The sequence below is a fragment of the Triticum dicoccoides genome, chromosome 7B (genome assembly GCF_002162155.2).
Source record: "Triticum dicoccoides isolate Atlit2015 ecotype Zavitan chromosome 7B, WEW_v2.0, whole genome shotgun sequence".
Classification (NCBI taxonomy): Eukaryota; Viridiplantae; Streptophyta; class Magnoliopsida; order Poales; family Poaceae; genus Triticum; species Triticum dicoccoides.
The window spans coordinates 111,013,422-111,085,510 of NC_041393.1; positions in this window are offsets into that span (position 1 = coordinate 111,013,422).

A 72,089-nucleotide genomic window follows, 5' to 3' on the forward strand; every position below is an offset into this window, starting at 1 on the left:
CAGTCGACGCAGCTCCTCCTCTCGCGCTCCCAGTCCTCAGCCAGGAGATTGGAGGAGATGTTCAGTCCCACATAGTGAGTTAGTGACGCTCCAAAAAGAGGGATACCTTCCCCCAGCCTTTATGGTTCCGGTTCGAGCCGGACTGGCCACCTACAAGGGTGGGAAGCAGGCGGAGAGCGTCCCCAATCCCTCCAAAGGAGAGCTGGTATGCTTCATCCCCTACCTAATAAGGGGACTCAGATTTCCCATACATTCGTTTCTCCGGGGGCTCCTGGAGTTCTATGGACTCCAACTACACCACCTCACACCTGCCTCCATCTTGCACATCGTGGGCTTTGTAGCTCTTTGCGAGCAGTTCTTGGGCATCGAGCCCCATTTTGCACTGTGGAAGAGATTGTTTTGCCTCGTACCCCGTTCTCACGAGGGGTTGATATATCAAGTGGGTGGAGCCAAAATATGGCGCATCGCCGGGACCGGATATCTATCCGGAACCCCGAAGAAGGCGTCCGAAGACTGGCCTTCGGAGTGGTTCTATATGGAAGACGCCCCGCTGCCGCATCCAGTTCGGATCGGCCTCCCGGAGTTTAGCGACGCTCCTCTAAAGAAACGCCTGAGTTGGCGCCCGCGGAGCCCTCAACGGAAAGATGATAGGAGCGTCCAATATCTGATGGGCCAGATAAGGTTACTAGCCCATTCCGGATTGACCATGATTGGAGTCATGGCCACATGCATTATGCGAGGGGTGCGGCCGCTCCAATATAGGGGCCACCCCATGTGGGATTTCAACGGGGAGAATGACGCCACCCGTCATGGCCACAAGGGGCCGGGATCGACCGCCGATCTGGTGAAGATCCTGTCCGGCTTGTACAAGGTGGAAAAGGAGGACTTCCTCCGCATGAGTCCATTGAATGGATTCTCCATGAATAACCCTCGGAGCAGGGTAAGCGGACGTTTATATATCCGACCCGTGCTTTCAAAGTAAAGTGTCTTACTTTATGATTTCGACGCGAGACCCGGGAAGATCCCTTGATCCGGCCTCCGGAGAGGATCCGGACATAAAGGTGGAACGATTGACGGGGTGTTCCACCAAGTCAGCATAGACAATGCTCTAGTCGCCATTACGGCTGACTACCCCAGTTTATCTCCGGCTTCCCAGGTGAGTACGACCGAAGTCCTGACACCATTACTTTTTTAATGCTTATTTCTGACCACCGTATACCAATGGTGCTTCACAGGGGGCGCCTTTACGGCGGGAAGCCGAGCCCGCGGTGACTGACCAACCAGGGTCAGTGCGGCCCAGCAGGCGTAAGAGGAGTGCGGCGCGAATCGAAACATCGCCGCAAAGGTATGGCGCACCATTGTCTTTAAGGGAAAGACTCCTAGGAGGTATATTAATGCTCATGATTCTTCCAAGAGAAAGAGCGCTCGGCAGACTGTGCCCGGAGAGGTTGCCAACCAAGCCTCCGCCAGCTAGGCTCCAACACCTGGTCCGTTGGGGGAGGCGAGCACAAGGCGCGAGCCGGATGCTCCTCCAACGGGGGATGCCGACAGGCTGTCCACCACCCGATCTGAGGTGGAGAGTGCCATGAATCACAGGCGCCGCCGGACAGTTCTTCGTGATGCGTGTTTCTCCCCAGAGGCATTGAATGCCTTTAATGCGGGAGACGCGCACCTCCGTGCTGCTCAAGATGGTTTAACCAGAGCCACGGAGCAGTATGTGAAAGACATACGGGTGAGGAATTTTAATAGTTATATGTGCCAGTAGCCCCCGAGACTTAAAATAGTTAAACTAACTGATTTAAGGATCATTTGTTATGCAGGATCTTACAGAGAAGTATACCCACCTGTCCCAGGAGCTTCAAGAATGCAAGGCCCAACTTGAGCCGCACTAGCCGCCGCTGGGGGAGCCACAGAGACCCCCTCTGGTAATACATATTTCGAAAAGATAAGTAGTTTATGAAGTGCGGCATGTGCGTTTAGTCTTACAATAATATTGCAGAGGGTGCCGGACTAGATCCGGACAAGCAACATCTGCTGCGCCAGCTGAAGGCCGGCGAGAAGGTGCTTATGAGGGTGCAGCAGGAGAGGAACAAACTCCAAGATGCCAACACCCAGCTGGGCGAAGAACTAAAAGATGTTCGGGTCCAGCTGTCTAACTCCGTAAAGGAGAATCGACGGCTTCGTCGCGACATTTACAGTAAGTGCTTGAGCAAAGTCTTTTGAAAAGAAGAGTTCGGCGAGGAAGTCGATTGACAGAAATGTGTCTGTAGGTGTGCTCACGGGTCGTCTGGAGGAGGAAATGCCTGGTTCCATGGGTGACCTTCTTCCCGAGTTGCTGCCACTGCACGAACATGTCCGGCAGGCGATGAGCGGCGTCGTTCAGGCCTTATGGCCGTCCGTCTCCCTACCCGAGGGTCTTGGAGGGCTTGCTGAGAAGCTTCAGGGAGTACGGCAGCGCTTCCGTCTGTGGAAGATATCGGCCTGCCGTCAAGGCGCCAGGGAGGCCTGGGCCATGGTGAAGACGCGGTACACGAAGGCTGATCCAAACCACATGGCCGAGGTCGGACCTGTGGGGCCTGATGGGAAGGAGATCCCTGTGAGCCTGATGTACGGCCAAGTAGAGTTGGCCGCGAAATATTCCCAACGGGACTGTAAACTAGACAGCCTGTTAGATGGGATTGAAGAGGAGTACAATTAGTTAGTTTGACGATGTAATTTAAAATGACATGTAAAATTCCTTCTAGCCGGATTGTAGATCGTTTTTCTTTGCGGACCATTTCGCTTCAACCTCGGGACCCAACAGTCCGGAGTGTGTCCAAATACCCTCATGGTTATACAAAAACCGGGGCATGCATGGAGACCAGGCGTAGGGGTCATAAGTGCTTTATCAAACAAGTGCCCAACTAGCTATGTTATATTACATGGTTAGTAAGAAACATCTTCCAGGGAGAATAGTTCCATTAGGGGTTACTTTCCCTGGGAAGCATGCCCTAAAGTGCATGTCTGGACTGTGAAAAGAGCAGAAAAAGCATCTGGGGGCAGATAAATAAATAAGGAATAAATCATCTTTCAAGTCACCGACCGAATATTCCCTTAAGAACGCTAGCCTTCGGCTTCACCCAGTCTGAGGTACACATCCGGCTGACCCGGCAGTAACAATCGCAGAGGTGCTCCCTTTACCTCCTAGCCAAACAATCGGGAATGTAGGGGTAAGCACAGGAGCCAGGCAACCCAGCTTGGCCAAAACTTAAGTCATATCAATGCATATAATGGTGAGTAAAACGTACATGCGGCAGTATGACACATGTGTTGGGCATGAAGCCCGTATAAATAAGCTTCTGTTCAAGAAGCCCCCAGGTATAACGAGTGCGAGTAGCACATCAAGTGTGTGAGAACAATGCGCAGATCAGCCCTCAGAGGCTTTTACTAAAAGAGGGAGGAAAAAGGAGGGAAACAAAAGACAGCAAAAAAATATGAAAGGTGGATGGAGGAAGGAGACGAACTCTGAGCCCGGCGCTAGGCGTAGAATCTTCGGAGAGGGGCTGCGTTCCATGGGTTCGGCTCGAGTCGGTTGTCAGATGCGTTGCATAGACGGTATGCACCGCCGATAAGGACTTGGTCGATGATGAAGGGACCTTCCCATTTGGGCTTAAGTTTGTCCTTTTTTCTTGTCTGGCAGGCGTAGAACTAGCTCGCCAACATTGTAAGTTTTGGCCCATACTTCTCTGCTTTGATATCTTCGAGCCTGCTGCTGATAGAATGTGGAACGGGGTTTTGCCACGTTGCGCTCCTCCTCTAAGGCGTCCAAACTGTCCTGCCGATCCAACTCGGCTTCTCTTTCTTCGTACATGCGCACGCGAGGTGAGTCATGAATTATATCACAGGGCAAAACTGCCTCTGTGCCGTATACCATAAAAAAATGGTGTGAATCCGGTAGTGCGGTTTGGCGTGGTCCGCAGCCCCCAGAGTACGGAGTAGAGCTCCTCTACCCAGTGCATGTTAGATTCCGTGAGGGACCGCACTAATCTGGGTATAATGCCACTCATGATTAGACCATTTGCTCGTTCGACTTGACCGTTAGTTTGAGGGTGTTAGACTAAAGCGTAGTCAAGCTTGATGCCCATGTTTGTGCACCAGAGTTTAATCTCGTCGGCCGTGAAATTCGTGCCGTTATCAGTGATGATGCTGTGGGGGACTCCAAAATGGTGTACTACCCCAGATATGAAGTCTATCACAGGTCTGGATTCTGCCGTTTTGACCGGCTTGGCCACTATCCATTTGGTGACTTTTTCCACCATGACCAATAAGTATTTTTACTTGTGGGTTCCCCCTTTAAGGGGTCCAACCATGTCAGGTCCCCAGACCGCGAACGGCCAAGTGATGGGTATAGTTTTGAGGGCGGTGGGTGGCATGTGGCTTTGATTAGCAAAGAGCTGGAAACCGACGCATCGTTGGACTAAGTCCTGAGCATCTGCCCGGGCTGTCGGCCAATAAAATCCTATACGGAAGGCCTTGCCTACAAGGGCCCGGGCTGCAGCATGGTGCCTGCCGAGTCCGGCGTGAATTTTAGCCAGGAGATTTCGCCCTTCCTCTTCGGAGATACACCTTTGAAGGACTCCGGTTGTGCTTTTCTTATAAAGTTCTCCCTCATGGACCTTGTAGGCTTTAGATCGCCGAACTATGCAGCGGGCCTCATTTTGGTCTTCGGGAAGTTCCTGCCTAATTAAGTAGGCTAGGAATGGTTCCGTCCACGGGGCAATTACTGCCATTATTTCGTGGGCTGAAGGTGTTATTTCATTGGCCGAGCCACCGATTGTGTCAGAATGTTCCGTGTTGGGTGGTGCAGTTGGTTCCGGGTTGTTATTTCCGTACTCCTCTTCCCATAATACGGATGACTTAAAGAGCCGCTCTAGGAAGATGTTTGGAGGGACGGCGTCGTGTTTTGCGCCTATGCATGCTAACACGTCTGCTGCCTGGTTATTATCCCGGGCTACATGGTGGAATTCGAGTCCTTCGAACCGAGCTGACATTTTTAGGACGGCGTTACGGTAGGCTGCCATTTTCGGATCCTTGGCGTCAAAGTCTCCATTTACTTGGGATATTGCGAGGTTTGAATCCCCGCGCACCTCTAGGCGTTGAATACCCATGGAGATTGCCATCCGGAGACCATGTAGAAGGGCCTCGTATTCGGCTGCGTTGTTGGAGTCTATGTACATTATTTGAAGTACGTATTGGACTGTGTCTCCGGTTGGGGACGTCAAGACGACGCCAGCCCCCAAGCCGGCCAACATTTTGGAGCCGTCGAAATTCATGATCCAATTGGAGTATGCGTCGTACTCTTTAGGGAGTTCGGCTTCGGTCGATTAGGCAATGAAGTCAGCCAAAACTTGCGACTTTATAGCTCGCCGTGGTTTGTAGGTTATGTCAAATGCTAAGATCTCAATGGCCCATTTTGCGATCCTGCCCGTCGCGTCGCGGTTGTTTATAATGTCGTTGAAAGGTACCTCGGAGGCCACTGTTATGGAACACTCTTGAAAGTAGTGTCGCAGCTTCCAGGATGCCATGAACACTGCATACGCTATCTTTTGATAATGTGGGTACCGGGACTTGCATGAAGTTAAGACAGTGGATACGTAGTACACTGGTTTTTGAAGAGGGAATTTATGCCCTTCTGTTTCTCGTTCGACGACGAGTACCGCGCTGACAACTTGATGTCTTGCTGTGATATATAATAACATCGGTTCGCCTAGGTTGGGCGCGGCCAGGACCGGATTTGTTGCCAATATGGTCTTAATTTCTTCGAGTCCGGCCGTGGCAGCATCCGTCCATTCGAAGCGTTCGGTGCATCGGAGGAGGCGATAGAGGGGCAGTGCCTTTTCTCCCAAACGGGAGATGAAGCGGCTTAGAGCCGCCATGCATCCAGTTAGTTTTTGTATTTGTTTTAGATGTTTTGGGATATCCAATTGTGACAGAGCTCGGATCTTGGCTGGGTTTGCTTCAATTCCTCTAGCGGATACAATGAAGCCCAAGAGCTTTCCGTCTGGTACGCCGAAAACACATTTTTCCGGGTTCAGCTTAATGTCATATGCTCGGAGGTTGTCAAATGTAAGCCTCAAATCATCTACTAGAGTTTCGACGTGTTTGGTCTTAACGACCACATCGTCTACGTATGCCCCACTGTTTTGCCTATCTGGGTAGCCAGACATGTTTGAATCATGCGCTGATATGTTGCGCCGGAGTTTTTGAGTTCGAAGGGCATTGTGTTGAAGCAGAATGGTCCGCATGGAGTAATGAATGCCGTTGCGGCCTGGTTTGTTTCCGCCATCTTGATTTGATGGTATCCGGAGTATGCGTCGAGGAAGCACAATGAATCGTGCCCTGCGGTAGCATCGATGATTTGGTCGATGCGGGGGAGGGGGAAAGGATCCTTTGGACAGGCCTTGTTAAGGTCTTTGAAATCGACACAAAGGCGCTAGGATTTGTCCTTTTTTGGTACCATTGCCAGGTTTGCTAGCCAGTCCGGATGTTTTATATCTCTGATGAATCCGGCTTCTAAGAGTTTGGCTAGCTCCTCTCCCATTGCCTGTCTTTTGGGTTCGGAAAATCGCCGAAGAGCCTGTTTGACTGGCTTGAATCCTTTTAGGATATTTAGGCTGTGCTCTGCCAGCCTATGTGGGATTCCTGGCATATCTAAAGGGTGCCAGGCAAAAATGTCCCAATTTTCCCGAAGGAATTCTCGTAGTGCGGCTTCTACATCAGGGTTTAATTGTGCCCCAATGGAGGCCGTCTTTGTGGGGTCCGTTGGATGGACTTGGAATTTGACTATTTCGTTTGCTGGTTTAAAAGAGGTGGACTTAGATCTCTTATCGAGTATCACATCGTCCCTATTCATCATGGAGCATAGCGCAGTGAGTTCCTCTGCCGCTAGGGCTTCGGATAGTGCCTCTAGGGCTAGTGCGACTGTCTTATTTTCAGCGCGGAGTGCTATATCTGGATCACTGACAAGAGTGATGATTCCATTGGGCCCGGGCATTTTAAGCTTCATGTACCCGTAATGGGGTATAGCTTGGAAAATTGTGAATGCCTCTCGCCCTAACAAGGTGTGATATCCGCTGCCGAACGGGGCCACTTGGAACGTGACCTCCTCGGACCTGTAATTGTCCGGTGAGCCGAACGCTACATCTAGTGTGATTTTTCCTGTGCAGCGTACTTCCCGACTAGGGATTATTCCTCTAAAGGTTGTGCTGCTTCGCTCAATGCGGCTCCAGTCTATTTCCAATTTTTGGAGGGTTTCCTCGTAGATGAGGTTTAATCCGCTGCCGCCATCCATGAGTACCTTGGTAAGACGAAAGACGTCCACTATCGGACTGAGGACCAATGCGGCTGGTGCTCGGGCTGTTCGGAATTTAGGTTCATCGCTGGCATTGAAGGTGATAGCCGTGTCGCTCCATGGATTTGTTGTTGCTACTTGGTAGACTTCGGCGAGGCTGCGTATTGTTCGTTTCCGCATATTATTTGATGCGAAAGTCTCGAAGACTGTTAATACCGTACTGGTACTGTTGGGCTGGTTACCCGGGGCTAGAAAACCTTCGCCACTTTTGGCCACCTGCGTAGTGTCCAACATGCTCGAAGGCTATGTGTTGGAGTGGCTCCCTCTGTACTATGGATTTTACAGGGTCCATTGAGCCATCCCTCCAGTACGGTTCTGTGCCCTTTAGGGGTTTTTTGCTTTTTGGTTTTTGACCCAGGTGCTTGAGTATGACGCACCCTTTTATTTCGAACTAGGGTTATGTTCAGGGCCGGATTGTCCCAAAACCTGGTTTCGGTTTTCCAGGCACTCTCCATCGCACAGTATTTTAGTACTATGGTCGCCAGGTCGGCGAAGCGTGTAACTTCGCGACGACTTATGGCATTCATGATTCCCTTGTCCGTGCAATTGTTGCAGAAAATTGAGATTGCGCTTTCCTCACGGCAGTCCTTTATCCTGTCCATAACCAGGAGGAATCTGGCCCAGTAATGATGTACTTTTTCATCGGGCTCTTGCCGTATTTGAGATAGATCGCGTATGTTTGGGTGGGAGGGCGGAATTAAATTCGGAACCCCGCCCAATCTGAGGATCAAAGGCCGAGAGGTTTCCGGATTTGGAAGCTTGGATTGCTGGATGTTATCCAACAAATCTTGTCCAATGCCTGACTTTAGGTTCAGTACTTGATTGACGTCCGTCCCTCCGCGGGAATCCGTCATGGAGGGACCGGGAATCCGGACATAACTGGTCTTTAACATAGAAGAAGAGTCGCCGCGTTGTTCCTCTACCACAACAACGTGGTGGGTAGCCTGGGGAGAGTTAATTTCTCTCATATCAGTTTTAAGCCCAATCTGATCGTAGTCTGTAGCGACTCCCAGGGCGGCGATGCGATCCAAGAGCTCATTTATAGAGGAGAGCTCCATCGGATCTAGCTGCTCGGCGAATTCCGAGCTGACGTGAAGATCGCTTTTGATGACCTGAGAGGTCATTGTTGGAGCGGTGGCCGAACAAGCGGTCATAAGAAAACCACCTAGCCAGATAGTTTGGCCGGTGGCCAAAGCTCCCTTGGCGACGGCGCCGTCTTTAAAGACGGGAAAAGGCATCCTCCTGATTGCGACGGCACAGAGGAACTCTCAATGAAAGCACCAATGTCGGTGTCAAAACCGGCGGATCTCGGGTAGGGGGTCCCGAACTGTGCGTCTAGGCGGATGGTAACAGGAGACAAGGGACACGATGTTTTACCCAGGTTCGGGCCCTCTTGATGGAGGTAAAACCCTACGTCCTTCTTGATTGATATTGATGATGTGGGTATTACAAGAGTAGATCTACCACGAGATCAAGGAGGCTAAACCCTAGAAGCTAGCCTATGGTATGATTGTTGTTTGTCCTACGGACTAAAAACCATCCGGTTTATATAGACACCAGAGAGGGCTAGGGTTACACAGAGTTGGTTACAATGGTAGGAGATCTACATATCCGTATCGCCAAGCTTTCCTTCCACGCGAAGGAAAGTCCCATCCGGACACGGGACGAAGTCTTCAATCTTGTATCTTCATAGTCTTGGAGTCCGGCCGATGATGATAGTTCGGCTATCCGGACACCCCCTAGTCCAGGACTCCCTCACCTACTATTATACTTGGTCTTAGTCGCACGACCGACCTGATATGCTCTACCCTAGCCGCCGCTGTATCATATGGTTTCACACCGCTCTAGATCTTAGCGCCACCACACAATTCTTCTCCATCCCTCCTTCCGGCATGTACCGCGAGAAGGGACAGCAGTCCTCCGAACCCCGCCTTTCATGATCCTGTATGGGAGAGGGGCGATCAGGTTTTTGGGGAGCACACTCCTGTGACTGGTGCCAGCGACGACTTCCTCAACGACTTCCTTCTTCCCTGACCTCGGTAACCTCTTCATCAAGGACATGAGTGACAACATCAACCATGACGGTTCTGCTCCCGCTGTATAGTATGTGGTTCTGTCCTCCTGGTTTAGTCCACATCATAACTTTGATATTTGCAATTGTCGTCATGATCTATTTACTGCTGATTCGTATTAAATCTCATAGTAAATTTCTCATATATTCAAAATTCCAATCCAAAAACCTGATTATAGGCAATTTACTCTGAGTGGTTTTGCTGCGCTTTTGAAGCCGCCTAGTTTTAAGGGGGTGCAATATAAAAGGTGGCGTACAAGAGCAGTATATTGGTTTTTGATCATGTACTGCTATGACGCCACTAAGGGTAAGCCTGAGGGAGATCTTAATCCTACACAACAAGAATCTTTTGAGAACATGGATACCGTCTTCAAAGCCGCCATGCTGAGTGTTCTTGGCGATTCCATTGAGGATTCATATATGTCATTTGACAGCGACAAAGACATGTGGGTTGCGCTCGAGGCCACGTTTGGGCCCTCGGGCGCTGGCAACGAGTTGTACGTCATGGAGCAATTCTGTGAGTACAAGATGACTGACGAGCGCTCTGTTGCCAGACAAATTTGTTGCTGGGACCATCATTGCCAAGCTTCCACCTTCGTGGAACGATTTTGCTACTTCTCTGAAAAACAAGAGACATGATTTTTCTGTTTTGGATCTCATTAGCACTCTTGATTTTGAGCAGAAGGCGAGAGCAAAAGACACACGTGCTCCGGTCGTTGAGGGAGCTTCTAGTGCCCACATGGTACATGAGAAGAACTTCCAACCCAACCAGCCCTAAAACAACAAGAACAAATCTCAGGGGAAAGGAAAGTTTGATGCAAAGAACAAGCCATCACATTCTACCAATTTCAAGAAGAATTCTCATAGCGGGAAGGGATACAAACCTCAATTTTGGTAGCACCTCACAAAATATATATGGATGCATCTACCTGCTGTCAGCTAACCTCATGATGCTCCAAGTATTCTTACATTCGTAACTAGGTACAATGACCACCGCAAGATGAAATTAGCTTATTCGTACATTGACTTGCTGAATGCAATGCAGAACGATCCTGTCATGTGTGGAGGAGCAAACAAGCAGTGCAGCGGAAGGTAGAAATCAACCAAGGACTTATGAAATTATATATAATGTTCCTCAGGCAGGTCATTATCCCCTTCGTCCAGATGATCGTGTTTTGTCATGTCGAGCTATTGATATGTGCTACTGTTTTGCAACACCGTTTAAGTATCGCTACTGTTTTCCTATCTTTTCAGATTCAGGACAATGAAGATGATTTCAGGGGAACTGCACAATATGGACTCATGTTGAGTCATCTCTATTGCCTCATGTGTTTGCTGTAAATGTGTCAGCATCCATTGCAATGCAAAAGAAGAGAGCGGTTCTTGGGAAAAAGCGAGTAGTTAGTGCAGCGGGCCTTATAAACACGAACAACTCGCTCTCCCGCTTCCGTCTCCCCCCAATTCCTTCCGCTCCACAATCTTCCTCACTCGTCTAGAAAACCCCCGCCCACCTTCTTCCTCACTCGTACAGAAAATGCCTGCTCCTCTTCTTCCACTCTATAGAAATCCCCAGCCCTCCTTCTTCCCCACTCGCACATCCACTAGGCTCGTCTCTGGCTACTCTGCTCAAACCCGTGAGCTCGGCGTAACGCCCACAAGGAAAATGGAGTCGGCTGGCCCCAGTGTCAAGAAGATGAGGCTCCCGTTAGTGGCGACACCGGTTCTAGATCTAGCACCCGGTAGCGCAAGGAGAAGCAGCGAGCCCCCCCCCCACCCGGATCCGAGGAATCGGTAGAATCTCCGATGGACCAGATCAGTGATCTCCCGGATGTCATCCTTGAGGAGATCATCTCGCTTCTCCCCACCAAGGATTGCTGCCGCAAACAAGTCCTCTCAACTCAGAGGCGCCCTCTATGGTGCATTGCGCCCCTCAATCTCGATTGTCGTCAGATATCTGTCCTTCCTGAATTTGATCTCCTTAGAGCCATCGTCTCTTCTCACCAGTAGGGCCCTGTTCAATGATTCTGCATTCCGACATGCTACCTGCTGTCCATACCTGGCATGGTGGACGCTTGGCTGACATCCCCTGAATTCAGAAAACTCTAGCAGTTTGAGTTGTACCATTACCACAAAAGTTTCATACCACGAACACACCAAGAATTTGTGCCCACACCACCGTTGTCCATCTCGCAGTTTTCCTCCTCTCTCTACACCGCCACCTTCGCCTGGTGCCATCTACCAGACTATCTAGTACAAATGCTTCGACTCCCACTGCTAAAAAAAACTTTCACTTGTGGTGGTTTATCTGTCAGAGGCCTCACTACACAGCATCATCCACTCCAGTTACCCTGCCCTGGAGCGCTTGCTGATTGTTTTGGGATTAGAAATCCGTATCAGTTGTCCCCAAATAAAGTCGCCTCACCTTAAAAGCTTTGGAATTTGTTTTGAAGGACAGCAACTCATCATCAAAGATGCCCCTTCACTTCAAAGGTTGCTCCTTGATAATTGTTATAGACCTTCACAAATAACTATCGTCTCTGCGCCCAAACTAGAGACCTTGGGTGTAATTCATGACCCGTTTAATGATCACAAGGAGTTGCTGTTTGGCTCCTCACCTTTTCAGGTACCGTATATTATCATCTACACATTTGTAATCATAAGCTGCATTTTTCATTTGTGCGCATAAGTTTTATATCATCTTGGAGTACACTTTGGGTACTAATATTATGTTATATGCTCAATGAAGAGTTCGTCCATTGATAGCCTATCAATGTTGTTGGATTCTTTCAAGATCAGATATATCAGAATGTTTAGTTTTGATCTGAACATAATTATTGGCTTGCTGTGATGCTTTCGATCTCTAGAGAATTTATATAAGAGGTGATGAATTCATGCACATTGAAAGCCCATATATATTGTACTAGAATTAACTGTTCAACTATCGTTCTTTCGACATACTCTTTTTTCAGACCTTAACTATTTTCAATCTTCATGTCTACTTAGGCAGAACGACATGGAGCAAAACATATAACCAATCGGTGGCATAATAAGCACTAGGATTTTCTCAGTTCTCATGACAGTCCTTTGAGGACAATAACGATGGAAGGATATGCATCCAACCAGGCAAACAGAAGCTTTATCACATTCTTCCTGTTGAATGCGAGGTTACTATTGTCCAAGAGTCTTAATTTTTACCGCAAGAGATTTCTCACGGACGGACATGTTGAACAGCAAAAAAAAAGAAATTTCAGGTGGACAAATGGGCTTCTAAACGTGCTCGGCTTCTATTTAAAACAAGTTGTAGTCATCCTGAAATAAAGTTTTTGCACGGGATGTTGATTTTATGGATCAGACCGATCCATTTGTTTGTGACTGCAAAAAAGAGTGGTTGGGTCAGATGTCACGGACGGACATTCAATCTGGCTTTTTATACGATTTGTATGCTTCAGTTGCATGTTGTTGCCCTCGTACTCTCCTCCACCTGCCACTACACTGCCGCATCTTCCATGGCTGCTATTCATTCCCGTCCGAGGCCTCGCCTTCATTCTCCGCCTTGGTTCGCTCGCTGTGCCCGCCACCGTCTGGCATTGTCAACATGGTCAACAACCAAGAGGAATCAGGAGATGACTGTACATGGAGAGGCTGGCGGTAGGGACCCAGCAGGGTCATTGCATTTTGCAAGCAGGTGCCTCGTTATTACAAGCCAAAAAATACTTCCTCCTAATTGTTTGGCAACTAGGTCCTACACCATTGTCAATGTAGTCAATAAACGAGAAAATTACACAACAAGTGGATAACACCAGGGACCCAGCAACTCGCCCAGTTGTTTTTTAGTTTCAGAGACGGAGCTCAAGTGGGCGCTGTGCGGGGGCTGTGGCCCATCTAGCCCATGCTTACGCTTTTATTAAGCACATGACGAGCCCAGTTGATATATTTTTTCTTTCTGAAAATGGCTAGCCCAGTTCTTTTTTTGGAGAATACCAAAACTGAGGCCTACTTGCTTTTCTCAGCCCTGCTGGGCTACAAATCTTTGAAGACAAGGAGGGATGTAAGTAGTAAGAAATGGTCTTCCCCCGAAAATGGGCTATAAGTTGTAAGAAATGGGCTGTAAATTTTTAAACCAAAGCCGACCGGCAATTGCATTAAAATATCATTTTTTTCAGGATTTCTCTACTCTCTACTCTTATAAAAACCAAAGCCAACTGGCAATTACATTAAAATATCATCTTTTCTCCCACAAGATAAACTACTCATACAAATGCATCTTCATGTTCCGTGCAATGAACGGGCATCTTGCTAGTTAAGATTCTAAATTTCATTCCTTTTTTTTTTGCAAAGAACTTTTTTTTGAATTTTATTTTGATATAATTTTTTGAAAAATAGTTTTAACGTTACTCGAAATTTCGTTATTAAAAGAGTTCGGACCCCACCAAAATATGCAAAATTTCGTTGAGTTTTTTTAGCAGTGCCTAGAATATATGGTCTATAATGCTAATAAAAAGAATACGGGCTTCAAATATCCTTAAGAATTAGCAAATGGGCTGTAAATTATTGAAAATAATGGCTAATGGGTTGTATGTGGTTTTCCATTGATTTGGAGGCTGACTTCTGGGCCTACTAGGTTGACGATGACGTTGTCCTAATTTTTTTTGACGCGTATGCAAGGCTTTGTCAACTTAGTCAACACACAGCAGTGACTGTTGGATGTCCATCCAACGGCCGCCATGCTTCTTCAATCTCCGATCTTCTTGCTCCAGTTGCCCAAACCAGCGCCGGCGGGACTGCCTGCTCCCTCCTCCCATGGCTGGTTGTGCTGCCGCCAGGCCATCCCTCGAACCACCCACACATCCTATTATTTTCCAGTGACGTCGGCCTCACCCCGCAGCCGACCAGTCAGCGCTCGTACTCCCCTCAGCGTGGGCATCGGCTGCGGTGGCTTCGCCGGCTCCGGGTGGTTCCCTTCCTGGGCCTCGCCATCGTCCATCGCGTTTGTGCTCTTGGCGCGGCAAGGTTAACATGGTCAACAAACAATAGCCATCAGAAGAGGCTGACAGTAGGGGCCCACACAGGGAAATGCCTCCTTATTATGCGCAAAATAATGATTCCTCCACCTGATAGCTGGGACCCACTGGAAGGGCCTTTGTATTTGGCGAAAAAACGTTCCATCCACTGTCACCTCGGACCCACCGGAAGTGCCTCCTAATTATGCACAAAAAAATGAATACTCCCTTGCTAGCTGGGACCCACCTTGGTGGGAGGTTGACTTGTGGGCCTACTAAGTTGACGGGGATGGAGGGCTTTGTCAACTTAGTCAATATGAACGATTCTAGCTCCAGTGATCGTATGATGTCCATCCAACGGCCGTAGTGCCTATTCAACCTCTGGTCTTCGCGCTCTAGCCGCCCAAAGCAACGCCGGTCATGCCGCAAGCTCCTGCCTCCCGGGGCCGGCTGTGCTGCCATGGAGGCCTTACCTCCCCCTACTATTCCCACCACTGGCTAGGCCCTGCGGTGATGACAGCCTCACACCGCAGCCGAACCAGTGAACCCTCGTACTCCTCTTCACACGGGCTTCCACTGTCGCGTGTTCCCCGGCTCCGCGTCGTCCCCTTCCTAGGCCTTGCCATCATCCACCGCCCTGGTGCTCTCGGCGCGGCGTGGTCAATGTGGTCAAGGAATGACTTCCATCGGAAGAGTACTGTACATGGAGAGGCTGATAGCTAGGTCAACGGCGGCCGCAAGGAAGTGCCTCCTTATTACATACAAAATAATTATTCCTCCATCTAATACCTGGGACCCACCGGACGGGCCACCGTATTTCGTGAAAAAAACATTTCCTCCTGACTGCTGGGACCCACCGGCTACATCTTCGCATGCAAGGAAGTGCGTCCGGGCAAAACAAATGATTCACCCCCCTGACTGCTGGGACCTACCAGCTACATATTCGCATGCAAGGAAGTGCCTGGCAGTTGGGACCCACCTGGTCGAAGCGTATGTAGCGTTGTCATTCTGGTCGCGAATGTGTACGTACATACTGGTGGATGTAGAGGCGCGCACGTGTCGTAGTAGAGGCACGCACGTAGCATGTACACGTATGTACAGCGGCCAGTGTGCAAGAAAGAAAATACGGCCACATTCGTACATACGGATGGGGTCTCGAACGCCTACTCGCGCATATGTACGGCCAGGGCTCGTGTACGTGGCTGGTTCAGAATGGAGAAACTGTGTCGTCATCGTGTTCATGGGGAGGCAACGGATTGCGTCGTGTTCACCGGGAGGCAACGAAACACGTGGGAGCCAACCGTCTTGGACGGAACAACCGATGGGAACGAGGCCTGGCATACCGCAGAACAGAGGAAACGACCTTGTGTTCGACCGGGCACGTTCAACACAGGATCCTGTTCATCGGGAGGGGTCTGGCGTACCGCAAAACGGAGGAAACGGACTTGCATTGGACCTCCTATGGTCGAAACGGGGTCCTGTAGATCCGGAGGGGTGTGGCTTACCGCAAAATGGAGGAAACCGACTTGTGTTGGAGCGCTACGGCCGAAACGGGGATCCCGTTCATCGGGAGGGGGTGTGGCGTACCGCAAAACGGGACTCCACGGGATACTGTTCATCTCCGCCGTCGACCTCCTCCAGCCTCCACGGGATATTGTTCGTCCACTGTCGACCCCCTCCAGCCTCCACCTGCGACTGTTCATCCATGGGCTCCTGTTCATCCAGCCTCCACCGCGCGCTACTCCACCGGTTACTGTTCAACCTACCCTCTCCACGGGCTGCTGTTCAACCACCCCTCCACGGGCTACTGTTCATCCATCCCTCCACAATCTACTGTTCATCTAGCCCTCCACGGGGTCATCCTGTTCATCCAGCCCTCCACGGGTCCTGTTCATCCAACCCCAACCGGCTCGATCGATCGGGGTCCTGTTCATCCAGAGGTAACACCATGTGGTCCTGTTCATCCACCCCTACTGGGAACTGTTCATCCAAACCCCCCTAGCAACGCTCGCTGTTCATCCAGAGGCAACATTGATCGGCTTAGCAAAGGAATCGCTCGATCGGGTTCAGTTAACAGCCATCGATCGATCGCCCGGGTTCAGTAATGCGTAGCCTGCAGTGCAATCGCTCGGGTTCAGTAGGCGAACGCCTCGCTCGGGTTCAGTTAGGGCCCAACGCCTCGCACCAACGCGCATACAGTACAAGCGAAACACACATCGCTCGCCCCCGACCACCCACCGTAACAGGGAACTCCCTGATATTTTCCTCGCCCTCGCTTCTACCATGGTTTTTTTCCGTCATGGACGGCCCAAAGAATGTCATGCAACTGCTTCTCCGGCCTGCCCAGGATGAAAATCCCATTTTATGTCATGATTTTTTGTCATAGAAGTAGGAGCCCACCACATCTATGATGATACCGGGTTTTGTCATAATTATCGTGATAGAAGTGTCATAAGTATGACAAATTTTTTTTGTTCGGCCCAAAATGTCTCGGATGTGTCTTTCTTTTAGTGCGTATCAGCATCCCCAAGATTAATTCCTACTCGTCTTCGAGTAGGTAAATGATAAAAGAAATAATTTATGAAGTGTGAATACTAGCAAAGTTTATAAGTTTGATCAATCATAATTTCAATCACTTTTCCTACCATCATAACAACAATTCTTTCTTATAAAACTTCTCATGTTATAGTAGCAAACAATTCACATATTAAGGTCCGAACAATGAATTTTCTTGAAACTCAACAACCTATGTTCTTAGTCACCAAGCGATTGCAATTCAACTTATTCAACAGAGTCTAAGTAAGAGCTCCACATACTCAACCATCATATAGTCTTCTATGATAGCTAACACTCACCGCATACACATGAGCAAAACGTTTGGACTGGACACATAGAAAGATAGGGGCTTATAACTTCGCCTCCCAACATATTCACATTTGGGTGATGTCAACAATAATAACTCATGCTACCCGTATCCAACTAAATGTATGTGCCTAGATGTTTCCTCACCACATGATGGTTGCCGAAGGAGAAAAATAAAAAGGAATACAGAGAAAAACTTTGACTCTTTGCATAAAAGTAAATACATAAAAGTAAAAGATAGTCCCTTCGCAGAGGGAAGAAGAGGTTGCTATGCGCTTATTTGTTTGTATGCTCATCCCCTTAGTTCAAAATAACATCACGTTATATTGCCCCTTATGATAGCCACCTTTATTATGCAGTCTGTCGCTTTAATTCTTTGCCATCACAAGTTCGTACAACGCTTAACTTTCTCTTACACTAAATGATCTAACACTTTTAGAAGCAATTTTTATTGCCTTATTGCACCGATGACAACTTACTTGAAGGATCTTGCTCAATCCTCAGGTAGGTATGGTGGACTCTCAAAACAAGATTTGGGTTCAAGGGTTCCTGGATGCACAAGTAGTATCTCTACTTTGTGTGGAATTTTTGGCTAGCAAAGATGGGGGGCAAGTCTATGACAATATAACTTCTATGTGAATATGGACAAACATAAATCATTATGTTGTCTTCCTTGTCCAACGTCAACAATTTTGGCATATAATATTTTGATGGGGGCTCACAATCACAAAAGATTTCCAAGATAGTGTATTTTCATGTGAAAGTTCTCTTCCTTATACTAATTATTCGTGAATTGCTTGTATGACCAATATTGTGATTGTCAAGCCTCAAAAGATTTGACTTTCTAAACCCAATGTGAAGCTACCACTAGGCATGATATGGTTTCAACTTCATGATATTCAATTCATTCAACAATTTACTCATAGGATATAAGTGAAGCATAAGAGTAAATGAAAAGTTACTCCAAAAAGATATAAGTGAAGCTCAAGCGAGTAGTTATGTAAATGGGTAGCTATTTGAGGACTCTCTTTTATTTAAAACTTTCAGATATAAGTATTTTATTAAAACAGCAAGAAAAATAAAATAAAATGACATTCCAAGAATAGCACACATCATGTGAAGGAGCAAAAACTTAGGCTCAACCGATACTAACCGATAATTGTTGAAGAAGAAAGGTGGAATGCCTACTGGGCATCCCCAAGCTTAGATGCCTGAGACTTATTGAAATATTAGCTTGGTATGCCTTGAAAATCCCCAAGCTTGAGCTTTTGTGTCTCCTTAATTCCTCTTATATCACAGTTTCCCTAAATCTCAAAAACTTCATCCACACAAAACACAACAAGTACTCGTGACATAAGTTGGTATAAGTCAGTGCAAAACCTTATCGTTCTTTGCAGTAGCAAATCACTAAAATTATTATTCAACATTGCATACTAAATTCCTCTGAATATTTAGTACTCCTATCCTCAAAATAGAATCATTAAACAAGCAAACATATGAAAACATAACAGCAATCTGCCAAAACAGTACAGTCTGTAAAGAATGCAAGATTCATCATACTTACCTAACTCCAAAAATTATGAGAAAAATACTACACTGTAGAAAATTTATCAGAGCTTATTTTTCAAAGAAATTCAACAATTTATCATATTCTGACTTTTCTAGGGAATTGTTTTAACATCGATAAACTTTCTGTTTTCACACAGCAACAAGTATACTTGCAAAATAAGCATGGAAAAGGCTATCATCGCCACTTTTATTGAAATAAAAGATGTAGAACATTATTCTAAATAACAGTAATCAAATCCAAGAAAAATAAATTGACACTCCAAGCAAAACACATATCATGTGACGAATGAAAACATAGCTCCAAGTGAGGTTACCGATAATGTTGAAGACGAAAGAGGGGATGCCTTCCGGGGCATCCCCAAGCTTGGTTGCTTGGATCTTCCTTGAATCTTACCTTGGGGGTGACTTGGGATTCCCCAAGCTTAGGGTCTTGTCACTCCTTATTCTCCTCATATCGACATCTCACCCAAAACTTGAAAACTTCAATCACACAAAACACAACAGAACCTTGTGAGATAGGTTAGTATGATAAAGAGCAAACCATTTCACTTTTGGTACTATCAAAGACAAGATTCATAATTGTTTCTACACAATTCCTACTGCAGCATATCATTTACACAATTTATATTGAGCAATATAAGCCATAGAAACAAGCAAACAAGCAAATATGCATTGAGAATAGAATCTGTCAAAAATAGAACAGTCAGTAGTAATCTGTACTCAAACCATACTTATGGTACACCAAAAGTTATGGAAAACATTGTACCACGTGATAAATTTGTATATTAATCTTCTGCAAAAAGAATCAACCCAAAATCACTCTTCTATTAAAAATGAGAGCTATTTTCGTGAGCGCAAGAGTTTCGGCTATTCAGCAAGATGAAATCAACTATCACCCAACATGATCCCAAAGGCTTTACATGGCACTTTATTGAAACGGAGACAATAAAACATGATTACTACAGAAGACTAATCATGTGAACATACAACAATAGTAGGTAATAGTGTTGGGTTGTCTCCCAACAAGCGCTTTTCTTTAATGCCTTTTAGCTAGGCATGGTGAGTTCAATGATGCTCGCATAAAAGATAAAGATTGAAACATAACAAGAGCATCGTGAATCATAAGTTCGTCTCTCATATAATTTTCAGTAGCATCATAAATATATTCATCCAGATAACCATCACATAAAGCATTCTTTTCATGATCCAAAAGCATAGATAATTTATTACTCTTTATGGCATAAATGTCATCATAATAATCATCATAAGTAGCAACTTTGTTCTCATCATAGTCAATTGAAACCTCTTTAAAAATAGTGGATGTATCACTAAATAAAGTCATGGCCTCTCCAAATCCACTTTCATCAATATTGTAATAAGATTCAACACCCTCCAAAATAGTGGGATCACTACTAGCTAGAGTTGACACTCTTCCAAACCCACTTTCATCATTGTAATCATCATAAATAGGAGGCATGCTATCGTCATAATAAATTTTCTTATCGAAAGTAGAAGGAATCAAAGGATCATATTCATTATGCAAAGCATACCCAAGCATAGGACTAGCATTATTTTCAGCAAATAAATCTTCAAACATTTCATACTCATCAAACATGGCATCCCCAAGCTTGTGGTTTAGCATACCATCATAATCATTCTTATCAATAGCATGAATGGCACCAATAATATAGCAAACATTATTATCATATTCTTCCAAGCAAGTGCCAAAAATATTTTTAGCATCATAAGAGACATCATTGTCTTCCCAATCATAATCATCACAACAAGTAGTAGGCATGACAAAATCATACTCAATATCATCATCCTCCATCAACATATTTTATTCACTTTCATGCGGCACAATGGTGATAGGAGAAATATTACTTGGGAGAGGTACCTTTTTACCTCTAATTTTTCTTCTTTTCTTTTTCTTCTTCACCACCTCACATGTGGGTTTAATCATTTTTTCCGAGCAACTTGTTGAAGAGGTTGATTGGATATGAAGCTCCTCCTCGTTACCTGATTCATCATAAACACTAGGAGGGTATTGGGAAATATTTTCCCTTTCATTAGTACTCTCTTCAGTCTCTATTTGATTTCTTGTCTTTAGATAGTTGGCAATATAAGTATTCTCAATGCAATTTACCGCACAAAACATTTAAATTTCCTCTAGATCAAAATCAAGAATTCTATTGAGATTAATTTTGGAAGATCCTTAGTTATACGTTTAATTTCTTCATACCCCCAAAGAAGACTAAGCTCTTTATGATGCTCAAGGGTAATCAAGTTATCACAATTTTTTGACACAATTTTATCATGAAACAAATAGCATTGGAGCTTTAAATAACCACGTTCATTGCAAAGTTCACAAGGATGGCGAAAGATATTTATGCTTCTTACAAAGTTCACAAGGATGGTGTGTGTGTACTCCCAATTTACTCCGCAAAAATTGACATTCTTATAGGAGACATCATTATCATGGATAGTACACTCATCATTAGCATTTTGGATATTCAAAGAATTCATACTAAGAACATTGCCATCATGCTCAACATTCATGACAATCATTTTATTAAATTCTTCTTCTATCAAGTGAGCACAATTTTCCAAACCATCATTTTCAAGAAAGATATTATAAAGATGTCAGGACCCCGACTCGATGTCACATCGATCTAGCCGGTAACACCTCATATCACTTTGCGGCCTCACGCACGGTATCCCCACGGGTGTCGCCTTACCTTTGCCCGGGACCGTTTGCGCCTTTTGGCTCACGTATATGATAGTGTCGCTAGCATCCATATGATAAAGAGCCCGGGCTGACATGACTAGTCGTAAACCCAAAGTGGCACAGACTTACAGGGACAGGCATCCATGACCCAGCTTCGAACGTGTCGGTCATCAGCAAGTGAGTCCGGGCTGTAGCACTGGGCTAGCAGGACTCCGGTAAACCGGACTGTAGCGGGCTAACAGGACTCCGGTACTCAAAGCGTGACATTTCCCAGAAGGGACAGACACAGGAACGAAGAAGGACACATGCCGGCCAGCCTAAGTGTTCCAGAGCAGTAGCAAGCTACCATGGCTCAGCGGTAACACTAGGAGACATTTCCCGGTAAGAGAGGCTACTAAAGATAAACAACTAGATGGTCAGATCCCACACATACCAAGCATTTCAATCATACACACAATATGCTCGATATGTGCAAATACAACGAAGCATCACAACATGACTCTACGACACAAGTACTTTATTTAAGGCTCAGGGAGCCATACATAACATACACAAAGGTACGGGTCTCATGACCCAACATACAAATCATACAGTCATACAAACCGGCAGCGGAAGTATCTTGTCTGAGTACAGACAACTAGTAAAATAAAAGAGGCTTGGGAAGCCTAGCTATACTACAAGGTTCTTCACAAGCTCAGGGTCACCACCTGGGTCTTTAGCCTACTCGTTGATGTCAACGTCTACATAGAACCCATCAGAAGGGGTTGCAGCGTCTTCTGTAAAAAATGTAGATTATAGCAACATGAGTACAAAGGTACTCAGCAAGACTTACATCAGATCCTACATACATGCTTAGTATCAAGAAGGGTTGGTGGAGTTATTGCAGCAAGCCAGCTTTGACTCTTGGCTAGACTATCCTACGATACTCCAACTTGAAATGGTTTTGCGCACACGAGTCCACTACTCACCACTTCAATACACTACCGAGGATCCACCTCCGTCTTCCTACGGAAGAGCCATCCTCGGCACTCACACTTATCTTGAGGCTTTTAACAGATTCCATTTACTTGTCTATGAACTGTATAGGCAACCAAGTAGTCCTTTACCGCGGACGCGGCTATTCGAATAGATTATGATAACCCTGCAGGGGTGTACTTCTTCATACATGTTTCCACCACTTAGCGTCTGCACACGACAGGTGCTCGGCAGACTTCAAGCGAAAGCCGACGTGGGTGTAGACCACGACCTACCTAAACACTTAAGCCTCTAGTCCAGGTTTATCGCCTATTCAGGTTCCATCCGCGGGGAGTCCGGCCGGGGTTTCCCATACGGTCCCGAACGATGTGAACAGGGTTCCCGAGATACCTAACGGGTATTCGGTACACCCGGCCACGTACCTACCGCATCACAGCCCACCCCTACGGTCAGCGCTGTCCACGGCCTCCAGTAGGCTACAAACACCAGAAACTACTTGCAACTCCTGGACAGAGAGCTAGGGTGAATAAGAAGTCGAGCGGGGTCATATTTCAGGGCCCAATGCATGGTAGTAGCTGTGTCTTAAATCACGCATACAGATCTCAGTGCTTAAGGTCGGCTTCAATGAAACAACCCACCATGTACTCCTACATGGCCTCTCATCGATACCTTTACCAAATCGTGTTCACCACACCACTCTCATTACCGACATAATCATTTCACTCTAGCCCATCACCCCGATGAACCAGACCTGACACGACTCTAAGCATAGCAGGCATAGCAAGGTAGGAACAACACATACATATGGCTCAATCAACTCCTACACATGCTAGTGGGTTTCATCTAGTTACTGTGGCAATGACAGGTCATGCAGAGGAAATGGGTTCAACTACCGTAGCACACAGCAGTTTGAATCGCGTTGTCTTAATGCAATAAATAGAGCAGGAGCGAGAACATGGGATTGTATCGATATGATCAAATGGTTGGTTGCTTGCCTGATGGTTCGATGCACTGATACGGTTCTTCGTTAGGGTAATCACGGTATTCCTCGGAGGCAGAACCTGTCGCAAGGACACCGATACACCACCATCACCAAACAATGTGCAACAATATGATGCATGCATGAAACATGGCAATATGAGTGTGTTAGGCTAATGCAACTAAAACCAGAAGGGTTTGAACAAATTTGAATCAAAGATTCAAATTTCAAACTCAAACATGGCCTTTTAAGGTGCTTTTCCTTGTTCTGTTTAAAACATCAATTTAACTTAATTGATCATGCATGAAAATAGTACAGATGGATAGATTGGATTTTTCTGATCATTTTTCATATATAATTTGTCCAATTTGGAGTTACAGAATAAAAGTTATGAATTTTTGAAGTTTAAATTATATTCTGGAATTTCCTGATTTAAATTAAAACCAGAAAATCAATTATTGCGTCAGCCTGACATCAGTGTGACGTCAGCAGGTCAACGGGACAGGTCTGGGTCAAACCTGACAGTGGGTCCCGCATGTCAGGGTGATTATTTTAATTAAATTTAATTAAAACTAATCCTGTTTAATTAACAGGGCTGGGCCCCACCTGTCATTGACTCAGGGAAGTCAACCAGGGCCCACCCGTGGTCAAACCCGGGTCGGCTGCACCGGCGTTTAGCCGCCGGCGAGCCCGACGCGGCGGCGGGAGTGGTTTTGGCCATTTCGGCCTCCAAATGGGCCGCGGAGACCACCGGAGTGGAGCTGAGGACAAACCGCAGCTCTTGGCGGAGTCCGTTGGGGTCGGGGTGGCCGGAGTTGGCACCGGCGACGACCTTGGCGGCCACCGGGGTTCGGCCGAAGACGAACTTGACGCTAGAGGGGTCGGTGAGGCTCGGGGAGTGGCTAGCTAGATGCTAAGTGACACGGTGAGCATGATGGACACCAGTTTGTGACCGGAGGATGACCGGGAGCACGTCGGCGACGAGCTCCACGGCGGTGGGTGCGGTTGAGCTCCGGGAGGTTGCTACACGGCTCGGGAGCAAGAACGGAAGGGAGGGGAAGATGGCTAAGCTCACAGTGAGTGCGACGGAGTCCTTGGTGCGGCCGGAGATGGACCGGAGCGACGACGGCGTTGAAGGGGATCTCCGGCGATGATGAGCTCGGGCGAGGTCGGTGCGGTGGTCTCGGGCGTTGCGAGCGCTCGGGGCTCGGCTGCTCGATGAAGTGGACAGCGGCGGAGCTCCTGGACACGGTGGCACGGCGTGGGGTGGACGGAGGGCGTGGCTACGGCGAGGGGGTGGCGGCGATGGCGTCGGCCATGGCTGGGGCGTGCGAAGGGGAGGAGCTGGAGAGGAGAGGGGGTGTCTGGGGGGTTCGGGGGAGAGAGGGAGGCTGATCCACGGTGTTAGCCGGGCGAGGGAGGCGGCGAGGCGGCGAGCAGGTGCGTGGCACCCATGCGGTGCTCGCCGTCGAGCACCTGCCTGCCTGCCTGGCCGGAAGCAGCTCGCTGGCGCGGTGCTGGGCTGGGCCGGCAGGTGGGCCGGGGCAGGCGCCAGGTAAGTTTTTCCCTTTTTTTGTGTTTCTGTTTTTATTTAATATAACTGCAACTTTGTTTGAATTTAATAAAATACCTAGGCAACTTCAAAAATCACCAAATTACTCCTGGTCCATAGTTGGATTATTTCCAACATGAAACATTTTAGTTTGGAGATATTTGAGCATTTAAATATTTTATATAATTTTAAATGCCCAAATTCAAATATTTATGATTTAATTCAAAAACCCTAAGATGGCCTAGGAAAATGTGCACCACTTTTGGCAGAGGTTCTGAACCAAGACAAAAATGATGGGCATTTTAGAAGGGCATTTCAGGTTCATTGAAAATTATTTTAGTAAACCCTAGTTGGTTTCAGAGGGGACTGGGGGTTCTGTCATCCCCATTTCAAGTTTCTGATGAAAGAGTAAACATGATGCAACACTCTAATGCATGACTAGGTAGGGTGTGACAACTCACCCCCACTCAAAAGAATCTCGTCCCGAGATTTGGGTTCCTCCGGGAAGAAGGCGGGGTACTCAAGTCGAAGACGATCCTCCCTTTCCTAGGTTGCTTCATCCTCAGAATGGTGCGACCATTGAACCTTGAGAAACTTGATATTATGACGTCGAGTGGTACGCTCGGCCTGATCGAGGATACGAATGGGGTACTCTCGATATGTAAGATTATCTTGGAGATCAAGCGTTTCGTAGTCCACTCCACGGATAGGATCCGAGAAGCAACGCCTGAGTTGAGAAACGTGGAAGACATCGTGGACTCTGGAGAGATGCGGAGGTAGTTCCAATTGGTAGGCAACTTCCCCTCGTTTGGCGAGAATGCGAAAAGGTCCAATGTAACGAGGAGCCAATTTGCCTTTGATACCGAAACGATGGGTTCCCTTCAGAGGGGTGACCCGAAGATAAGCCTTCTCGTCAACCTCGAAAGTCATAGCCTTATGTTTTCGGTCATATTGACTCTTTTGACGAGACTGGGCTGTTTTCAACTTTTCACGAACGATACGAACTTGTTCTTCTGCTTCCTGAATCATATCCGGGCCAAAGAATTGTCTTTCCCCGGTCTCTGACCAGTTAAGGGGTGTTCGACACCGTCGTCCATAGAGAACTTCAAAAGGGGCTTTACCCAAGCTAGACTGATAGCTGTTGTTATAAGCGAATTCGGCAAATGGAAGGCACTTCTCCCAGTCCATCCCGAATGAGATAACAGAGGCTCGAAGCATGTCCTCTAGAATCTGGTTGACGCGTTCCACTTGACCGCTCGACTAAGGGTGGAAGGCGGTGCTAAAGGAGAGATGGGTTTCCATAGCATTTTGGAAACTTTCCCAAAATTGAGAGGTGAAAAGACTTCCTCGATCCGAGTTAATTTCCAAAGGAACACCATGGAGAGACACTATTCGGGAGATGTATAAGTCTGCCAGCTGACTAGCGGTTATACTCTCACGAACAGGTAAGAAATGGGCTACTTTGGAAAGACGATCGACCACGACGAAAATAGCATTATTCCCTCTCTTGGTCCTGGGAAAACCGGTAATGAAATCCATACCAATTTTATCCCATTTCCATTCAGGAATAGCTAGGGGTTGAAGGGTGCCAGCAGGCCGTTGGTGCTCTGCTTTTACACGTCGACAAACGTCGCAATTAGCAATATACTGAGCAATTTCTCTCTTCATCCTAGTCCACCAGAACCTCTGGCATAGGTCCTGATACATCTTAGTACTACCGGGATGAATAGTGAGAGGGGATTCATGAGCCTCCTTAAGGATCAACTGCCGTAGATGCTGGTTCTTGGGAACCACTAGACGGTTCTCAAAGTACACAACACCATGATCATTTGTGGAGAAACAACTAGCACCTCCGCTAGCAATGTTCTACTTGATCTTAGCTATTCCCTTATCTCGCTTCTGGGCAGCAATGATTTGATCCGTAAGAGTAGGTTTCGCCACCAAGGTGGAAAGAAATCCTTGAGGAACAATGTGGAGGTTAAGCTTCCGAAATTCCTCATGGAGAAGCGGTTGACTTTGTTGTAACATCAGATTGTTACAATAAGATTTACGACTTAGCGCATCAGCCATGACGTTGGCTTTCCCTGGGGTGTAGGTTATTCCTATGTCGAAATCTGTGATCAACTCGACCCAACGTCTTTGCCTGAGATTCAAATCCGGTTGGGTGAAGATGTACTTCAGACTCTGGTGATCAGTGAATATTTCGCAACGATTACCGAGGAGGTAATGTCGCCAGGTCTTAAGTGCATAGACTACAGCTGCAAGCTCTAGATCATGAGTAGGATAATTCTCCTCGTGTGGGTGCAATTGCCGTGAAGCATAGGCAATTACGTGTCGATCTTGCATGAGAATGCAACCTAGTCCTTGTCGCGAGGCGTCGCAGTAGATAACAAAGTCCTTAGAGAAATCTGGCGGTACCAGTACGGGAGCAGAAGTCAGGCGTCTTTTCAGTTCCTGAAAGTTGTGCTCACATTGTGGAGTCCATTCGAACTTCTTATCTTTCTTGAGGAGTTCGGTTAGAGGTTTAGCAACTTTGGAGAAGTTTTCGAGAAAGCGACGGCAATAGCTCGCTAAGCCTAGAAAACTCCGAACTTGCTTGACCGATTCAGGTGGAGTCCAGTTAAGGACGGCTTGAACTCGCTCAGGGTTAACAGCAATACCTTTACCAGATATTACATGACCCAGATAGGTCACTTCTGACAACCAGAATTCACATTTAGAAAATTTGGCATAAAGGCGATGCTCTCGAAGTTTCTGCAACACTAGCCTTAGATGTTCGGCATGTTCTTCCTCGTTCTTGGAGTAGATGAGTATATCATCGAGGTAAACCACGACGAATTTATCCAAATACTCCATGAAGATTTAGTTCATTAACCGAGAAAAGGTGGCTGGAGCGTTGGTTAATCCGAAGGACATGACGGTGTACTCGTATTGGCCATAACGAGTAACAAAGGCCGTTTTAGGAATGTCCCCGTTTCTGATTTTGATTTGATGGTAGCCCAACCTCAAATCCATCTTGGAGAAGACTGAGGATCCAGCGAGCTGATCATACAGGTCGTTGATCCTGGGAAGCGGATATTTGTTCTTGATTGTGACCAAATTGACAGGTCGGTAATCTACAACCATCCGGTCCGTACCATCATTCTTCTTGACGAATAGGACGGGACAAGCCCACGGAGAAGAGCTAGGTCGGATGAAACCCTTTTTCAAGGACTCATCGAGTTGTTTCTTAAGCTCGGCTAGTTCTAGGGGTGCCATCTTATAAGGTCTTCTAGCAATCGGAACGGTTCCTGGAATGAGGTCTATTACAAACTCAACATCCCTGTCAGGTGGAACACCTGGCAATTCCTCTGGAAAGACATCCGGGAAGTCACGGACTACCGGAACGTCCTCAAGGTCTGGCAAAGGGCTGGCGTTAAGAGAATATAATTGTCGCTTGGCTATTCGGGTCAAGACATTGACTATCTTTCCCGAAGGATGGGTGAGTTGAACAGTCCTAGAGAAGCAATCGATTTGGGCATGATGAGCCGACATCCAGTCCATACCCAGAATGATATTAATATCTGAAGATTTAAGGGCTATCAAAGACGCGAGGAAAACAAGTCTGTCGACTTGGATTTCATTTCCATGGCTTACTCTAGAAGTCTGCCATCTAGAACCAGGGGTAGAAATTTCCATAGTGGATGGCATGTCACAGAATGCAACGTTATGCAAACGAGCATAACTTTCGGATATAAAAGAATGAGAGGCTCCTGTATCGAAAAGAACAGATGCCGGGTGGCAGTTAACAAGAAGCGTACCGAGAACGACGTTGGGATCCTCTTGAGCTTCTTCGGCAGAGATACAGTTGACATGGCCACGTGAAGCGGTGACCGGCTTGGCGTGGAATATTTTTCCTGTCGGCTTGTCACGGCCAACAGCTTTAGCAGACTGGTTGGGGTTGGTCTGGGGGCACTCACGCATATAGTGACCAGATTCCCCACACTTGAAACAAGTCACGGAACTGGTACGTGGAGGAGCATTGTTAGTTGGACCCCCATAGGGCTTGGCTGGAGCATACTGTTGAACGGGGCGAGGCGCCTGGAAGGATGGCCTCGGTGTAAACCTGGGTGGCAGGGCGGTGTTGGGTACCCACACGCGGCGCTTCTGAGGACCAGCACCGGATGAGGAACCCATGTCACGGCCATGCTTGCGTGTTGCGTCATAGTCAGTCTGACCAGTTTCAGCACTGATGGCTTTGTTGACAAGTTTCTGGAAGGATGTGCACTCATGCAGACGGAGGTCGCGGCGAAGCTCAGGACTAAGGCCCTTACGGAACCTTGCTTGCTTCTTTATTCCATCGTCATACACACCATACAGGGTTTAGTACAAGACCAAACAAGTACTATTACGGTGAAAAGAGGATTACATCTCATCGGAGGCATTCCAAGCTCCTATACATTATTTTTCTACACCTCCGGAAGGAGTACAAACTAGGTCATATCCCACGAGTCACGCGGGACAATAGACGGCACAGCTAGTGCGAACTAGTGATACTACCACTGACTCAGACCGATCCGTAGTAGTCCTCGTAGAAGTCACCTCCATAGCCTGGAAGCTCAACATGATCATCCGGAAACAGACGATCTCGCGGAGCTTATGGACCATAGGGGCTAGGATGAGGCCTTGGACCAACAAACGGTGGCTTGCGGGGACCGCGAGGTGGGGTGATGCCTCCTACATCACGCCAAACCATCACGTCTGGCAGAGCAGATCTCACAGGATAGAGATCGCGCATATCTGAGAATCCAGCTTGCACCGCCGGCGCGAACCGAGTCAAAGTGGCCCAGTGGTCAGCACGGGTGTTGAAGAGCTCTAACCTTAAGGCCCGGTTTTCACGGTCCTTATCCTCGAGCATCTCAGCAGTGGTGCGAGTCCGTGAATCCTCCTGAGTGGGGTCAGCATAGATAGCCTGGAGATACCCTTGTGCTCCCGGAAGTGATCCTGGCATATACCGGAAATCAGAGTCCCGAAATAGACCAGATCTCACTCGCATAATGGTCATCATAGAGTAGGCGGCGTCCTGCACAGCCATCTCGATAGTAACCCCGAGTCCATAGGAGCAGTGAAGAGGCTCGGTGGATCCAGGATAAGATGGAAATATCCTGACAGTGCAGAGATACTGGCTTTGATTAAAGTCTCGGAATTGCTCTTCGACCGTGTACTCGGGATACCAGCGGTATCCAGCCTCAGTCATTACCCTGACCAACTTGGCAGTATGGCCGGGTACATCTAGGCATCGAGTCAGGCGAACCACTTGATTGAGGTCGCGAGTGGCCATCTGAAAGCATAATCATAATGCAAAGGCATTAGAATTCTAGCGAAATTTCGGCAGCATAACAGCTGTAAATGCTCAAGAAGGATTTTGAGACATTTGACAAAGGATTTCATACACACTCAGCATCATCATATCAAAGTTCTGAATCCATTCTAACAACATAATGTGGTAGTAGAACTGAACTAGGCTTGTATCCATCAAACTTATAAGGTACTACTGATTAGTAACACGTGATCCTGATAGAGAGAATAGATCCTAATTCCTTAACCCCCGGTAGAAGAATGGACTGACTCAGATCAGAATGTCATAAGATAAAGGAGTAAAAAGAGCCTTACGTTCCAACCCACAAACAATTCCCCTACATATAACTAAAGAATTTCTAGACTCAACATCGACCAGTTTGGCTTGGAGAACCTACAGGCAGTCCGGCTCTGATACCAACGCTGTCAGGACCCCGACTCGATGTCACATCGATCTAGCCGGTAACACCTCATATCACTTTGCGGCCTCACGCACGGTATCCCCACGGGTGTCGCCTTACCTTTGCCCGGGACCGTTTGCGCCTTTTGGCTCACGTATATGATAGTGTCACTAGCATCCATATGATAAAGAGCCCGGGCTGACATGACTAGTCGTAAACCCAAAGTGGCACAGACTTACAGGGACAGGCATCCATGACCCAGCTTCGAACGTGTCGGTCATCAGCAAGTGAGTCCGGGCTGTAGCACTGGGCTAGCAGGACTCCGGTAAACCGGGCTGTAGCGGGCTAACAGGACTCCGGTACTCAAAGCGTGACATTTCCCAGAAGGGACAGACACAGGAACGAAGAAGGACACATGCCGGCCAGCCTAAGTGTTCCAGAGCAGTAGCAAGCTACCATGGCTCAGCGGTAACACTAGGAGACATTTCCCAGTAAGAGAGGCTACTAAAGATAAACAACTAGATGGTCAGATCCCACACATACCAAGCATTTCAATCATACACACAATATGCTCGATATGTGCAAATACAACGAAGCATCACAACATGACTCTACGACACAAGTACTTTATTTAAGGCTCAGGGAGCCATACATAACATACACAAAGGTACGGGTCTCATGACCCAACATACAAATCATACAGTCATACAAACCGGCAGCGGAAGTATCTTGTCTGAGTACAGACAACTAGTAAAATAAAAGAGGCTTGGGAAGCCTAGCTATACTACAAGGTTCTTCACAAGCTCAGGGTCACCACCTGGGTCTTTAGCCTACTCGTTGATGTCAACGTCTACATAGAACCCATCAGAAGGGGTTGCAGCGTCTTCTGTAAAAAATGTAGATTATAGCAACATGAGTACAAAGGTACTCAGCAAGACTTACATCAGATCCTACATACATGCTTAGTATCAAGAAGGGTTGGTGGAGTTATTGCAGCAAGCCAGCTTTGACTCTTGGCTAGACTATCCTACGATACTCCAACTTGAAATGGTTTTGCGCACACGAGTCCACTACTCACCACTTCAATACACTACCGAGGATCCACCTCCGTCTTCCTACGGAAGAGCCATCCTCGGCACTCACACTTATCTTGAGGCTTTTAACAGATTCCATTTACTTGTCTATGAACTGTATAGGCAACCAAGTAGTCCTTTACCGCGGACGCGGCTATTCGAATAGATTATGATAACCCTGCAGGGGTGTACTTCTTCATACATGTTTCCACCACTTAGCGTCTGCACACGACAGGTGCTCGGCAGACTTCAAGCGAAAGCCGAAGTGGGTGTAGACCACGACCTACCTAAACACTTAAGCCTCTAGTCCAGGTTTATCGCCTATTCAGGTTCCATCCGCAGGGAGTCCGGCCGGGGTTTCCCATACGGTCCCGAACGATGTGAACAGGGTTCCCGAGATACCTAACGGGTATTCGGTACACCCGGCCACGTACCTACCGCATCACAGCCCACCCCTACGGTCAGCGCTGTCCACGGCCTCCAGTAGGCTACAAACACCAGAAACTACTTGCAACTCCTGGACAGAGAGCTAGGGTGAATAAGAAGTCGAGCGGGGTCATATTTCAGGGCCCAATGCATGGTAGTAGCTGTGTCTTAAATCACGCATACAGATCTCAGTGCTTAAGGTTGGCTTCAATGAAACAACCCACCATGTACTCCTACATGGCCTCTCATCGATACCTTTACCAAATCGTGTTCACCACACCACTCTCATTACCGACATAATCATTTCACTCTAGCCCATCACCCCGATGAACCAGACCTGACATGACTCTAAGCATAGCAGGCATAGCAAGGTAGGAACAACACATACATATGGTTCAATCAACTCCTACACATGCTAGTGGGTTTCATCTAGTTACTGTGGCAATGACAGGTCATGCAGAGGAAATGGGTTCAACTACCGTAGCACACAGCAGTTTGAATCGCGTTGTCTTAATGCAATAAAGAGAGCAGGAACGAGAACATGGGATTGTATCGATATGATCAAATGGTTGGTTGCTTGCCTGATGGTTCGATGCACTGATACGGTTCTTCGTTAGGGTAATCACGGTATTCCTCGGAGGCAGAACCTGTCGCAAGGACACCGATACACCACCATCACCAAACAATGTGCAACAATATGATGCATGCATGAAACATGGCAATATGAGTGTGTTAGGCTAATGCAACTAAAACCAGAAGGGTTTGAACAAATTTGAATTAAAGATTCAAATTTCAAACTCAAACATGGCCTTTTAAGGTGCTTTTCCTTGTTCTGTTTAAAACATCAATTTAACTTGTTTGATCATGCATGAAAATAGTACAGATGGATAGATTGGATTTTTCTGATCATTTTTCATATATAATTTGTCCAATTTGGAGTTACAGAATAAAAGTTATGAATTTTTGAAGTTTAAATTATATTCTGGAATTTCCTGATTTAAATTAAAACCAGAAAATCAATTACTGCGTCAGCCTGACATCAGTGTGACGTCAGCAGGTCAACGGGACAGGTCTGGGTCAAACCTGACAGTGGGTCCCGCATGTCAGGGTGATTATTTTAATTAAATTTAATTAAAACTAATCCTGTTTAATTAACAGGGCTGGGCCCCACCTGTCATTGACTCAGGGAAGTCAACCAGGGCCCACCCGTGGTCAAACCCGGGTCGGCTGCACCGGCGTTTAGCCGCCGGCGAGCCCGACGCGGCGGCGGGAGTGGTTTTGGCCATTTCGGCCTCCAAATGGGCCGCGGAGACCACCGGAGTGGAGCTGAGGACAAACCGCAGCTCTTGGCGGAGTCCGTTGGGGTCGGGGTGGCCGGAGTTGGCGCCGGCGACGACCTTGGCGGCCACCGGGGTTCGGCCGAAGACGAACTTGACGCTAGAGGGGTCGGTGAGGCTCGGGGAGTGGCTAGCTAGATGCTAAGTGACACGGTGAGCATGATGGACACCAGTTTGTGACCGGAGGATGACCGGGAGCACGTCGGCGACGAGCTCCACGGCGGTGGGTGCGGTTGAGCTCCGGGAGGTTGCTACACGGCTCGGGAGCAAGAACGGAAGGGAGGGGAAGATGGCTAAGCTCACAGTGAGTGCGACGGAGTCCTTGGTGCGGCCGGAGATGGACCGGAGCGACGACGGCGTTGAAGGGGATCTCCGGCGATGATGAGCTCGGGCGAGGTCGGTGCGGTGGTCTCGGGCGTTGCGAGCGCTCGGGGCTCGGCTGCTCGATGAAGTGGACAGCGGCGGAGCTCCTGGACACGGTGGCACGGCGTGGGGTGGACGGAGGGCGTGGCTACGGCGAGGGGGTGGCGGCGATGGCGTCGGCCATGGCTGGGGCGTGCGAAGGGGAGGAGCTGGAGAGGAGAGGGGGTGTCTGGGGGGTTCGGGGGAGAGAGGGAGGCTGATCCACGGTGTTAGCCGGGCGAGGGAGGCGGCGAGGCGGCGAGCAGGTGCGTGGCACCCATGCGGTGCTCGCCGTCGAGCACCTGCCTGCCTGCCTGGCCGGAAGCAGCTCGCTGGCGCGGTGCTGGGCTGGGCCGGCAGGTGGGCCGGGGCAGGCGCCAGGTAAGTTTTTCCCTTTTTTTGTGTTTCTGTTTTTATTTAATATAACTGCAACTTTGTTTGAATTTAATAAAATACCTAGGCAACTTCAAAAATCACCAAATTACTCCTGGTCCATAGTTGGATTATTTCCAACATGAAACATTTTAGTTTGGAGATATTTGAGCATTTAAATATTTTATATAATTTTAAATGCCCAAATTCAAATATTTATGATTTAATTCAAAAACCCTAAGATGGCCTAGGAAAATGTGCACCACTTTTGGCAGAGGTTCTGAACCAAGACAAAAATGATGGGCATTTTAGAAGGGCATTTCAGGTTCATTGAAAATTATTTTAGTAAACCCTAGTTGGTTTCAGAGGGGACTGGGGGTTCTGTCATCCCCATTTCAAGTTTCTGATGAAAGAGTAAACATGATGCAACACTCTAATGCATGACTAGGTAGGGTGTGACAAAAGATGACCAATAATATGATGCAACCTCTTCCATATTTTATGTAGTTTTATTTTATAAACCAAACTAGTGATAAAACAAGAAACTGAAATATTCAATTGCAAGATCTAAAGATATACCTTCAAGCACTCACCTCCCCGGCAACAGCGCCAGAAAAGAGCTTGATGTCTACTACGCAAATTAATTCTTGTAGACTGGTGTTGGGCCTCCAAGTGCAGAGTTTTGTAGGACAGTAGCAATTTTCCCTCAAGTGGATGACCTAAGGTTTATCAATCCATGGGAGGTGTAGGATGAAGATGGTCTCTCTCAAGCAACCCTGCAACCAAATAACAAAAAGTCTCTTGTGTCCCCAACAGACCCAATACAATGGCAACTTGTATAGGTGCACTAGTTCGGCAAAGAGATGGTGATAAAAGTGTAATATTGATGGTAGAAATATATTTTTATAATCTGAATAAATAAAAACAGCAAGGTAGCAAATAATAAACGGACACAAAAACAGTGTTGCAATGCTTAAAAATGAGGCCTAGGGTTCGTACTTTCGTTAGAGCAACCTCTCAACAATGCTAACATAGTTGGATCATATGATTATCCCTCAAAGTGCAATAAAGAATCACTTCGGAGTTCCTATTAGGAGAGAACAAAAGATAGGAATTGTTTGTAGGTCACGAAACCACCTCAAAGCTATTCTTTCAGTTCGATCTATTCAAGAGTTCGTACTAAATTAACACAAAGCTATTTTTTCCGTTCGATCTATCCTAGATTCGTACTAGAATAACACCACAGCAAATTCATATTCATAATACTCAATCCACACAAAGAACTATAAAGAGACCCCAAAGTTTCCGTTGGAGAAAAACATGCATCAGCCCCTATGCATAGATTACCCCAATATCATCGCGGGAATCCGCGAGTAGAATGCCATAACACATATCAAGTGAATCAATAAGATACCTCATTGTCACCTTAAGTATTCATATTGCAAGACATATATCATGTGTTCTCATCTCTGAATATTCAGTCTGACAAGACAAAACTTTGAAGGTAAAGATTCAATTCATCATAAGAAGAGTATAGAGGGGAGAAACATCATATGATCCGACTATATTAATGAAGCCAATGATATAGATCACGAGAGAGAGAGAGAGATCAAACACATAGCTACTAGTACAAACCCTCAGCCCCGAGGGTGGACTACTCCCTCCTCATCATGGTGGCCGCTGGCCGGATGATGAAGATGGCCACCGAAGGTGATTGCCCTCTCCAGCAGGGTGTCGGAACAGGGTCTAGATTGGTTTTCACTAATACAGAGACCTTTGCGGCGGCGGAACTTCTGATCTAGGTTAACCCCGAAGGGTTTCGAAATATTTGGGAATTTATAGTGCAAAGAGGGGGTGCAGGAGGCCACTGAGGTGGGTACAACCCACGTGGGAGCACTAGGGGGCCCTGATGCGCCCAGGTGGGTTGTGCCCCCCTCGGGGCACCCCCAGGTGCAAATCAGGCCCATTGGGTTCCTTCTGGTCCAGAAAAATCTACAAAAAGTTACGTGGTGTTTGGACTCCGTTTGATATTGATTTCATGCGATGTAAAAAACAAGCAAGAAAGTACAACTGGCACTAGGTCAATAGGTTAGTCTAAAAAAATAATATAAAGTTGCTATAAAATGATTGTAAAACATCCAAGAATGATAATATAATGGCATGAATACTTCATAAAGCATAGATACGTTGGAGACGTATCACTCTCTAGCAAATTCCCCCACCTTTGGATCCCCTAGCCCGCATCAAGCATCCCCTAGTTTGTCAGAAAGCCATGGTGTGCCGGAAGATCATGCACTACAAGATGTTGACGCCGGAGCGCCACACATAAATCGCGGAGGCGATCGACACCACAGACCTCCGTTCCCAAGCTCGTTTTGCGGCAGGCCAATCCCCGAGTTCTCTGGAGCCAAGCTACGAGGAGGAGGAAGCCACAATGTTCATGGTGGAGGTCGACGCGCAGAAGGCCCTTGATGCGTATGAGATGATGAACATCAACTTCGTGCCGGCGTCCGGGTCCCCCATGGTGCAGGAGGACCAACGGTTCAACCTGGCGATACTAAAGGAGGACCGGGAGGCAGATGCTCAACTCGACGCGGAGCGCACGGATGCCGCTGCCATCGAGGCCCTCTTGCAGCGGAACCAGATGTCGTGGATTTGAACCGGGCGGTGGAGGCTCAAATTGACACGGAGCGCGCAGATGCTGCTGCCATCGAGGCCCTCCTGCAGGCAGAACCGGACGTCCTAGACTTGAACCGGGCGGCGGAGGATCAATTCGACGCGGAGTGCGCGGATGCCGCTGCCATCGAGGCCCTCCTACAGGCGGAACCGGACGTTCTTGACTTGAACCGAACGGTGATCACGTCCGTGCAGACCGCCCGCATGCTCCGCATGAACGAGTAGCTGGAGGCCGAGGACAAACCACGGTGTGGAGACAAACATCGGCAGCTACCGCTGGTTCGCGCCGACATCCAAAGACGACGAGGTCGTCTCATTCCGCGAGTAGTGATAGTTTTTATTTATGTTTTTTGTTTTTAGGGATCTTTTGCTGTGTAAAAACATATATTTATGCAAGTCACATGACTTTCATCATTTGGGTCAGTTGACCATTTCAGGAGGTCGGATGAATATCCTACATCTCCTAAACCTTCTTCCTCACCTCTTCTTCTTCCCCAATAAACTAGACCACCACATGGGCCATACGGATCTTCCCCAACAACTGGTTGGATAAACATACTGTATGGACAAAAATTATGTGTCAGTGGTAGGATGGCGGAGTTTGGTTTAATCACGTGCGGTAGCACATGTCAGTGAGAGTGCGTTCCCTTGGTTGTGTTTTTGTCATGTAGGAGCGACCGCGACAACCGTGCGCAAGTGCACCTCCTTTTCATTTTGATAAGTTTAGGCAAGCTTGGCAAAAATGTCTGACGAAGTATGGCAATGCAAGACCTAGACCCAAATAGGATACAAGTACGTACATAGGAGTACTACTTGTGTTAAAAAAGAAAGGCGCGGTTTTCCTTCATGGGATTGATAGGTACAGATCATTATTTGATGTGTCAATTAATGTGTATTTTTTCTCCAACGCCCGAAGAGCTAACCATCTCACTCTTCATCGCTTGATTAATGCATCTCCATGCAAACTAACCTTGTCACTTCCGCATGCATGCAAGGGTATATTAATGTCCTTGGTTTCTAGTATGAGGCAAACCCCATAAATTTTGCCTCAATTAGTGTTAGTGGCCTTCTACAAAATGTAATTTTGATATATTGGCCTCTGTACAAAAAAATGGAGGTAGTAACTATTTGTCTTCCTACCCCATTGCGGTGACGTCGACGATATCTCGAACATTGTGGTTTGGCAAAGTGCATTCGACGAAGAATTCCATTGAGGGAGACCACGGTAAGTCATTCGCAAGTGACACCTGCAAGCCGAGACAACCTCCTTATTTCCATCCAGGAAATCTGTTGAACCAAAGGACGCGTAAATGTACTAGTATTACACAATAGCATTGTCCATCCAGCTTAGTGCAGTAAGGTGGTTTCTCGAAGAAGACGATGGAGAAGTGGAGTCAGCGAAGAGTGAAATGATGGTTGCTTCGTCCGTGCTTTGTGATTTGACGCCTCAATGCTTTGTGGTTTGTGATAGAAGGGACAGGGGAGTAGACTCTGTGCTCTATACTGTACATGCATCCAAGCACGGGAGAAAGAGGAGAGGGTTTGCATTTTTCTATTCCTTCTATCAATCAATTAGGGAGCTTCGGTTCCATCTTTTTGGCTTTGGCAGCACCATCCACATTGGTTCCCATTGATGCCAAAAGCTATTTTCACATTTGGCTACACATTGTGGATGCCCTTAACCGCATAACTTGGTTATGCTCCTGTGTGCTATCTATACAAATGTCGATTATATTGATATAAAAAATTATATTATCAAGATTAGTAAAAAGGAGGTGATTTTGTCGTGCGGATGGCTGGGGAGGTTTCTTATTTTTAGAGGATGTTGGCCTGGCGGTTTGCTAACATGCGGTCCCACATGTGAGTGCTTTACCAAGCCGATCCGTGTCCCACATGAGGCAAAACAACGGCAAAAGCAACACGTGAACTTGAATATGATGAGGGAGAAGCGGATTCAGCAACAAGTGAATTGATGGTTGCTTCATCCCTCTAACTTCTTTTTTAGCATTATTACTTCGTCCCTCCAACTTAACCTCAGGAAATGTGCAGCTTTGTGATATGACACCTCATTCCTCATTACTACATCTGCGCCATGAATGGGGTGCTTCACCCCTGCTACTCTGCATTGTTATTTAAGTATGGCACGTGGACCTGGTTGCTTGATGTCCCACAGTTTGGCAAAAGGTACTAGAACATTTATGAAAGCGAGCGCTCCACTCATACGACGGAGGAGTACACGGCACGGTGGTCCAGTGAACTATTACCTGTACTATAGTACTACTATAGTTTTGTTGTTTCGCACAATCCATCGATACAAACCCGATTAAACACGCAAGGGCAGGAATTTTCCCACGCGGTAGATGATACTAGCCATACATTTCAAAGGCAATTTTAATTTATGCAAACTGAATAATTAAGTAGTAGTAGTGTTGTATTGCATAGTTGTTAGACATAACATGCGAGAACCTGTGGAGATGTTCTTCTGGAGGGCCTACAGAGTGAAATTGGGCATAAAGTGGATTCAAATATTTGTATTCGTCTTCATAGCATTTGTAACTCATATCTACAATTTGTACAGTAGACGTGAATGCTTGTTCACTCTTACGAAACCAGTACAACAATAATGGGGTGGCGTGCGCCAATTTAGGCACTGGCACGTTGGCCTAGTCGGATCCATAGACAGAGCGAGAGAAGAAATAAATACATGGGCGGTCAGTATATTTCAAGAGAAAAGCGTAATACGGTCACCGGACTTCAAAATACGCTCATTGTGGTCACTATATACATTTTGTGGTGATTATATGGTCACTTTCGCACTGTTCAGCTTCAGATTGCACTCTGTTGACCGGCCAAATAGTCTGCGTGGCACTATGTTGACTAGTTAAATTGACCATGTTCCTTGTGGGTCCCACTTGTCAGTTTGCATAGGAAAAAGGTCAGATAAACATGAATTTACATAGGCGCGACAAGACTCCAACCCGTTCGCGGGAACCACCTGGTTGTGTATGTGTCTGTCAGGGCCTGATGTGTGCGCATGCACGTGTATTGAGGACTTGAGCATGAGAGTGTGTGTTGGTCGTGTGGTGTGTGCATGCATGCGTGCGTGCATGCGTGTGAATGTTGCGTGCGTGCGTGGCTGCATGTGTTCATGTGAGTGTTGCGTGCATGTGTGCGTGTGTGTATAATCACCACACCAGCTCCTGTGTGTTAAAACAGATGGCTCAGCATACCAATACAAGGCCACCTTGTCCGCTGTGCCCGCGGTCATGACTTTGAACCACCGTCCAATATTTGTTTATCGTTTGTTTTCATTCTTATACACGCCGACAGGTGGGCCCAATGGTAGTGAGATAATGTGATGCAACACTAGAGGTGCCACATGGAGCATTTAACTGGTCAACCAATCGTGTCTTGAGAAAATACAGAGCTGTACGGTGAGCCCATGACTGTATAATAACCACAAAACGTAAATGGTGACCGTAATGAGTAGATTCTGAAGTCCAATGTAGGTATCGTGCTTTCACTTCAAATACAATGATCATTACTGTATATACCACGAGAGAAAGATGAAACATGCGTGAATGTGCTGGGGGCGTACTTTTAGAGGACCTAGAGATAGTTAGTGTGTGTACGTGAAAGGGGCATAGAGGGGGTGTATTCCATGGAAAGAGAGATGCTCTTGGTTTCTCTTTATTATGACTAACTTTATATATAGTATAAAAATATAAAAATTCATAGTGCGGAATAAATATCACTGGGGGCACCATGCAACGCAAATTAACGTTCATACTCCTCCATGTAAATTTGTAATGTTGTATATATGTAGAAATTCTAAAAGGAATGTTGTATGCAAAATAAATGTGAAGAGAGGGCTTTTTTGATCAATGGGGTACGTGATGTAACATGTGTGAATGTGTAGTTGATGTATTTGGCACGACCTAGAGAGGTATGTGTATGTGCTACATATTCGAGAGAGGCATGGATAGAGGGGCCGACGGGGAGGGGGGTACGTGGGAGAGATAACACGAGAAATGAGAGAGGTCTAGAGAGAGAGAGAGAGAGAGAGAGAGAGACGAATAGGATGTCATTACGAGAGATGCCCTTGAGTGTGTGTATATGTAAGGGGGGAGGGGATAGATGCACGAGGAGAAAATATTTTTTGTGGTGTCTGTGTTGGTATGTGTGGGTGTGAGAAGATAACGAGACCTGGGCATAGAGGGTGTGTCACCGTGTGACTTCCGGTGGGCCGAGGTGAGGTCCGGTGGGCTGAGGTGAGGCCCTTGGTTCGGTTCCGTCCTGCGCCACATTGGTCGGCCCCTGATGCAGTTAGGGAGACCTATGGAGGACTAGTCGTACATGACAAAGATAGCAGAGTCACGAAGGACTATGTGTCCACTGACAATGCCGGCTAGGATTTGTAACCCTAGGTCCTCGGACTAAAGTAACCCCTTATCTCTGATATCACTATTCATCCAACCTAACTTTATGGGGCATCCTACAAAATGCTCTGCTAGAATCATACTCGTCAAATAGGAAGAGAGGTGGAGACAATGCATGAGAGACAGACCCAAAGATAATGTGCGTGCGGGAGACACGTAGGCAGGTCTATGTATATAGAAAGGGTCGATGGGGATTGTGCATGTGTATGCTTGTGAGAGGAAGAGCTTGTGATAAAGGTTAGTAAAATGGTCGTAAATGGTTACGAGAGGGAAGGAGGGTTATATCGAGAGCATGTCTGTGAGAAATACACCTCGGGAGAGAGTGTGTGAGCATGTGTGAGGGTCCACCAATGGATATACACCGTGTGCGTGTATGTGTGAGAGAGAAAGTCATCCTGTGTGTGAGGAGGGGCCAATGGAGAGTGAAACTACACGTAAAAGACGGATGTACACACTGATTAAAAATATAAATTGTATCCAAATATTAGGATGGGATCATGATATTTGCAATTCGCATAAGGAACGGTCATTGATCCATCAGACATCTCTATTCTATCGAATTTGAGCATGTCTATGTTATTATTCGACATAATTGATCCACAGAGTTAGTATTTTAAACTCCAGACAATGCATCGCTTTAGCAATCGAATATAAACGTGAGTATAGTTCATGTTGTGTGTGTAAAGCACACTATACATATAGTTAGACAATCAACATTATATATAGCTAGCTATGAACTGGCATACATTTTAATTCAACTTAGAGTGGTTTAAAAAATTCAAATTCAACATGAAGTCCATTCAATTATTTGAATTTGATATCATGGCATTTGTAAATCATACCTAAATTATGGGGGCACCAATCTTTGCTCTGCTTTTGTACATAATAGCACATATAGTCATGTACAAAATAGATTCAAATTTACCTCCTCCATACCAAAATAATCGTAGTTATAGGATTTTCAAGTGTCAAAATTTCAAAAAGAAGCGCATAATTTAATGAGGTTTTCAGACATACAAGGTTAACATTGTCTATTTAGGTCAATCCTCAAAGTTCAAGAGTACTCTATACGTGAATGCTTCTGTTTCAAAATTTTGAACGAAGCGCCGAAAGAGCCTCTACTCGTCTGAAACTGCATGAGACAAATGTTTGGTATAAGGAAATTACTTTTCTAACTCCGACCCATGAAACCTACCGGCCCGACGTCCAAAGGTCTAAACTGGGGTAGATTTGTAGCTTCATCTAAACTCCACGCAACCGCCTCCGAAAAACATTCATACACAATGGCCGCCTAAGCACACATGCGCTGGGCCGAAATCGCTCCCGAACCCTATTTGGGACACCTGGGAGAACCATCCTGCCACTGACCCTCAGTAGGTCCGAAATTTAAGAGGTGGTCAAAATTTGTACTTTCTCCAAATTTCAAACAAGCGCGTCCCATCTATTCAAAAAACCCAAAAACAAGCGCGTCCCAGACCGAAACATGGTTCTCCCTTTGCTCCCCCCGCCCCGCCCACCTGTCCGATTCCCCATTCGTACTCCATGGGCGCCAAAACTACCTCTCCACCGGCCACAAAACCCCGGCGTCCTCCATCCGCCACCCCATTCGACCCATCAACCAACGCCCTCCTCCATCACACCGGAGCCGATACCCAGATGTCGTCGTCCACCGCAACCACAACCGCAACGCCCTCCATGGCTAGTAGTTGAAGTCGAGGCCGAGCTGCCTCCAGGATGCTGACATGTGCCGTAACCAAGCCAGTTCAACCACGCCATCCTGCGCCTCACCACTGTCGCTCCAACTTAGTCACCGTATACCACACCGCAGCTGTTGCCGCTACGCTGTCATTCGCCGCCCCGGATCTACTTCCCCTCCACCAACAGACGGCCACAGCAACACAGTCATCAATTTGTCCACGGGCTCATCCAAGGCTCCACCCTCGTCCAAAACATCGGTTCCCTCGGTAAAAAGAATAAAATTGCCGCGACATCTGGAGGACACAACACTGGCAACCGGAAATGGTACTCCTCTTCCCTTATTCATGCAAATATTACGTGTCTGCTTGCATGGTATTCATCCCACATAAGACATTAGTTGACTGCTTCTTCCTGATACTGGATGTTCCTAGTAACCTGCGATGCACAAGGTTTCTCCTCATATACGATTTCACCTTAGCTAGAGGTCCGTCGCCCCCTGGATTTCAATTCCTGGTCAGTTAATTCCCAATTAAAGGAAGCATTCCCCGTCATAACAGGCACTAGTCCTCCTATTACATTGGGGAAGCAGCGCCCCGGTGTTTATCTTAGGGGTGTGTGGGGCCTAGGAGCTGCTGGCTCCCAGTCTGGAGGTTGGCCAAGCATAAAGGCATGGCCGGGGGGTGCTGCCAAGCACAACAGTGGTGTGAGGTGATAGGTCTCCAACGTATGTACAATTTTTGATTATTCCATGCTGTTATATTATAATTCTTGGATGTTTTACAATCATTTTATAGTCATTTTATATCATTTTTTGGTACTAACTTATTGACATAGTGCCCAGTGCCAGTTGTTGTTTTCTGCTTGTTTTTTACATCGCAGGAAGTCAATATCAAATAGAGTCCAAACGCAGCAATACTTTTTGTGGATATTTTTAGACCAAAGATATCCAATGGGACGAAGAAGTACCGGTAAGGGAGCCCGAGGGAGCCACAAGACACCAGGGCGCGCCTGGGCCCCCAGGCGCGCCCAGGTGGGTTGTGCCCACCTCAGAGGCCTCCCACACCGCCTCTTTGCTCTATAAATACCCCAATATTCTAGAAACTCTAGGGGAGTCAACGAAAATCAATTCGAGCCACCGCAAGTTCCAGAAACACCAGATCCAATATAGACTCCATCACGGAGGGGTTCATCATGTCCATTGGTGCCTCTCCGATGATGTGTGAGTAGTTCTTTGTAGACCTGCGGGTCCGTAGTTAGTAGATAGATGGCTTCCTCTCCCTCTCTTGATTCTAAATACAATGGTCTCTTGGATATCCATATGATTTAAGTCTTTTTGTGGTGTGCTTGTTGGGATCCGATGAACTTTGAGTTTATGATCAGATCTATATTTTTATCCATGAAAGTTATTTGAGTCTTCTTTGACCTCTTATATGCATGATTGATTATAGCCTCGTATTTCTTCACCGATATTTCGGTTTTGTTTGTCCAACTTGATCTATTTATCTTGCAATGGCAAGAGGTGCTTTGTGATGGGTTCGATCTTACGGTGCTTGATCCCGGTGAAAATAGGGGAAACGACACGTATGTATCATTGCCATTAAGGATAACAAGATGGGGTCTATTTCTACATAAATAGATCTTGTCTACATCATGTCATCATTCTTATTGCATTACTCTGTTTTTCCATGAACTTAATACACTAGATGCATGCTGGATAGCGGTCAGTGTATGGAGGAATAGTTGTAGATGCAGACAGGACTCAGTCTACTAATCTTGGATGTGATTCCTATATAATGATCATTGCCTGGATATCTTCATGATTATTTGAAGATCTATCAATTACCCAACAGTAATTGTTTTTCCATCGTTTGCTATTTTTCTCGAGAGAAGCCACTAGTGAAACCTACGACCCCCAGGTCTCCTCTTTAATATATTTGCCTTTGCGATCTATTTTCCTTTGCTTTTATTTTTAGTTCTTTTAAACCAAAAATACAAAAATACCTTGCTGCACTTTATTTTATTTGCACTCCATTTATCCTATCTATTCCAACTTTATCTTGTCTCCTCGCCAGTTTCTGGCGCCGTTACCTGAAAGGGATTGACAACCCCTTTAACATGTCGGTTTTCGAGTATTTGTCATTTGTGTGCAGGGGTTGTTTACATTGTGTTGCATGGTTCTCCTACCAGTTTGATAACCTTGGTTTTATCACTGAGGGAAATACCTACCATTGCTGTGCTGCATCATCCCTTCCTCTTTGGGGAAATACCAATGTAGTTCTAGCAGGCTTCAAAAAGAATTTCTGGCGCCGTTGCCAGGGAGGATCATCAACATCAACCAGGTTCCTAATCACAAATCTCATCTCCTCGGAATTTACATTCTTTGCCATTTGCCTCTCATTTTCCTGTCCCCCACTTCACAAAAATTTGCCGTTTTATTTGCCTCTTTTTCGCTCGCTGTTTTCTTGTTAGATCTATTCGCGTTCTTGCTTTCTCGTCACAATGGCTAGTTTGACCGCCCCTCCTTTGTTACTAGATTTTAAAGTTCCATAATTCAAACAAAGTCAAGTAGAAAATTTGAAAGATGCTTGGTATAGGCTAATGGAGTCTGAGGGAGTCCTGGATTAGGGGGTGTCCGGATGGCCGGACTATGACCTTTGGCCAGACTCCCGGACTATGAAGATACAAGATTGACGACTTCGTCCCGTGTCCGGATAGGACTTTCCTTGGCGTGGAAGGCAAGCTTGGCGATTCGATATGAAGATCTCCTCCCATTGTAACCGACTCTGTGTAACCCTAGCCCTCTTCGTGTCTATATAAACCGGAGAGTTTTAGTCCGTATAGGACGAACAACGATCATACCATAGGCTAGCTTCTAGGGTTTAGCCTCTCTGATCTCGTGGTAGATCAACTCTTGTACTACCCATATCATCAATATTAATCAAGCAGGAGTAGGGATTTACCTCCATCGAGAGGGCCCGAACCTGGGTAAAAACATCGTGTCCCTTGTCTCCTGTTACCATCTGCCTAGACGCACAGTTCGGGACCCCTACCCGAGATCCGCCGGTTTTTGACACCGACATTGGTGCTTTCATTGAGAGTTCCTATGTGTCGTCACCCTTAGGCCTGACGGCTTCTTCGATCGTCAACCACGACGCGGTCCAGGGTGAGACTTTTCTCCTCGGACAAATCTTCATATTCGGCGTCTTCGCACTGCGGGCCAATTCGCTTGGCCATCTGGAGCAGATCGAAAGCTACGCCCCTGGCCATCAGGTCAAGTTTGGAAGCTTAAACTACACGACCGACATCCGCGGGGACTTGATCTTCGACGGAATCGAGCCACGGCCAAGCGCGCCGCACTGTCATGTTGGGCATGATCTAGCTCTGCCGCCGAACAGCGCCCAGAGCGCCGCGCTGGTGTCCGCTCCGGCCAACAGCTCGGAGCCGGCTGCGCCAGTCGGGGACGGTCGGTTGGACGCCGCCCTAGGAGCCACAATCTCTACGGTGATAGAGCCGAATACCAGCCTAGTCCTTTGGAAGGCCCGTGACTCCAAGGTGCCGGACTCCGTTCCGGACTCCGAATCTTCCGCACCCCTTCCGATCGAACCCGATTGGGCTCCGATCATGGAGTTCACCGTCGGACGTCTTTCAGCACTCGCCCTTTGGCGATATCCTGAATTCACTAAAGTCTCTCTCTTTGTCAGGAGAGCCCTAGCCGAACTATGGTCAGCATGGTTGAGATGCAGACGACGAAGAAATTCGAAACCCACCCACCACCCACTTTGTAGCCACTGTCGACGATCTAACCGACATGCTCGACTTCGACTCTGAAGACATCGACGGTATGGACGCCGATGAAGGAGACGACCAAGAACCAGCACCTATAGGGCACTGGAAGGCCACCTCGTCATATGACATATACATGGTGGACACCCCCAAAGCAGGGGATGGTGATGAAAAAACGGAGGACGACCCCTCCAAGAAGCAACCCAAGCGCCGACGTCAGCGGCGCCGCTCTAAATCCCGCCAAAGCAAGAACGGCAAATCCGGCACCAGAGACATCAACACCCTGGACAGTGCTGAAGACAACCCCCTCCAGCAGGATTCAGCGCAGGAGGACGAAGGAGCTAGCCCTCATGAGAGAGCGGCAGACAGAGAGGTCGAGGACGACGAATTCGTTGTGCCAGAGGATCCCGTCAAACAACAGTGTTTCGCAGCCTCAAGAAAAAACAGCAGCATCTTAGAGCTGACCAAGACTTGCTAGCCGATAGATGGACTGATGTCCTGGCGGCCGAAGAGTATAAACTCGAACGCCCCTCCAAGAGTTACCCAAAGCGCAGGCTGCTACCCCAACTAGAGGAGGAAGCAACTAAACCTACATCACCAGCGTACGATGCGCCCGATCGGCCACCCCATGGCCGCGACAGAGAGGCCTTTCGGCCCTCAATCCCAGCCGCACCCCGGCGCCGCTCTAAGAATACCAGAGCACGGGGAAACGCAACGGACCTGCAAGACATATTGGAGGATAAGGCAAGGCAAACAAGATCGATCTACGGATCGCGTGGGCGCCCCACATCACGTGACGGTAACCGTCACGCCGTATATGATAAATACAGCCAGGCCGAATAGAACAGACAAAGCTCATCCAAGCTGCGCCGCGATATAGCCCAGTACAGGGGCGCCGCACACCCACTATGCTTCACAGACGAAGTAATGGATCATCAAATCCCCGAGGGTTTTAAACCCATAAACATCGAATCATACGATGGCACAACTGATCCCGCGGTATGGATCGAGGATTATCTCCTTCATATCCACATGGCCCGTGGTGATGATCTACACGCCATCAAATACCTCCCGCTCAAGCTTAAAGGACCATCTCGGCATTGGATTAACAGCCTGCCAGCAGAGTCAATTAGTTGCTGGGGGGACCTGGAATCCGCATTCCTTGACAACTTCCAGGGCACTTATGTGCGACCACCAGACGCCGATGACCTAAGCCACATAATCCAGCAGCGAGAGGAATCGGCTAGACAATTCTGGACACGGTTCCTAACCAAGAAAAATCAAATAGTCGACTATCCGGACGTCGAGGCCCTTGCAGCCTTCAGGCACAACATCTGAGACGAATGGCTTGCCCGACACCTAGGACAGGAAAAGCCGAAATCTATCGCAGCCCTCACGACACTCATGACCCGCTTTTGCGCGGGAGAAGACAGCTGGCTAGCTCGTAGCAATAACATAACCAAGAGCCCTGGCAATTCGGATACCAAGGACAACAATGGCAGGTCACGTCGCAACAAGCACAAGCGCCGCATTAACAGCGACAATACTGAGGATACAATAGTTAATGCCGGATTCAGAGGCTCTAAACCCGGTCAGCGGAAGAATCCATTCAAAAGAAACCCTCCGGGCCCATCCAGTTTAGACCGGATACTCAATCGCTCGTGCCAGATACACGGTACCCCCGAACAACCAGCCAACCACACCAACAGGGATTGTTGGGTGTTCAAGCAGGCAGGCAAGTTAAGTGCCGAAACCAGAGACAAGGGGCTGCGTAGCGATGACGAGGAGGAGCCCCGACCACCGAACAACAGAGGACAGAAGGGCTTCCCCCCGCAAGTGCGGACGGTGAACATGATATACGCAACCCATATCCCCAAAAGGGAGCAGAAGCATGCTCTCAAGGATGTCTATGTGTTGGAGCCAGTCGCCCAAAGTTCAACCCATGGTCCTCCTGCCCGATCACTTTTGATCGAAGGGACGACCCCACTAGCATTCATCACGGCGGATTCGCCGCATTGGTCCTAGACCAAATCATTGACGGATTTCACCTCACTAGAGTCCTCATGGACGGCGGCAACAGCCTGAACCTGCTTTATCAGGACACAGTGCGAAAAATGGGTATAGATCCCTCAAGGATTAAACCCATAAAGACAACCTTTAAAGGCGTCATACCAGGTGTAGATGCCAGTTGTACAGGCTCGGTTACACTCGAAGTGGTCTTCGGATCCCCGGATAATTTCCGAAGCGAAGAGTTAATCTTCGACATAGTACCATTCCGCAGTGGCTATCACGCCCTACTCGGACGAACCGCATTCGCAAAATTAAATGCGGTGCCGCACTATGCATATCTCAAGCTCAAGATGCCAGGCCCTCGCGGAGCCATCACGGTAAATGGAAACACCGAACGCTCTCTCCAAACGGAGGAGCACACGGCGGCCCTGGTGGCGGAAGTACAGAGTAGCCTCTCAAGGCAATTCTCCAATCCAGGTGTTAAACGTCCGGACAATGTTAAGTGCGCCCGAAGTAACCCGCAACAACACCGGCTGGCACGTTCCAAGCAAGCATAGCAGTGCGGCCCCAACCCCAGCCCTCGCCAGATGTAGATATTGGTACCACGCGCAGATAATTACACTTTGGAAATACCATGGGCATAAGGGGATGGGCACAACTACGGCACGCCCAGAATGCGACTCAACCGCACTAAGAGGATCCCTATTCTGTCGTTTATTTTTTATTATTATATACTTTCAGGACCCAACTATTTGGAAGGCCTGTCCGGCAAGACACTCGCCGAACACACGATGCAACAGCCAGGGAGAGAACAAGCCACGTCAAATGTCCAGGTGGTCTCTATAATGAGCTAAATACCTGTTTTACTTAAAGTCCCGCAGCTTGCCCCTGGAGGGGGACATGTCAAATAATCCCATCTCTTGATTATCGCACTATTTGTATCGTTCTGCTTTCATAGTAGCCCTTTTTAATAAGCAATACATAGTTCTTATTGTATTCATCTATTTTTATACAAATATGTTCAGTCATGACATTATGCAACCTTACACTTTGGTAAGGCCGATACACCAAGGGCTTAAGCACCCCATAACATGGTGTGAGAAGACCGAACACTCTCACGAGTGCGGCACCCCAAACTTATAGCACTATATGCATCGGCTCCGAATCATGTCTTGGGTCAATAGTTGGGTTTGCCCGGCTCCCATGTTTTGGTACCTTATGTTCCGCAATGTTGGCTAAGGTAGCGCTGGGAGAACTACTACGATTTTGCCCCAGTTGAGCTGGGTTAACACCTCAGTAGAGAAAGCTAAAACTAACCGTCATGATAGTGCGAGACACCGGTCGCTGTTCGCGAGGTTTTTCGAGTCCCTAAAGACTTATGCCGCTTAGAGCGAGGAGCCGGATTTATCTGGCCTAGGCGTGGATAGCGCCCCGAACTCGGTCTTTCGAATACTAGGGGCTTCGCCGAAATGTAAAATTATAGAATTCTATGGCTAAGTGAGAGTGATAAAGCATTATAAGTCCGATGGCCTTGTTCGTTGTGCTGAGCGCCTCCCTAGATGGACCCAAGAATGGGAACAAGAGCGCTCAGGTTTATCCCGAACACCCCAGCAATCGTGGCATGGGGGTAGAAGCCGACGACTTGCATCTCTCAAATTTGATAAACGGCCGCACAGAAGGTAATATTTTAAATTAATAAGCGTTGCTTAGCGCATATGAACAAAGTTTTTAGCGTACAGGATAACAGATGCGAGTCTACTAAAAAATTACATCTTTGGAGCATGCACCCGCTATAAGGCGGGCACCCTTCAGGACGCCCTTATAATACATCTCGGGCGTGCGATACTCCTTGCCCGGCAGTGGCGCGTCCATCAAAAGCTTCTTAGTGTCCAACTTGCCCCAGTGCACTTTCGCACGGGCAAGGGCCCGACGGGCACCTTCAATACAGACGAAGCGCTTGATGACCTCAATCCACGGACACGCGTCCACCAGCCGCCGCACCAGACCGAAGTAGCTCCCAGGCATGGCTTCTGTCGTCCACAACTGAACTATGAGGCCCTTCATGGCCTATTCGGCCACCTTGTGGAGCTCGACCAGCTGCTTCAGCTGGTCACTCAGGGGCACCGGATGTTCGGCCTCATCATACTGAGACCAGAACACCTTTTCCGTCGAGCTCCCCTCCTCAGCTCGGTAGAATGTGGCAGCATGAGACACACTATGGGGCAGATCGGCGAATGCTCCTAGAGAGCTCCGGATTCGGGTAAGTAACAGATAATTCACTTTTATATGCTTGCTTTGCATAAAGAATTCCTTACCCGCCGCTATTTTATTTATCTCCTCGATCTCCTGGAGGGCCTTCTGGGCTTCGGCCTTAGCGGTTTTGGCACTCTCAAGAGCCAAGGTGAGCTTGAACTTTTGATCTTCGAGTCACGCTCCAAACTCTCGTGTTTCTCCACGAGAGCCTGGAGCTCTTGCCGCACCTCCGCCACCCGCGCCTCCTGCTTCTCTCGCTCGGTGCGCTCCAAGGCCGCACTGTTTTCGGCCTTGGACACCGCTTCCTTCAGGGTCGCCACCTCGGTCGTGGCCCTTGCAACATTTACGTTGGTCCTGTCATTATTTGCAACCAGGTATTTCTATATACATTTACATACGGTATTACATACCCTCCTTGTCCTCGAGCTGCTTCTTGGCACGGCCGAGCTCGTTCTCGGACCGCTCGAGACTCTCCTTCAATGCATTGACCTTCATGGTAAGTGCGGCAGAGGTCAGCAGTGCAGCCTGCATTCCCATATTGACATATTTATGTTAGATTCTTGCGTATATCTTTTTAGATCCTCAACTCGGCTTTTCTTCCCGAACGCCAAACTGAGCATCAAAGGCTACTATCTATGTGGTAACATTTTTATATGTTTTGAATACATACCTCAAAGCCCGTTAACAGGCTTGTACAGGCTTCTGTCAGCCCGCTCTTGGCGGACTGAACCTTCTGAACCACCGCACTCATAACAGTGTGGAGTTCCTCGTCGATGGAGGCGCCGTTAAGCGCCTCCAGTAAATCGGCCGGTGCCTCTTCTTGGATGGAGGCCGCCGGCATCGTAGGCGTGCCCTTCTTGCAAAGGCGCTGCCTACCGGTCTCTGGAACCGTTGATGGTTCCGGAGCAGTGTCCGGCCCAGGGCCGGACTCGGATCCCTCTGAGGCTTTACCCCCTTTGGGCCTGGAGTCCGGGAGGTCGCCTTGCAGCGCCTCCAGGACCACCTCCTCCTGGTTAAGTCCCTTTTGGGACTCCACCTCGGCGTCGTCCGCAGGGAGAGGGGAGGAGGCCGTCGGAAGTGAAGCGCTATTCACGTCCGACAAATCCAGGGAGCCGCTCGATGAATCGCCGAGCTGAGCCTTGGGTGGACTGCATAATTGAATTCAGCGTCAGAAGGTACCGTATAATAGAGGAGCGCCATAAGTTATTCGGGTATCCGAATACTTACGATTTTGCCAGGGGCTTGACCCTGGATGGCCATTCCTCCCCACCGTCTTCGGCAGCGGAGGTGTAGTCCGACAGAAGGGTCCTCCCCTTCTTGGACCCTCCGTCCTCCCCAGTTGGCGCAACCTTCCTTTTTTTCCTCCCGCGCTGGAGGGGGAGAGGCTTCTTCTTCTTCCTCCTCCTCGTCCTCAGAGACGGAGGGTGCTTCGGGGTTGTCAGGTGATGAATCCGACACCACCAGGCGCCAGCAAATCTTTCGAGTCCCCGTGGCCTTCTTCTTGGCCTTCTTCTCCGGCACCACGTGAGGTGCCGGAACCAGCAGCTTCGTTAAGCGAGCGTCCGCTGGGTCTTCGGGCAAAGGAGCCGGACATTTGATCTGTCCGGCCTTCTTCTGCCACTCCTGTTAAAGGGATGGGGGTTTAGATCCCGCATAGAATCAAATCTATGGAAAACAAATACCCTGTAATGGGAAAATTAAGTTCACCGCGCTGGCTTGGCGCTTGGCGCAGAATCTGCGATCCTCGGTGACGGGAGGGGAGACCTCAGAGCTCTTGAATAGCACCTACCACGAATCCTCGTGCTTTGTGTCGAAGAGCGGGGATAGAGTCTGGTGCTGGGCCGGGTCGAACTCCCACAAGTTGAAAGCCCGTCGTTGACACGGGAGAATCCGGCGGAAGAGCATGACCTGGACTATGGTGACAAGTTTAACCTTCCTGCCGATCAGGTCTTTGATGCAGGTTTGAAGTCCGGTCACTTCTGCCGAATTACCCCACAACAGGCCCGTCTCTTTCCAAGATGTGAGCCGTGTGGGGATGCCAAATCAGAATTCGGGGGCTGCTGCCCATTCAGGGTCACGCGGCTCAGTGATATAGAACCACCCCGATTGCCACCTTTGATGGTCTCTACGAAGGTGCCCTTGAGCCATGTAACGTTGGCTATCTTGCCCACCATGGCGCCTCCGCACTCTGCTTGGCGGGCGCCCACGACCTTCGGCTTGACGCTGAAGATCTTCAACCATAGGCCAAAGTGAGGCTGGATGCGGAGGAAGGCCTCGCACACGACGATGAACGCCGAGATGTTGAGGATGAAGTTCGGGGCCAGATCATGGAAGTCCAGGCCGTAGTAGAACATGAGCCCTCGGACGAACGGGTGAAGAGGAAAGACCAGTCCGCGGAGGAAATGGGGGAGAAATACAACCCTCTCATGGGGCCTAGGGGTGGGGATTAGTTGCCCCTCATCTGGAAGCCGTGCGCGATGTCGTCAGACAAGTATCTGGCCTTCCTCAACTTTTTGATTTGTCCCTCCGTAACGGAGGAGGCCATCCATCTACCTCCCGCTGCGGACATGATTGGAGAAGGTTGAGGTGGGAAGTGCGGACTTGGGCGCTGGAGTTCAAGTGCGCAGGGATGGATAAGCAAAGGAGGAAGAAGGCGTAAATGGAAAGGGTAGATCCTTATCCCCTTATATGGGCGGCCAAAACTACAAGCCCCCACCAGCCTAATAAAACTTGCTTATCTCCCAAGCGCCGCGGTTAATGGCGCGGTTGGGTTACCCACGCCCGTATTGATGAGAATCCCGGAATAAGGGGACACGATCTCTGCTTTGACAAGACGTGCCAAGGAAACTGCCTCGCTAAACGCACTGAGGTGGAACAGTAAAACGATTCGAATAAAGGCTTGGCCATGGCGTGATGTCACGCTGCGGAATACGTCAGCATATTAGATTTGTGGAGATATTATTCTCTCTACGGTGGTATGTGGAACTTATTTTGCAGAGCCGGACACTATCCTTGTGTTCAACATCTTCTATGAAGTATTCGGAGGAGGAACCCGCCTTGCAATGCCGAAGACAATTTGTGCGCCGTACTCGTCGTCATTGAAGCCTGGTTCAGGGGCTACTGAGAGAGTCCTGGATTAGGGGGTGTCCGGATGGCCGGACTATGAACTTTGGCCGGACTCCCGAACTATGAAGATACAAGATTGAAGACTTCATCCCGTGTCCGGATAGGACTTTCCTTGGCGTGGAAGGCAAGCTTGGTGATTCGATATGAAGATCTCCTCCCATTGTAACCGACTCTGTGTAACCCTAGCCCTCTATGGTGTCTATATAAACCGGAGAGTTTTAGTCCGTAGGACGAACAACAATCATACCATAGGCTAGCTTCTAGGGTTTAGCCTCTCTGATCTCGTGGTAGATCAACTCTTGTACTACCCATATCATCAATATTAATCAAGCAGGAGTAGGGTTTTACCTCCATCGAGAGGGCCCAAACCTGGGTAAAAACATCGTGTCCCTTGTCTCCTGTTACCATCCGCCTAGACGCACAGTTCGGGACCCCCTACCCAAGATCCGCCAGGTTTGACACCGACAGAGTCCTATCCGGTTTGCAACTTTAAGGGAGATGCAAAAAAATTTCTTTGAAATTTTTATGTGGGATTGGCTTTGCATCATAGATAACTTTTAGATTTTGCCGGAAAAGGGAATTTTATTGAGCTTGATGTCAATGCTGCCTATGAAATCTTAGAAGGAATTGTGGGGGTTCCACCACAAATGAAAGGGTTTTCTTTCACCCCAGAGGGAGCTCGAATTTTAGAGAAACTTGGTTCTTTGCATAAGCATATGGTTAAGTTGCAAAAATATAATTAACCTCTTAAACATCTGAACGGTAGCACCAATCAGATGAACACTTTGATTACCCGTTGCAATAAACGGTTGGATAATTTAGATCTGAATATGGTTTCTTTCCTGGAAAATTACGGGAAGCGCAAAGAGCCTCCTAGATTTGAAAAGACCCTTACTAAAGTGGAAAATATCACGGATAACAACACGTAGATCCTTCACGTTATGCCTACCTAGGGGCGTAAAACGATAGCGCTCGGTGGGAGGCAACCCAACTTGTATCTTTTTGCTTTTTGGTTTTCTTGTTCAATAAAATACACAATTATGCCTCTGATTAGATGTGTTTTTTGGTTTAAATTAGTGTTTGTGCCAAGCAAGGCCTATGGGATGATTTGGGTGAGAGTTGATTTGATATTGCTGAAAAAACAGAAACTTTTGCGCTCACGAAATTATTTTCCGTTTTTAACATGAGAGCGATTTTGAGTTGATTCTTTTTGCGGAAGATTAATAAACAAATTATCCACATCGTTCTAATTTTTCAGATTTTTTGGAGTTACAGAAGTATTCGAAGTAGTCAGATTGGTACAGACTTTTCTGTTTTTGCATATTCTGTTTTCTTTGCGTTGTGTGCTTGTTTTGATGATTCTATGGTTTTCCTTGAAGAGTTTTTGGCATACAAAACCTTAAATATAGTAGATATAATGCAAAAACAAAATATGAATGGGTTTGCAACAATACTTATAGTAGTGGTTTGCTTTCTTATACTAACGAATCTCACGAGGGTTTTGTTGAGTTTTGTGTGATTGAAGTTTTCAAGTTTGGGTGATCTTACGATGGATGAAGTGATAAGGATTAACAAAAGGCTAAGCTTGGGGATTCCCGAGGCACCCCAAGATAATATACAAGAAGTAGCAAGCAACTAAGATTGGGGATGCCCCCGAGTGGCATCCCCTCTTTCTTCTAACAACCATCAGTATTTTACTTGGAGCTATATTTTTATTCGTCACATATTATGAGTTTTGTTTGGAGCGTATTGTATGATATGAGTCTTTGCTTGTTTTGCTTTGTGTTCTAATTCTAGAATCCTTGTTGGACACACCTTTTTGAGAGAGCCAAAAAATATTCTATGCTTCACTTAAATTTTTAGAGCCATGTAATTGCTCTAGTGCTTCACTTATATCTTTTTGAGCACAGTGTGCTTTTTTAGTTTTGAAGAAATGCTCTCATGCTTCACTTAGATTTATTTGGGAGTTAGTAAACTGTTTGTTTAGAAATTCTCTCTTCCTTCACTTAGATTATTTTATGAGAAAGAAATTCTATGCTCATGTTCTTCATTTATATCTGTTTGAGCTTATTAAAAGCAACATATGAAATTAGTCCCAAAGTGATAGATATCCAAGGAGGATATAATAAAAACTATCATGAAGATCATTGGACAAAATAAACTTGGTTCTTAGTAATGGTTTTGAGACATGACGATATGATATGTGAGTCATGTTGATGAGTAATTATGCTTTAGTAAGAATATTGGTGTTAAGGTTTGTGATTCCCTATGCAAGCACGAAAGTCAATAGTTATGCAATGAAATTATATCCTACTTATGGTGCGTTATTTGGTGTTACTTATGCTTAATGCTTGGGTATGAGATTTTTTGTTTCTTGATTGGACACTTCTCAATCTTTTTGCTAGCCTTCATTTTGCACTAAGTATGATCAGTACTTGTGCATCCAAAACCCTTTAAACCAGTTTTGCCATATGAGCCCACTATACCTACCTATATGCAGTAATTCCATGCCGTTCTAAGCAAATTTGCATGTGCCATCTCTAATTTTCAAAATAAATTTCTCTATTGTGTTCTCGTACTGCTCGCGAGCCGGTGACGGGTGGTCGATATTTTCCATGCTAGATGTGTTATTCTCACAATGAGTGTTTATTCACTTGTCATTGCACGAGAGTACGACAAAGGTATTAGGGATGCCCAGTCCCGAAATGAAAAAAATGAATTTGCTTTATGTTGTCAAATAATATTTTTATCTCTCAATTTTCGCTTTGTGTTGGTATGGAGGGCACCCGTGAAGACGGATAGCCATGGAAAGTGAAAGTATGGTGGAAAAGGAATAAACTTTATTTTCTATTTGGGAACCTCCTATGATGTATCTAGCATGGAAAGTATTGGGAGCTCTAAGTCGTTTTTGTTGGTGGGAAAAGTATGCCTCCCAAAATATTTTTATCTCTCAATTTTCGCTTTGAGCTCTGGCACCTATAAAAATCCCTACTTCCCTCTGCGAAGGGTCTTTCTTTTACTTTATGCAATTTTAATTTTTGAACTTGAGTCTCCATCTTCTCTTATAAATCACCAACTAAGGGGCACTATGATCGTATTTGAGCATTGGGTATAGCTAATATCCAAGTGTGTGTTTCATAAATGGATCAATGGTTGAGCATAATGGGCTAGGGATAACTTGGTTTACTGTTGATATTTTGAAAGACATGGTTGCTTGTTGGTATGCTTGAGTATTAAAGTCTTAATGTCAAAACTAGACTATTGCTTTGAACCATATAAAAGTCCAAATGTCCATGCTATAAAGAAAATAATATGTGATGAACATGTTAGGCAGCATTCCACATCAAAAGTTCTATTTTTATCATTTACCTACTTGAGGATGAGCATGAATTAAGCTTGGGGATGCTGATACGTCTCCAACATATCTATAATTTTTGATTGTTCCATGATGTTATATTATCATTCTTGGATGTTTTACAATCATTTTACAGTCATTTTATATCATTTTTTGGTACTAACCTATTGACATAGTGCCCAGTGCCAATTGCTATTTTCTGCTTGTTTTTTACATCATAGGAAATCAATATCAAACATAGTCCAAATGCAGTGAAACTTTTTGTGGATTTTTTGGACCAGAAGAAATCAAGGGGGACGAAGAAGTACCAGAGAGGGAGCTCGATGGGGCACAAGACACTAGGGCGCGCCTACGCCCCCAGGTGCGCCCAGGTGGGTTGTGGCCACCTCTGTGGCCTCCTACACCGCCTCTTTGCTCTATAAATACCCCAATATTTTAGAAACCCTAGGCGAGTCAACGAAAATCAATTCCAGCCGCCGCAAGTTCCAGAAACACCAGATCCTATCTAGACTCCATCATGGACGGGTTCATCATGTCCATTGGTGCCTCTCTGATGATGCATGAGTAGCTCTTTGTAGACCTGCAGGTCCGTAGTTAGTAGCTAGATGGCTTCCTCTCCCTCTCTTAATTCTCAATACAATGGTCTCTTGAAGATCCATATGATTTAAGTCTTTTTGTGGTGTGATTGTTGGGATTCGATGAACTTTGAGTTTATGATCAGATCTATATTTTTATCGATGAAAGTTATTTGAGTCTTCTTTGATCCCTTATATGCATGATTGATTATAGCCTCGTATTTATTTGCTGATATTTGGGTTTTGTTTGGCCAACTTGATCTATTTATCTTGCAATGGGAAGAGGTGCTTTCTGATGGGTTCAATCTTACCGTGCTTGATCCCAGTGACAAAAGGGGAAACGACACGTATGTATCGTTGCTATTAAGGATACCAAGATGGGGTCTATTTCTACATAAATAGAGCTTGTCAGCATCATGTCATCGTTCTTATTGCATTACTCTGTTTTTCCATGAACTTAATACACTAGATGCATGCTGGATAGCAGCCGTTGTGTGGAGTAATAGTAGTAGATGCAGGCAGGGGTCGGTTTAGTAATCTTTGACGTGATGCCTATATAATGATCATTGCCTGGATATCGTCATGATTATTTGAAGTTCTATCAATTGCCCAACAATAATTGTTTTCCCACCGTTTGCTATTTTTCTCGAGAGAAGCCACTAGTGAAACCTACGCCCCCGGGTCTCTTCTTTAATATATTTTCCTCTACAATCTATTTTACTTTGCTTTTATTGTATGTTCTATTAAACCAAAAATACAAAAATACCTTGCTGCACTTTATTTTATTGCACTCCATTTATCCTATCTATTACGACTTTATCCCGTCTCCTCGCCAATTTCTGGCGCCGTTCCCCGAAAGGGATTGACAACCCCTTTAAGACGTCGGGTTGCGACTATTTGTTTTTTGTGTGCAGGGGCTGTTTATGTTGTGTTGCGTGGTTCTCCTACTAGTTTCATAACCTTGGTCTCATCATTGAGGGAAATACCTACCGTTGCTTTGCTGCATCATCCCTTCCTCTTTGGGGAAATACTGACGTAGTTCTAGCAGACATCAAAAGGAATTTCTAGTGCCGTTGCCGGGGAGGATCATCAACATCAACTAGGTTCCTAATCACAAATCTCATCTCCTCGCAATTTAAATTATTTTCCATTTGCCTCTCATTTTCCTCTCCCCCACTTCACAAAAATTTGCCGTTTTATCCGCCCTCTTTTTCGCTCGCCATTTTCTTGTCCGATCTATTCGCATTCTTGCTTTATCGTCAGAATGGCTGGTTTGACCGCCCCTCCTTTGTAACCAGATTTTGAAGTTGTATACTTCAAACAAAGACAAGGAGAAAATTTGAAAGATGCTTGGTAAAGACTAATGGAGTCCTATCGGGTTTGCAATTTAAAGGGAGATGCAAAATTTTTGCTTAGAGATTTTTATGTGGGTTTGGCTTTGCATCATAGACAACTTTTAGATTTTTCTGCAAAAGGGAATTTTATTGAGCATGATGTCAATGCTGCCTATGAAATCTTCGAAGGAATTGTGGGGGTTCCACCATAAAAGAAAGTGTTTTCTTTCACCCCAGAGGGAGCTCAAATTTTAGACAAACTTGGTGATTTGCATAAGCATATGGTTGAGTTGCAAAAATATAATTAACCTCTTAAACATCTCAACGGTAGCATCAGATGAACACTTCATTACCCTTTGCAATAAACGGTTGGATACTTTAGATATCAAGATGGTTTCTTTCCCTAAAAGTTTAGCGAAGCACAAACAGCCTCCCGGATTTGAAAAGACACTTACTAAAGTGGCAAAGATCACAGATAACAACATGTAGATCCTTCACGTTATGCCTAGCTACTAGCATAAAACGATATCGCTCGTTGGGAGGCAACCCAACTTGTATCTTTTTGCTTTTTGGTTTTCTTGCTGTTTTCAATAAAATACACAATTATGCCTCTGATTAGATGTTTTTTGTGGTTTAAATTAGTCTCTGTTCCAAGCAAGGCCTTTGGGATGATTTGGGTGAGAGTTGTATTGATCTTGCTGAAAAACAAAAACTTTTGCACTCACGAAATTATTTTTCATTTTTAACAAAAGGGTGAGTTTATTCTTTTTGCAGAAGATTTATAAACAAATTATTCACGTCGTCCTAATTTTTCAGATTTTTTGGAATTACAGAAGTATTCGAAGTAGTTAGATTGCTACAGATTGTTCTGTTTTTGACAGATTCTGTTTTCTTTGCATCGTGTGCTTGTTTTGATGATTCTATGGTTTTATTTGAAGAGTTTTTGCCATAGAAAAGTATGAATACAGTAGATATAATGCAAAAATAAAATATGAATGGGTTTGCAACTGTACTTATTGTAGTGGTTTGCTTTCTTATACTAACGAATCTCATGAGGGTTTTGTTGAGTTTTGTGTGATTGAAGTTTTCATGTTTTGGGTGATCTTATGATGGATGATGGAATAAGGACACTACTGGAATCAGGATCTTTGCCATCTGCTAGCTGACGGCAAAGAAGATCTTTGCCCTCAGCTTAATAGAAGCTGACGACAAAGAAAGAGCTAACGGCCAAGACCATGTTTACCATCAGCCAACTCTTTGTCGTCCGCTAGCGGACGACAAACAATGAGGGTGGCCCACTATCGAGTACCACCTAATGGACACTTTCTTTGCCGTCCACTAGCAGACGACAAAGAAAGTGGCCAAACTAACGTCCATTAGCTAGGATCTTTGCCGTCTGCTAGCAGACGGCAAAGAACCATGCCCTAACTAAAATCCATCGACGCCCGCCCGCACCCCACATCTCTCTGTCCTTTCTCTCTCTCTCTGTCCGCACCCACGCCGCCGCCGCCCTGCGCCACCCCACCCCCGTGCCGTCGCCGCCCCGTGCCAGCCCCATCGCCGTGCCGCCCCAGCAGCGCTGGTGGCCCCCTTCCCCGCCCCACGCCATCCCTGTCGTGGCGTCGTGCTGCCCCGACCCGTCCCGTGCTCGAGCCGCCGCTGCCCCACGCCACCCACATCACCGCGGCACCCCCTCCTCCAGCTCGGCAGCCCCGGCACCCCTCTGCTCCACCACCATGGCCGCCCCGCCGCTTCGGTGCTCCCTCCTCTACCCGGAGGCCTCGGCGGCCCTCTGCTCCACCACCGCGGCCGCCCTGCGGCTCCGGCGCCCCGACCTCCACCTGGCCGCCTCGGCGCCCCTCTCCTCCACCACCGCGGCCGCCCCACCCCTCCGGCACCCCTCCTCCACCTGGTGAGACCTCTTGTATTTCTGTTTTTGTTTCTGTATTTTAAGTTTTGCTTAGGTTTACTTTAGGTTTGGTTTAGTTTAGGTTTAGTTTAGTTCAGATTTAGAGCAGAGAGGCATATATTGCAGTGCAAGAATTGATTATGATAGCTCATCGAGACTTGGAAGTTCTTAGGGTCCGTGCGAATAGAACCTGATAGTTAGGTTGACTCTGCTAGCTTGCTGATACACACCAGTAGCTCAAGATGCATAGCCTACTACTGAAATGTGGTGCTGGTGCACTGATGTGAAGCATGGTGTATAATCCAGCTACTGATCACACCTGAGTATGCGGTCCTGGCAGGTGGCAACATCATTGTAGAGGTGTGTGTGCCTCAAACTCGTATGTTAGTTGTGTCTCATGTTATCATAGTTGAGCAAGTATAAGATTGCAATATGGTTATAATATCTTACCTCATCTTGCATTTACATACCTTTTCTGTAATAGGATCCTACGGTAATGTGATGTGGTACTTGTTCTGATTTGCATACAAAGTAAATTGATTTTAGGACACTACCCTTTGTTTCTGATTTGATGTATGTTTGTTTGCTCGGTGTGTGGCACCTAGAGCCACCTAAAATATGGTGCAACTATGATTGTTGCCACAAGTATTCCAATGTGATCACACCACAAGGAACTCTAGGTTTAGTTTTGGTTAAGAAGAAAGAAGATAGATGAAAAATAAATAAGAAGAAGAAGATAATTAAAGAGGAAGAAGAAGAAGTGTATTTTCCCCCTATTTATAGATTACTATGATCTTTTTTTCAACATTTTCAGTTTTCTTTCACGTCTAAAGAAATCCCTAGTTTTGAAGGGTGCCAATTGCCATTGCCAACTAACCTACCAAATTAATTAAGTGTTGTTGATGTTGTTGAGCACAAGTGCATTGCTTTTTTTCTCAGTTTTATTTCTTGTCTAGAAACTTGGCTCTATGTTTATAGATATGCTTCTAGATACTAATTGGTCTCTTCTGCTGCTTATTAGAGATGGGGAGAGGCCGTCACCGCAGGCTCTGCTCTTCCACACCGGAGTACGAGTTAGTTGCTTCTGAGTTCTTCAGTATCATACTTGGGACTCCCTCCTAGAGTCAGGTATATAAAAGGAGACATCTCCCCTTCACCCATCTCATTATGATAACTCTACTGTTTGCTACATCACTCCTTGTCCCAAACTGCAGAGGCTGCCTGACACTTTTATGACGATGCTGGAAGGCCATCAACCAAACAATGTGAAGCTGCGACAGACCGGCAACGGGCTTCGCAGGCTTTGGGATGTGGAGTTGGTGATCAGGTACGACCACATGTACCTATGTCATGGCTGGGAGCAGTTCTACTATGCCTACGACCTGGGGCACAGGTACTTCCTTCTCTTCAGGTACGACGGTGATGCCATGCTCACCGTGAAGGTGTTTAACATGACTATGTGTCGCATGCGCTACCAGGACGAAAATGATGCCGGTACGTTCTGCCTCTTCTTCCTCTACATTTTGCTTTGTCTCACATCGATTGTTAACGGTCATTGTTGCATTTGGTCAGGCAATGGGAGCAGCAGCAGCGACTCTGGCTACAGCCAAAGCAGCAGCGAGTCTGGCTGCAGCAAAAGCAGCAACGAGGATGATCCGGAATGGAGTTGGGAAGAAGAGGAGAAGAGTGGGGATGAGGAGGTGCAGGCTGACGATGGGCAACAGAAGGTGGTGGTTGAGGATGACGTAGCGATGGTGGTGGCTGACGATGGGCAAGAGATGGTGGTGGCTGAGGATGACCTAGCGATGGTGCTGCTTGAAGGTGGCCTCGTGATGGTGGTGGTGCCTAACAATGACCTCGCGATGGTGGTGGTGCCGGTGATACCACAGCCGGGCGACATGACCATGCCAATTGTGGTAGAAGACTACATCCCACTGCCTCCATCGCCTCGCCGCTCTTAGCGCATCACGATGAGGAAGGAGAAGGAGAAGAAGAATGAGGAGTGAACTATGTCAGGTATGTCAGATCTCCAGAATGATCTATATATACTTTGCTTTGTTTCCTCCGAAATGACATAAGTTAGCTCCAATATGCTAAGTTATCTCTAATATGCTTAGTTTCTTAGGTTTGCTCAATAATGACATACACTTGGCTTACTTGTGTAAAAAGTGGCATAATTATTCTTAGTTAACTCAAAAATGGCATAATTAGTTAAGTTAGCTCCAAAATGATCCATTTAACCTAGGTTAGCTCCAATATGATCCATTTTACCTAGGTTAGCTCCAAAATGACCAAGTTTACCTAGGTTAGCTCAATATGATCCATTTTAGCTAGGTTAGCTCCAAAATGATCAACTTTACCTAGGTTAGCTCCAATATGATCCATTTTAGCTAGGTTAGCTCCAAAATGATCAAGTTTACCTAGGTTTGCTCCAATACGATCCATTTTAGCTAGAACTAGAAAAAAGACACATTCTTGACATTTTGGGCCGAACGAAATTTTTTCTGTCATACTTATGACACTTTTATGACGATAATTGTGACAAAACCCGGTATCATTATAGATGTGGTGGGCTCCTACTTCTATGACAAAAAATCATGACAGAAAATGGGCTTTTCGTCCTGGGCGGGCCGAAGATGCAGCTGCATGACATTCTTTGGGCCGTCCATGACGGAAAAAACTATGGTAGAAGCGAGGGCGAGGAAAATTTCGGGGAGTTACCGATTACGGTGGATGGTCAGGGGCCGAGCGATGCGCGTTTCTCTCGTACACGTACACGCGTGTGTGCGAGGCGTTGGCTCTAACTAAACCCGAGCAAGGCGTTGGGCTCTAACTGAACGCGAGCGATTGCACTGCAGGCTCCGCGTTACTGAACCCGAGCGATCGATCGATGGCTATTAACTGAACTCGATCGAGCGATTCCTTCGCTACTGCTACTAATTGAAGCCGATCGATGCCGCCTGTGGATGAACAGTGAGGGTTGCATAGTGGGGGGGCGTTGGATGAACAGTGAGCGGTGGGGGTGGATGAACAGGATCCCCGTGGCGTTGCCTCTGGATGAACAGGATCCCGATCGATCGAGCCGGTTGGGGCTGGATGAACAGGACCCCGTGGAGGGCTGGATGAACAGGACGACCCCGTGGAGAGCTAGATGAACAATAGACGGTAGAGGGGTGGATGAATAGTAGCACGTGGAGGGGTGATTGAACAGGAGCCCGTGGAGAGGGGTGGATGAACAGTAGCACGTGGATGGCTGGTTGAACAGGAGCCCTTGGAGAGGGGTGGTTGAATAGTAGCCGGTGGAGTAGCGCGCGGTGGAGGCTGGATGAACAGGAGCCCGTGGAGGCTGGAGGAGGTCGATGATGGATGAACAGTAGCCCATTGAGGCTGGAGGAGGTCGACGGTGGAGATGAACAGTATCCCGTGGAGTCCTGTTTTGTGGTACGACACACCCCCTCCCGATGAACAGGACCCCCGTTTCAATCGTAGCGCTCCAACACAAGTCAATTTTGTCCGTTTTGGCGGTACGCCAAACCCCTCCCGATCAACAGGACCCCTGTTTCGACCGTAGGAGGTCCATTTCCTCCATTTTGCGGTATGCCAGACCCCTTCCGATGAATAGGATCTCGTTTCAAACGTGGCTGGTCGAACACAAGGCCGTTTCCTCTGTTCTGCAGTACGCCAGGCCTCGTTTCCATCACCTTTTCTGTCCAAGCCGGTTGGCTCCCACGTGTTCCATTGCCTCCCGATGAACACGACACATTCCGTTGCCTCCCTATGAACATGACGCATTCCGTTGCCTCCCCATGAACACGACGACGACGCAGTTTCTCCGTTCTGACCCAGCCATGTACACGAGCCCTGGCCATACGTATGCGCGAGTAGGCGTTCGACAGCCCCGCCCGTATGTACGTACGTGGCCATATTTTCTTTCTTGCACATTGGCCGCTGTACGTACGTGTACATGCTACATGCGCACCTCTACTACGACACGTGTGTGCCTCTACATCCACTAGTACGTACGTACACGTCTGCGACTAGAATGACAATGCTACATACGCTTCGACCAGGTGGGTCCCGACTGTCACGTACTTCCTTACGTGCGAAGATGTACTTGGTGGGTCCCAGCAGTCAGGGGGTGACTCGTTTTTTTTGCCCGGACACACTTTCTTGCGTGCGAAGATGTAGCTGGTGGGTCCCAGCAGTCAGGGGGAAATGTTTTTTTTGCGAAATACGGTGGCCCGTCTAGTGTGTCCCCACTGTTAGGTGGAGGAATAATTATTTTGTGCGTAATAAGGAGGCACTTCCTTGCTACGGCATAGGACCCAGCTGTCAGCCTCTCCATGTACAGTCCACGTCCGACGAAAGCCGTTCCTTGACCACGTTGACCACGCCGCGCAGAGAGCACCAGGGCGGTGAACGATGGCGAGGCCTAGGAAGGGGACGACGCGGAGCCGGGGAAGACGTGCAGTGGATGCCCACGCGTAGAGGAGTATGAGGGTTCATTGGTTCACAGTGGTATGAGGCTGCCGTCGCAGTAGAATAACAAGGGGTGTGGGTGAGTAGAGGGATGGCCTGGCCAGCTGTAGGAGTAGTAGGGGGCGGTGAGGCCTTCGCCGCATCCCAGCTGGCCATGGGAGGCAGCAGCACGTGGCACGACCGGCGCTGGTTTGGGTGGCTGGAGCAAGAAGACCAGAGGTTGAAGAAGCACTACGGCCGTTGGATGGACATCGTACGATCACTGGAGCTAGAATCGTGCATATTGAATAAGTTGACAGAGCCCTTCGTCCCCGTCAACTTAGTAGGCCGCCAAGTCAGCCTGCCACTATACTGGGTCCCAGCTAGCAGGGGGAGTAGTCATTTTTTTGTGCGTAATAAGGAGGCACTTCCTTGTGTGCGAAGATATAGCTGGTGGGTCCAAGCTGTCAGCAGCGGTAATGTTTTTTCGCGAAATATATAGGCCCTTTCGGTGTGTCCTAGATGTCAGGTAGATGAATCATTATTTTGCGCGTAATAAGAAGGCATTTTCTTGCGTGTGGCCGTGGACGCAGCTGTCGGCCTCTCCACGTATAGTCCACTTCAGATGCATGTCGGTCGTTCACCACATTGACCAGGCGTCGCCGAGAGCACCAGGGCGGTGGACGACGACGAGGCCTAGAAAGGGAACGACACAGAGGCAGGGAAGACTCGGAAATTGTTTCCCACGTGGAGGGGAGTACGACTGTACGAGGGTTTACTGGTTCATCTTCCATCGCCGGAGAATAACAGCAGGTGTGGGTGAGTAGAGGGATGGCTACGCTAGCGATGGGAGTACGGTGGGGCGGTGAGGCCTGCGCGGCAGCACAGCCGGCCGTGGGGAGAAGGGAGCAGGCAGTCCCACCGGCGCTTGTTTCAGCGGCTGGAGCAGGAAGAGCACAGATTGAAGAAGCACGACGGCCGTTGGATGGAAATCCAACAGTCACTACTTGTGCGTCAACCTTTTTTTAGGAAAGCCTCAAATCTGTGGAAAACAACATACAACCCATCTGCCATTATTTCTAATAATTTACAGTCCATTTGCTAATTCTTAATGTTTTTTTTGGAGCTCATATTCTTTTTGTTAGCATTACAACCCATATTGTGGCCACGGTTAAAAAATTATACGAATTTTTGCATATTTCGGTGCGGTCCGAAAAGTTTTTAATCCCGAAATTTCGAGTCACATTCAAAATGATTTTAAAAATAAATGTCTATCAATATAAAATCCAACAAATTTTCCTCGCATAAAAATAAATGCAATTTAAAATCTCGAAATGAAAAAAATAAATTTCAAACTAATTGCCAGTTTGATGTGTTTTAAAAATGTACAACCCATTTCTCATTACTGATAGGCCATTTTCTCGGCGAGCCGAATGAAGCTCTCCTCATCTTGAAAGATTTGCAGCCCAACAGGCCTGACAAAGCGACTTACTTGGCAAATCACAAAAATACTGGGCTCTGGCCGTGGACCCAGCTCCGGCCGTGGACCCAGCTGTCAGCCTCTCCACGTATAGTACTCTTCCGATGGAAGTCGGTTGTTGACCACATTGAGCACGCCACGCGAGAGCACCAAGGCGGTGGACGACAGCGAGGCCTAGGAAGGGGACAACACAGAGCCGGGGAAGGCGCGGCAGTGGATGCCCACGCGGAGAGGAGTACGAGGGTTCACTGGTTCGGCTGCAGCGTGAGGCTGCCATCGCCGCAGAATAACAGGGGTTGTGTGTTAGTAGAGGGATGCCTTGGGCCAGCGGTGGGAGTAGTAGGGGGCAGTGAGTGTCGGTGTCAAAACCGGCGGATCTCGGGTAGGGGGTCCCGAACTGTGCGTCTAAGGCTAATGGTAACAGGAGGCTGGGGACACGATGTTTACCCAGGTTCGGGCCCTCTCGATGGAGGTAATACCCTACTTCCTGCTTGATTGATCTTGATGATATGAGTATTACAAGAGTTGATCTACCACGAGATCGTAGAGGCTAAACCCTAGAAGCTAGCCTATGATTATGATTGTTGTTGTCCTACGGACTAAACCCTCCGGTTTATAAAAACACCGGAGGGGGCTAGGGTTACACAGAGTCAGTTACAGAGAAGGAGATCTACATATCCGAATCGCCAAGCTTGTCTTCCACGCAAAGGAGAGTCCCATACGGACACGGGACGAAGTCTTCTATCTTGTATCTTCATAGTCCAACAGTCCGGCCAAACTATATAGTCCGGCTGTCCGGATACCCCCTAATCCAGGACTCCCTCTGTAGCCCCTGAACCAGGCTTCAATGATGATGAGTCCGGCGTGCAGATTGTCTTCGACATTGCAAGGCGGGTTCCTCCTCCAAATACTCCATAGAAGATTTTGAACACGAGAATCGTGTCCGGCTTTGCAAAAGAAATTCCACATACCACCATAGAGAGAACAATATTCCACAAATCTAATCTGCTGACAACTTTTTGGTAGAGTGACATCACGCCACGGCCCGGTCATTATTTGAACCGTTTTTCATAACCAACCACTACACATATTGCGAGGCAGTTTTATTGGCATGTCTTGTCGAAGCAGAGATCGTGTCCCCTTATTGCGGGATTCTCATCAATACGGGCGTGGGTAACCCAACCGCATTTGTTAGTATGACTCCTTGATTTTAGGCAAGTTCCAAATGGTCATGCGGGGGATGCAAGATATTCACCCCCTTTATTAAGGGGCCAAGGTCTTATCTTTTCGCACCCGTGCTCGATCCTCCCCTTCCCTCACCTCGAGTTCCAACACCCTAGGCTCAGGTACAAGCGCATCGGACCTCCAATCATGTCCGGATCCAACCTTCAAGGCCGGTGGATGTCCTTCTCTATCACAGAGGAGGACGTCAAGAAGCTTAGGGAGGCCAGGTACCTGACCGCCGACATCCTGCATAGGCTGCCTGCTCAAGGGCAGGTCATCCCCACTCCCAAACCCAACGAGAGCGTTGTATTTGTTTCACACATCCTCCAAGGGCTAGGCTTTAGTCTGGATCCCTTTGTTAGAGGGCTCATGTTCTATTATGGGCTAGATTTCCATGATCTAGCTCTGGATTCCATCCTTCACATCTCGTTGCTTATCGTCGTGTGTGAAGCCTTCCTCCACGTCACCCCACACTTCGTCATGTGGCTTAAGACCTTCAATTTGAAGCCAAAGATGATTAATGGGCGACACCCGGAGTGCGGAGGTGCTATAATAAGCAAAGGCGTCTATGCTCCATGGCCCAAGGGTTCCTTCCCGAAGGTGTCCGATTTATGGCAACATGAGTGGTTCTATATCACAGCTCCCAGAGGCACAAAGTGGGCGGCTGCCCCTGCCTTCCGCTCGGTCCCTCCGCCTCAACTAGCATCATGGGTCAACAAGGGACTGGACTGGGAGCCTGCTAATGACGTACCAACACTGCAAAGCCATATTCGGGATCTTCTTAAGAGGGATATTAGCCTTGTCAAAATAATTCAAGTAATGCTAGTTCGTCGGATCCTGCCGTGCAAACATCGACCTCTCCAGATGTGGGAGTTCAACCCAGAGGGACCGCAAACTATTTAGCACTTCTTCGGCGTGACGCTCGAAGGGATGTATAAGTTGTTCTTTGGATCACGAATAAAGTGTCCGAACACCACAGAGGATGCGGGCCTGAACTATAGTTGTCCGGATACCCAAGTAACTCCACAACCGAACATGCTATTTTGTGTTTATTATAGCATTATTCTGAAAACTACCCTTTGCCAGGACTGGCTAAGAAAGGCGGAGAGGATTAGGTGTTCGGCCCATCTTCCTGAAGGCTCGCCGGATCCTTTATTAATCAAGATGCTTGAGCGCGCACCATATCAGGTACCATCAGGAGAGGAGGAGAGGGATAGAGAAGCCGAAAGCGGGCTTCACGCATTGTACATCCAAACCGGGGGAATTGATGTCTCCAAGAAGGAGGATGATTGGGGAGGTGAAACTAATGTCCCCTCCCCTCATGGGAAGAAAAGGGATGCCTCCGAAAACTTGGAAGCGGAGGCTTCTAAACAAAGGAAGAAACCTTTGCCAAGGGGCCCTGCCCCAGAGGGCGTCCTTACCGTGCAGCGCCCGCAAGAGGGCCAGCCCTCCAATGAGCCATAAGTGAATCAAAAGAACTTTAGTAAATATGTCATGTTTTAACCCTGAGTACAATAACCGACACTTATCTCTTGCAGTCCGGCTCGGAGCCCTTCTCAACAGAGCTCATCTTCAGGGGATCTTCTTCCAGAGATGATGGAGAGCGAAACGCCTCCCCTTGCCTCCCCGCCCCATGGGGCATACGACCCCGAGGTGTTGTCACGGAGGATTTCTCCCGATCCGCCGAGGCCAGAAGTTAATACTTCGGCCGCCCGAAGCCCGGAGTATTTGGCTTCCAAGGAGAGCGATAGGAAGAGTCCGGGTGTGTCCGGCACACAACCGGACACATTGATGGGTCTTTTGGAGCAAGCGGCTATCCCGGAGGCGCATCATACCTTAATGGGCATGGTGTTTGAGAGGATTGCGTCCGCAAAAAGCGGACTGGATGAAGCTTTTACGAGCCTGCACACAGGCTTTGAGGTACATAAAATAATTTGTATATTTTCAGCTGTGCCGCACATGCTAGGTGTGCTCTATGTAGATAGTAGCCCCTGAGACTCTTGTTTCCATCCAGAGGTGGCAAACAGAGGATCATAATTCCAGGTAAATGACCGCACATCTTTTATGTACATGCGGCTAAGGGTCCAACGGCTGACCGGACTGCTGATTTTGCCGAACTAAAGCGGTAGCTTGACGTGGCGGATGCCGACATCGCGCTTGTCAACAAGCGGCTTGACGAGGACCAGGGTAAGTATTTTTGGCTTTGTCAGCAAATATTAAGAGGAGCATGACGCTAGTATCTATAATATGTTGTGACTGCAGATGGGGCTGCTACCCTGGAGACCCTTAGGGCGGAGCTTGCCCTAGCCAAGGAGCAAGCCAGGAGAAGTAGTGCGGCTGCCCTATAGGTGGCCGAGGAGTTGAGAGCCGAACAGGATGCTCATCGCCAGTGCGAACAGAAGATAGCCAAGATGGTTGTTGAACTTAAGGATGTCGCCGACCATTATGAGCTCCTTGAAAAGGAAAATCAAGTGAAAGCGGCTGACCTGAATAAGGCCTTGGCAGCAGCTAAGGAGACTCGCTCTAAGATCTGAGCGGCAAAGGAGGAGCTTCGTCAAGACGGAGATATCACGGCTGGGAAGCCCTTTCTGTTGTGAACAAAGTTCGGGGATTCGAAGTATGCCCCTCTGGATTAATTATCGAGTGTTGAGGACGCATACTTGGATTTGGCCAAGAGTCCTACTGATGCGACTGAATATTTCAAGGGTCAGAAAGATCAAGAGGCCGAACGATTGTTCTGGTCGCAGTTCAGTGCTCCAAAGCGTCCACTGCTATGGAACAAACAAATGGCTGAGTGGGCCGAGCTCCATAGGTTATCCGGGCTTGCCATGAGATCTGTCGTGGATCATCTTTGGCCGAAGGGACCAAGGTCGGACAGTTATTTTGGTTTAGTGCAACAATTCCTTGGTGTTGTTTCGCATATCAATGATGTGAAGAGGTCGGCGTGCATAGAGGGTGCGCGGATGGCTCTGGCCCGTGTCAAGACATACTGGGTAGGGATGGAGGCCACTGCTATCGTGACCCGGGTCCGGCGGGAGGCCAGGACCCCGCCGAGCACTATTTTGCCGAAGTCCTAGAAGGTGCTCTCTTAATAGAGGTGCAGTGCTCGAATAGTATCATGTTTGAGTGACATGTATCTGAATTGTAAAAACAATGCAATATTGATTATAAAGGATGTGTTTATACTTTTGCCTAGAAGTGTTATAGTGCCTCCTGCGCGGCCGTTTATGTATGTATGTATATAACCTGAAAGTTAGCAGTCTTCGGCTTCCGCCCCCACGCATATAATGCGGGG